The sequence below is a fragment of the Mesoplodon bidens genome (assembly GCF_964165515.1).
Source record: "Mesoplodon bidens genome assembly, chromosome: 2".
In the NCBI taxonomy this organism is placed as follows: Eukaryota; Metazoa; Chordata; class Mammalia; order Artiodactyla; family Ziphiidae; genus Mesoplodon; species Mesoplodon bidens.
The window spans coordinates 49,252,412-49,323,677 of record NC_138177.1 but is presented as its reverse complement, the minus strand read 5'-3'; the positions used below and the strand labels follow the sequence as shown (position 1 = coordinate 49,323,677).

Sequence of the window (71,266 nt, the reverse complement as noted above, 5' to 3'; positions counted from 1 at the left end):
AGATTCTGATTTAGGAGATCCAGCCTGAGGCCTGAGATTCTGCATTTTTCAGAAGTTCCCAGCTGTTGTTGATGCTACTGGTCCTGGGCCCACTAGCAAGGTTCTAACCTAGATCATTCTTAATTTTCTGTAGTAATGGAAGAAAAGCGAGGGCACAGATAAATCAAAGCAGCAGATAATCCAAAATGTCTTTGGAACTGGTACGCACTGTCTGCTTTGTATTTAGCCGACTTATTCTTAATTCTGTTTTGCTAGGACTAATGTTAAAATAAACTTGCATTCTCTGAGCCCACCCACAACAGCAGAATGGGAAGGGTCAGGAGGAAGGCAGCTTGGGATAATCAACTGTTACTCAGACAGCTGTGCCGGCAGCAGCCTCAAACGCCGTCCTTATTCCACTCTGCTCTGAGGACAAATCCCTGTATGAAAAGCAAACTCCAACCCCCAGCCCCCTGCCGGGCTCCCAAAGAGGCCAACATGGCAAGAATTGGAGTGACCTGAGGATAGGATGACCCAGAATTAGAGGCAAGAGGGCTGAATTCCTGCAACCAGTAGGATGTCGATTAGGAAGCCTCTTGTTTGGTAAATTTGGGTGCTGATGTGGGAAACTCCAGGGAGTAGGGGCATCTTCCTTCCCAAAGAACTCAAATTACCCCTGTCATCTGTTCAAGGTGGTCACTGTGGGGTGAAGGAACATAGAGGGGTTGCTGGGGCGGAGAGATGAGCAGTCCCAGCTTAAGGACTGTGGATAGCCAAGCCTTGTGATGCAATGAATGGGTTGATCGCGTGGCCTCTGTCTCCCCCTGGAGAGAGGGGATGGCTGCAGGCTGGGGCCTTCTGTTTCTCCAGGTGCTGATTCTCCTGTACATCGCAGACTGGATGGTGCACTGGATGTGGGGCCGGGGCCTGGACCCGGACAACTTCTCCATCCCGTACTTGACAGCCCTGGGGGACCTGCTTGGCACTGGGCTCCTAGCACTCAGCTTCCATGTCCTCTGGCTCATTGGGGACCGAGACACAGATGTCGGGGACTAAGCCTGGTCACTCAGCCTTCTCTCCACCTCTCTGCACTTTCTGTGTGAAATTTTTTTTTGGTTTCTCTTCCCCCACCCCACCCCACTTGACACTCCCACCTCTTTCTAGGACTTCACTTTGATACCGAATTCTCATTATTTTCAATGGGAATTTTTATACATTGAGCCAAGTTTGTAGAGCAAGAATTCAGGCAGGACAGATGGACTGAGATGAATAGTACAAGTAGATTTTTGAGACAATCACCAAGTGCAATTTCATGGTGGGTGCCTCCAGGTGCAGTGGATTGGAGCAGGGGTTTCCATCTGGGATCTGGGGACATTTGGTTTAGCTTTAGCAAACTCAGCCTCTGTGAGTGGGCTCTGGTTTTGGGGGTTTGTCTTTGTTTTCTTTTTTTCTTTTCGGTTGAACAGAGGGATAAGTGTCACTCTCCCTTCCCCTCCCACACACACATACTTTTTCTAGAAATGGACCAACTTCAGAGCACTAAGCAGGAGACAGCTGCTCCTGGCCCCAAATAATCCTAGCCCTATTCTCTACCCTGCTCTCAAAAAGAATGAGGTGGACTTAGATTGTGTACATGCTCCTTACCCAATTGCCTGATAAATACCACCAACCCCTCCCTTTGATCTTTTTTCCAATTGATTGTCTCATCCAGGAAGAAATGAGCAGTGGCCTGGTCTGCCTGTTGACCCACGTCTACCCATAGTTTGCCAAGATCTACATCCTCCCTGGGCCCAGAGAACTGATTATCTCTGTTCAACCTTTCTCTCTAATTGTTTCTAAGCACGACCTTTCCCAGAGCTTGCCAGGTTGGGTTCCAAGATGAGGGACGGAGAATGGGTATGTGGAAAATGGTTAGGAGGTTGAGGGCAACCAGGGGTGTTTCACTGCTGCTGTTTCTCCTGAAGACATGATCACGTGGTCACCTTAGACCCTGTCACTTCCTGAAATCGCTCATTCTTTCATGCCATGGAGGTCAGTTTTCCTCTCTCTTGGCTTCTGCCCACATACATCATTCACTCACTCATTCATTCATTCATTCATTCAGCAAATACACAGCCTCCCCAAGAGGAGCTCTTCTGCAGGCACGGTCTGAAACATTTGTTGAGCGCTATTTATTGAGTGCCTACTATGTGTTAGGTCCTGTTTGCACAGGCCCTGACTAGCCAGCAGTAAGGGAAACACAGTTCTAACCTCGCCTCGTTCCTAGACATAAAGGCCATGTGCCCTTTTCAACCTGGCAGAGAAAGTTTCCTCGCTGTATTTCCATCTTTGTCACCGAGCCAGGTTCCGCCTCTAGATTCCACTCCTGGATCCCACTTCCGTACAACACTGACCACAGCTAGAGCCCCTGGCCCCATTGCTCAGCCACTGCTGATTTCCCTAAACTCCCCTTCCTCACCCTCCCTTCCCTCCATCTCCTCACCAGCCACCCAAAAGAGGATTCAGAACTAGAAGGCTGGATATCAACTGACTGCTTCCACTTTTCTCTGCCCAGCACAAGACTGGGAGAACACTGGAGTCTCTGCACTTTTCCCACACGTTACCGTGAACAGATCAGGATTCTGTTGTCCACACTCACATGTACAAATCTGGGCATTTGGATGCAGGTTTTTTCTAGCCTGTTTATCCACAGCTTTCCCTTAAGCCCTCCGCTCTGTAGCCTAAAGGGCCCATCTCCAGGGCAAGACTAGGCAGTGACCCTGACTTTTACCACTACCATGCCTCATCCCAGGAACTTGCCCTTTACCTCCAGAGACTTTCCTCTCCCTCCATTTCCACCCAGGCCACCTTCCAGAGCCTAGAACTTTAGAATTGGAATCGTAGAGGTTATCTAGCTGGGGGTGTGTCCAGCAGAGTTTATTAACACCATCCTGGCCTTGTTCCTGCTCTTCCTCAGGCCTTCTTTCGTCTTGTCCTCCACCTCCAAACCCATTTGCACACAGACTCTTATACAGGCACCAAAACCAACTCTTCCGCCCCTGAGGCTGTGTCCCTGTGGTGTGCAGTCACCCCTGCCCCAGTCACTCACCACTTCCTCATCTCTGGAGTTCAGCCAGGCTGCCCTGGGGGATTCCGGAGTGTCCTTTGCCACAAAAGCAAGAAGGTAGGCGTGCCCCAAGCCCTGAGTGTGTGAGCAGAGGGAGGACTGTGGGGTGAGAGGGAAAGAAAGGGGACTTCATGACTTTCATGGAAGATCCATTTCTTTTCCCCCGATTGCACAAACTGCATCGACTTGTGGCCCGGCTGTGAGGAGCAACATTGGTTTACTCTTCTATCCTTAAAAAGTTACAGAACTGTGTCCTACGACAGTTATTTATAGTGACTATAACTGAATTGACAAATGTCAACGTAACTGATAAATTATATTTGGTAAAATAAAGAGGACGTTTATTTAGGTGGCTGGTGGTTCCTGTGTGTCTCATAAAAAAGCAGCTTCCACTGTTGCTTTGGGCCCCCTCTGTAGTCCCACCCCCTCCTCGCATGGAAGTGGAAAGGGGCCAGAGTGCAACAAGAAATGAAATATTTCTTAAATACAGAGATGCATGATAGAAAACATCAGCCACTTATTGAGAAGCAATCAGTGCTGCTCTGGGACATATTCCAGAAGCCTTACTCTGCCCTTGCTGTCCACACACTGACTCAGCCTCGGTTGGGGTATTGTGCAAAGGGTGCAAGCACCTATGGGTTAAGATTCCTTCCCGCCAGAGGTTTATAATCTGCTTGGGTCAAATAATAATAGCCATTCTTTGCTGAGTAGTTGCACGTGCTTTCACTGTGCTCAACCCTGTAAACTCTTAAAATTTACAATTGACTGCAAAGGGTTTAGAGTCAGGCGTGAATTCAAATCCCAGATCTTCTGCATTGATCTGTGTGACCTTGAGCAAACCATTTACCCTCTCTGAGCTTCAGTTTCCTCATCTGTACTAATACGTATTTCCTAGGGTTATTAAGCAACTTCAGTAAGATAATTGACGTAAAGGACTAGACACTGTGCCTGGCATACACTAAACCCCAGCATACTAGTCAACTCTGAAGTGAGGGGGAGGTGGGCCAATGACTAGACAATGTCAATACTCTGACCATAGGGGTAAACCGAGGGTGGCTGGGGAACAGGCAGACAGAAAGGACACCTAACCAAGTCTTGAAGGGCAGGGAAGTCTTAGAGGAAGCCATCAAGAATAGGAGCAGCATGCAGGAGGAGAGAACCATGCTGGAGAGGAAACAGTAAGCTAAGCAGAGAAGTGAGCCTGGTGCTTTGGGGAACTACAAATGGTTCGCATGACTGGAGTTTGGAAGGCAGGGGGTGATAACACAACCCTCTGAGACACACGTTTGTGACGAAGCAGTTTTTCTGCGATGGCAGATAGGGAAGGGCAGAGTCACAGTGCAGTCCCACCCAGATCTGCCTGACTCCAAAGCCTCTGCTGGGAACCACTGCCCGAGCAGGACACGTTCCCCCAAGGATCCTTGACAATGGTATATAGCACAGAGTGCTGAGCATTACCCAGCTTGGTGATCAGCCCTTTTTTTTTCAGCTTTGAGATATAATTGACAAAGTTGCAGTATATTTAAAGTATATAACATGATTTAATATATGAATACATTGTGAAAGGATTCCCCCCATTGAGTTAACACATCTATCATGTCACATAATTACCCTTTTTTTTCTAGTGAAAACATTTAAGAAATCAGCCTTTTATAACGGGCCTGGACTCTGGGACTAACTCTTCAAAGCAGTAATATGCTAGTAAGGCCATTAAGGGTTAGTGGAGAGAGGATAATTGCTTGTTAATTACTATTTGTATAATATTTAATATATAGCATATTATACTCTATGATATACTTTTAAATAATAGCCTCATTTACAACTTCAATATTATCTCTCGTAACTTTGCAAAAAAGATATTATCACCATTTTACAAGCGAGAAACTGAGGCCCAGAGGGGTTAAGTGTCTTGCCCAAGGTCATAGATTCACACCCAGGATTCTCTCAGCCCAGTGCCTTCCCACCATGCCTGGAGCCAGATGAAAGAGGGGGCCAAGATGTCCCTGTGTAGAGAACATTAAAACGTACTGAAATGGTCAAAAATATGGTGCCTGTTATCTCAGTTTTGCCCTTGAGACACCTTGTATTGCTGCAAAATGATAATTGTCTACAGAAATAGACAATATCTTCCAGTGGACATTTAAAAACAAGCCTCCCTAGGGCCTCCCTGGTGGCGCAGTGGTTGAGAGTCCGCCTGCCGATGCAGGGGATACGGGTTCGTGCCCCGGTCTGGGAGGATCCCATATGCCGCGGAGCGGCTGGGCCCGTGAGCCATGGCCGCTGGGCCTGCGCATCCGGAGCCTGTGCTCCGCAACGGGAGAGGCCACAACAGTGAGAGGCCCGCATACCGCAAAAAGAAAAAAAAAAAAAAAAGAAAAAAAAAACAAGCCTCCCAGGCGCCAGCCTATCCCTGATGATATTTTTGCAACATAATTACAGGCAACACCACAAACCCTGAGTTAACAGTCTCCTGAAATCCCGCTGTCTCCAGCTAAAATTCAGTAACTGAACAATGCACAGTATAGTGCTGTTTACTGCACTATATTTTATTACATTGTCTAAAGATAAAATATTTTAATATGACTCCCAAGAAAATATATGGCTTGATAAAAAATTTTTTTAAAAAGCTAGTAAGAAAACCAATTGCAGGGAGTTCCCTGGTGCCCTAGTGGTTAGCATTCCCGGCTTTCACTGCTGTGGCCCAGGTTCAATCCCTGGTTGGGGAACTGAGATCCTGCAAGCTGGGCAGCGTGACCAAAAGAATCGAAAAAACAGAAACAAAATGCAGGAATGTGACAACCGATTGGCCAGAGAGAAAAAAAATCCTAAACATATTTTGAAAGACTTTATGGCTATATTAACGTTTAGTTAGGTTGGGTTGACTAATACTGTTTAGTTATTGGTGTTTTCTTTTAAAAATTAAATGAAAATAATCCCAAATAAGTAAATACTATGTCATATTCAGAGCATAGTATAAGTTCCTTATTTTGAACATACTAGAACAAATTTCTTATTTTGAACATTACAGAAATTATTTTCTCTTAGCTCCTATCAAAGAAATGTCGAGCAAGTAGATAGAAAAGCTTGCTTTAAGGGAGCTCCAAATTGTGACCTGCCTGGGACACCCACATGTTTATCCGTCCTTGACTCTACACAGACTGTCACATGTGTGACTTCCAAGTACCTTACCTAAGTTGTCGACTACCTCACAGATTACTCAGAAATCAAGTATGTATCTGGTTTTTAGGAGTTAGAAATCTGTGGGAAAAGTAACTAAGTCAAATATGAAATATTAACTAAGATTACCAGACCAAATATCAAACCAGCCTTCGATACAGGTTCAGGAAGGTGCAGGGGAGAGATGTCACCATTGCCTGAGGTATTCTCAGGGGACCCAATCCCAAGCCTGGAACACAGCCACTGATCTTCTCCCTTGGGACTCCCATGCTATGGAGGACAGAACAGCACGTCACGTGCCCACCTAGGCTTCTACATTCTCTATCTTTTGCTTTGCTTAGCATCCAGGTTATCAGGGTCAAAGATGGTGGCCAGAATCCTCTGGGATACCCCAGGGCATCACTAGAATTCTCCTACTCCTCCAGTGAGGCACAACTGCCAGCTGCCTTCTCCAATCAAGGCAGATTCTTATTTTTTGAGCTCAATAAGTAAGAGTCATCATGTCCACTTTGGGAATGAGGCAACTCTTGGAAAACATGCTGAGGATGCTATACTCTTCTTCTGAGAAGTCACCTTACTTTCCTCACACAGCTCAATTTTAAATATAATAAACAAGCACAAGCTTTAGAGGTAGACGTAGGTTTGAATCCCAGCCATCTCAGCTCTTTTGATCCCCAGTTGTCCCTTCTGTAGAATGGGACAGCAATGCCTTCTCTGTGGGGGCTGTTGAGCACACAGTAGTTTCAATTAACAGAAGCTTTTATTATTATTATACAATGTTGATTAAAAAGAGAAGAGAAATACTCAGAATATAGAGTTTGGGATGATATGAAGGAACTAGTGAATTGAGAAGTTAATAGACCCGGACCCACCCTGGATTCTGCTCATTTGTGCCGTGGGTGCAGTTGAAGTTGGACAAAGTTGTGCAGTGTGGTGGACCAGCCAGGTTCCTAGGTCTCCGCTGGGTAAGTGCACTGTGACCCTGACCCGGCTTCATCTTCAGTGGCCCGAAAACTCAATCCCATCCAGAAGGCATCTCAGGGAGGCTGACTTAGGCCCACAGACTCACAGAGGCCTGTGCATAAGACCAGATGGTCAGTGGGCCTGACACACATGTAAGCCTGACCAGCACATTCCCTCCCTGGAAGGAAGCTACCCAGGAAAAAGGTGATCAGAAGGTACTCAGAGAGTTGGGAATCTTAACAGAGAAGTTTGTTTTATAACTTGAAAATATAATGGTGTCAGGCCTTGTTAGTCAGCTGCAGAGTCTCCACAATAGGGACACCTGACAGCCAGCCAGATATTCCCTTAAGACCAAGGTGTCTGCCAGACAGAAGCCAAAGATGTGTAGCCACTCTTCTCCTCTCAGTGTCTCCTTTCTTTACTTCTAAGACTGACCAACTTCCCTTCAGATCAACACATTTCTTCTTTAGATACGTTCATACTCCAATCAATCTAGTCTTCTGCCTAGGAACCTCTCATTACATGTTGATTTTAGAGTTTAACACAGTATTTCCAAGTTCTTGGTGGAGGGGTGGGGGGTGGTCAGTGGGTAACTAAGGGTGGCCTATGGGTACAATAGTCTCTGCCTTGCTCCCCTCTTACAGAGTTGAAAGGTCATAGAAAATTAGAATCATCTGCGTTAGAAGGGAATGCCTTCATTATATACATGCGACTTTCTCAGTAACACGCTGACAGTTGGGGCCACACACTCAGCTCTTTAAACCAAAAATTCTCCTCTACCCCTTTTCCTATCTTCTTTCCCTGGTTTTATTTGGGGTGGATGGGAGGGTGTCCATGGAGGAAGGCAAATGTGGCAACAAAAGCAGTAAAAACTAGGGTATAATGTTTTCCCTGGATACTCCCAGGCTCAAAGCTAGCTGCAGACTCTTGGGTACAAGCCCGCAGAGGAGTGATTGACACATTGCCCTTTGAGCCCACCAGCCTCTCTCTAGAGGGTTTCCTACGGCACCTTGCTGCGGAAACTTCTGGTTGAATGCTTAGCTGGGTCACAGGCATTCCTGTGCTTCTGCTTCCTGTGCCCAAAGCAATCACCAAAAAGTTATGCTTACTTAAGTGCATCTGGAGTTTGGGACTTAGGGACAGCTGCAGCCTCATGGCCTGACCCTTCTCTGGGTCCATCCCTCTCATCCGTGCTCCTGGGCCACTTGCTGTATCACTTCAGTCTCCATTTCATGTTACAAAGCATTTTTCCACTTTCTTCCTAGCACAGGGGTGGAGGCTATGGAGATTATATAAACTTTCTCTTCTTTTTTTTTTTTTTTGCCACGCAATGCAGCTTGCAGGATCTCTTAGTTCCCCAACCAGGGACTGAACACAGGCCACAGCAGTGAGAGTGCCAAGTCCTAACCACTGGATCACCAGGGAATTCCCTAAACTCTTTCGTTTCTATTTGAAGTCAAGCTCCCAAATTCTTAGGCGATTTCCTAGTGCTGGGTCACTTCTTTAATAAATATTTATTGAAATCATACTGTAGTCATCACCAACCTGAAATTAGTGATGTAATAAGCTATACACCACATCTTTTAGGTAGGGCTCTTGCCAAAAACGTCTTTCCAGAATCTAATCTTGAGAAAACAATCAGACAACCCAGACTCTCTACAATACAACTCTTTAAAAAGAAAGTCAGTGTTATGAAAAGCAAAAAAAAAAAAATGGCAAGGGATTACTGTAGATTAAAGCTGTCCAATAGAACTGTCAGTGATAAGGAAAACAGTCCATGTCTGAGTTGTTCAATGTAGTAGCCACTATTACATGTGGCAACTGAGCACATGAAATGTGGCCAGTGTGACTGATGAGCCGATTTTAAATTTATTTAATTTCGATTAATTTGAATATAAATAACCACACAAGGCTACTGGCTCCTGTATTGGCCCAGCATTGTTCTACATTAAAAAAAGACTAAACAAACAAAACAACCAAATGCAATGCATGAACTTTTATTGTATCCTGGATCAGAGGGGGCGGGGAATGAGAAAAAAAATATTTCAAGGGATATAGATAAATGTAAATTTTTTATGATATTATTGAGCTAAAGTTAATTTTTTTAGGTGTGATAATGGTAATGGTATTGTTACCGAGTCCAAACTCCTACTGCTCGCAGCACAACAGGCCAATAAATGGAGAGCTGAATTCTTGGGGCAAGGAATAGCGACTATATTTGGAAAGCCAGATGACCAAGAAGATGATGGACTAGTGTTCCAAAGAACCATCTTACCCTAGTTAGAATTCAGGCTTCTTTTTTTTTTTTTTTTTTTTTTTTTTTAAATTTATTTATTTTTATTTTTGGCTGTGTTGGGTCTTCGTTTCTGTGCAAGGACTTTCTCTAGTTGTGGCAAGTGGGGGCCACTCTTCATCATGGTGCGCGGGCCTCTCACTGTCGTGGCCTCTCTTGTTGCGGAGCACAGGCTCCAGACGCGCAGGCTCAGTAGTTGTGGCTCACGGGCCCAGTTGCTCCGTGGCATGTGGGATCTTCCCAGACCAGGGCTCGAACCCGTGCCCCCTGCATCGGCAGGCAGATTCTCAACCACTGCGCCACCAGGGAAGCCCCAGGCTTCTTTTATACTAAAAGGGAAAGTGGTGTGGTTGATTGTTGTAAATGTCTTGGTGTTGGTGATGTAATCCTTTGTGCTTGCAGCTGTCCACATAGGTCAGATCACCATGTTTCTATAAACCTCCAACAGGACAAATGTTATTCTCTGTTCTGCAACTTTTTATCTCTAGATGAATGGAAAAGTGTTATACTTGCTTTTAAAGGCCAGAGCTTGGACTTCCCTGGTGGCAGAAGTGGTTAAGAATCTGCCTGCCAATGCAGGGGACACGGGTTCAAGCCCTGGTCCGGGAAGATCCCACATGCCGTCGAGCAACTAAGCCCATGCACCACAACTACAGAGCCTGTGCTCTAGAGCCCGCGAGCCACAACTATTGAGCCCGCATGCCACAACTACTGAAGCCCATGCACCTAGAGCCCGTGCTGTGCAACAAGAGAAGCCACTGCAATGAGAAGTCTATGCACCACAACGAAGAGTAGCCCCCACTCACCACAACTGGAGAAAGCCCGCACGCAGCAACAAAGACCCAATGCAGCCAAAAATAAATAAATAAATTTATTTTAAAAATAAATAAATAAAGGTCTGAGCCTTGAGAATGCACTATCTTGTATATTTCGGTGATAGGCAACATTCTTAACTTACAGCAAAAGTAACAGAATACAAAGGTTAAAGTAAAAGAAACAGATCTAATATGGAGTCAGATTTGTTCTTCCCTATTACAGTATTTTGGTTTTATAGGAGAATTTAATTACTAGGGCCTGTGTACTAAAGTATTTAGGGATGAAGTGTGTGCTACTTACTTTCAAAAGGTTTGATATGTGTACACAAAGAGAGAAAGCAGATGAGGCAAAATGTCAGTAATTGAAAATCCAGCTTTAGGACATACTGATATACATTATACTCTTCTTTTAACATTTCTATGGGTTTGAATTTTTTTTTAAAAAACTGGGGAGTAAAAAGGAGAGAAGCAGGCACCAATTGGAAGTGTGAGAGTAACAGAGCAAGGCTGACCACTTCCCCAGCTTCCAAAAAGCTGTGTTCCAAACATGTACATGTAAATCTGTTGTTGGCACTCTGAATGTGCTTTCCCTCTCTCTTATTTATGACTGTCTATCTGGGAGACTGCAGCTTACTATCGAAGAAATACAATACCCCTACCCCCACCAAAGGAATTGTCACTCCTTTTATAGAAACTCTGTGACTTGGGGGGATACCAGGAACTTGCTAATCTTCCCTCTTAAATCCTCACTCTTCACACTTCTGATCTGGCAAACTTAAAGTAGTTCCTCTTACAGACAACCAGGGCCAAAGCCAAAATGTTGTATTTGAAATGCTTGTTTACTTGCAATGTACTCTTTGCATATAAGCTAAATAATTTTAAATCGGTCACACAGTTAAAGGAACACAGATCAAACCGATTGTAAATGCTCCAGGTGATGAAAAAGGGCTGCAATAATAAGGGAAATATTCCTAAATCGGTTGATGCATAAGTCAGGCTTTAAAGCAGCATTTCTCAAAGTGGAATCTGGTCTGGGTATCACCTTAGTACTTGACAAAAAGGCAGATTCCCCTGGGTCCTACCACAGCCCTGCAGAGTCAGAATGTTCATATTTAACAAGCATCCCCAAGTAATTCTTATGCACACTAAAGTTTGAGAACCCAAAGTATGGTAAGATTTAGGTGTGTGAAAAGAAGCCTGAAGGGTATTCTGATAGGTGAAGCACCCTGAGCAAAGATACAAAGTCAAAAATGAAATCGGGCTTTTAAAGAGCAGAAGGAACATCACCTTTTGGATGGGGAAGATTCCCGTGTGAGATCAGGTGAGACAGAGTTGTTAGGTAGGGTGGGGCTTTGGACACCAATTCAGGAAGGTTGGACAATTTTTGGATAATTGGTAGACAATGAAGGAACAATGATGTTTTAGGAAAATCATCCTGGCTGGTTGTGCAGGATGCACTGAAGATTTTAAAAAACTAAAGTCAGGGAGATCAATAAACAGGTTTCTGAAGATGATCCAGGTGTGAAGAACGAAAGCCTGAACAGGAAAGTGGCACTGGATACAAAGCATAAAAGATGGGTGGGAGAAATGTCTCTGAAGGAAGGATCAGTAGGATGTAGTGACTGACTTTTTAAAAGGGAGGGGCTGTAGAGGAATGTGTGTAAGAGGAAATATTAATAATGCTCACTACTACACACTACTATATATAAAATAGGTAACTAATAAGGACCTACTGTATAGCACAGGGAACTCTACTCAGTACTCTGTAATGACCTATATGGGAAAAGAATCTTAAGAAGAGTAGATATGTGTATATGTATAACTGATTCACTTTGCTGTGCACCTGAAACTAACACAACACTGTAAATCAACTATACTCCAATAAAAATTTTTTTAAATGCTCAAGGTCTACAAACAAAAACAAAAACCTAATAACATAGTTTTAAAATTGGCTAAGGAGTTGAATAGATTTTTCTCCAAAGAAGACATACAAATGGCCAAAAAATACATGAAAAAACGTTCAATGTCACTAATCATCAGGGAAATACAAATCAAAACCACAATGAGATATCACTTCACACCTATCAGGATGGCTATTATTAAAAAAAAAAAAAGACAACAAGTGTTGGCGAGGATGTGGAGAAATTGGAACCCTTGTACACTGTTGGCTGGAATGCAAAATGTTGCAGCCACTATGGAAAACAGTATGAAGTTTCCTCAAAAAACTAAAAATAGAACTATCATATGATCCAACAATCCTATTTCTGGGAATTTATCCAAGAGAATTGAAATCAGGATCTCAAAGAGATGTTGGCACTCCCATGTTCATTGCAGCACTACTTACAATAGCCAGGATAAGGAAGCAACCTAAATGTCCATCAAATGATGAGTTTAAAAAGTAGTATATGCATACAATAGAATATTATTCAGCCATTACAAAGAAGGAAATTCTGCAATAAGCGACAACATAGATGAACCTTAAAGACATTATGCTAAGTGTAATACCCAAGTCACAGAAAGACAACTACTGCATGATTCCACTCATACGAGGTATCTAAAATAGTCAAATTTAGAGAGTCAAAGAGTGGAATAAATAGTGGTTGCTAAGAGCTGGGGGGAGGGGGAATGGGGAGTTACTAATCAGTGGGCTTAAGGTTCAGTTAAGCAAGATGAATAAGTTCTAGAGATCTGCTGTACAACACTGTACCTCTATTGCACACTTAAAATTTTGTATTTTTTGTATTGTATTGAATACTTTAAAACTTAAGAGGTAGATCTCATGTTAAGTGTTCCTACCACAATAAAATAAAAGTGTTCAGGTCTGAAGCCTGAGTGAAAGGAAGAAATGATGAGGCCAGTGACAGAAATAGCTGTTTCTGTGGTGATGCAGTGAGAGGGAGGCTCTGGCAGGACAGCCAAATGGAGGCACCTTTATAGCAGTTGAACAGAACTGGTTGGAGATAAAGATATAAATAAAATGTAGACAAAGAGAAATTTGAAGCCAAGGCAATTCACTAAAGTAAAAAGTTTAAAGAATGATCAGCTCAGGGACCAAGACTCAAGCCTTAGGAAATTCTTAGGGAGTGATGGGATGGAAGGAAACCATGAAAAAAAAGGCGATCATCACAGAAGTAGGAGGATAAACAAGAAAAACAGTGTCACAGAAGCCGTGTGAGAAACAAATTTCAAGGAGATGTCAACTATGTTAAAGCCAATGGGAATTGAGAAGAGACCATTGGAAAGGGAACTGAGACATTCGGAAAAGATGAGTAGCCTAGCCTGAACTTCCTTACCTGGGTAACAAATATTTTGGGCTAAATACATTCATTGTGAACCGTGCTGATGTTCTCTCCTCACACAACGTAAGAGGTAGCCTATCAAGAGATCTAACCAGGGCTGTTTTCCCATTGCCCTGTTGCTTTTTCTTCTATTCCTGGGAAAAGTATAGAAAATGGAACTTATTGTGTTTGCCGTGAAGCTCATGTCCCCTTAACTGCTACCTAAAGGGCAGAAAGGTCAGAAAAGTTACAGGCTAAAAAATTAAAAGTATTTGCAAAACTGTAGTTTAATCGTTATTCAGGAGCAACAGCAACAGCAACTGGAGGAGGACTGCCAGTGTACTCCAATTAGCTTCCAGCCCAAATGATGTGATGACTAGAGATTGTGGAAGTGAAGATGAGGAACCGTCTGTTGTTTTCTGTCTATCTTTACTGCAGTAGCTAGTTATTAAATATTAATAACTAACATTTAACGACATGGGTTTTCCTAAGTCAGCCTTTTAATCTGTCCTTGAATTTGACTGATATTGGGTCTTTTGGGAAAAATATAAGAGCTAGCCTTCATCATGTTCACAAGATCCTGGATATGTCCATCCAACTGAAAGAATAGGAAATAGATTTGGAGCATGAGGGATGAGGCTTGAGCTTTTATTAGTGGAATAATGTATGGCATCTATGGAATAATTTTTAATCTTAGCTCCATAAAAAATTTAAAGATAGTGAGAAATCTATCTGGGGACGGATTTAGGCAGGTGAAATCATGTCGAACAAATCGCTTCTGAAGGATCTTTTCTATTCCAGAATTATTTAAAAATAAGATTCCAAACGGTTGAAAGGATTTGAAACTTTGCGTAGTTTTTTTAAAAAGAAAAATAGTGCATTAACTACACTTCCCAGGAGGCCAGGCGGGAGAGTCTCCTCACTCGCCTACTTCTCTTCACCGCGAGGTAAGCTGGGAAATGTAGTGCTCCAAGCAACGCTGCACGTGACGCACGCGGAGGAAGGCGAGAGGGACTGCGCCGCCTGGTGCGGTACAGGGTCCGGAGAGTCTAGGTGTGAACCTCTTTTTCCCCAGAATTTGGTTTGCGCAGTGCGGGGAGGGCCCCCATCTTCTCCCTGACCGTGAAACGAGCTGGCCCGGGTTCATTTGCCCGCCGGAGCAGCTCCGGGGAAGTCCCGGTCCTCGTCCCGTTTCTCGGTAGCCGGGCGGGGAGGGGGAGATGGTGAGAACAGCCGGGGGCTCGCAGCTTGCGCCCTGCGCCCCACCCAGACTGTGGCCGCCCGGGGAGGAAGCGCGTATAGGTTGAGTGCGAAGTTTCCTTTTTTGCTTTCTCGTCAGAGAAGGCCCAACGGGCGGTTCGGCGGGAATGCCAAACTTCAGTTTGAGCGGGGTCCCGAGCCAAAGGGTTTAAAATAAGTTACTCCCCCCACTTCCCGCCGCCGTATAACGTCCATCCCGCTAGCCATGGGCAGCCGCGATCACCTGTTCAAAGTGCTGGTGGTGGGGGACGCCGCAGTGGGCAAGACGTCCTTGGTGCAGCGATATTCCCAGGACAGCTTCAGCAAACACTACAAGTCCACGGTGGGAGGTGAGACGTCGCTGCGGGGGCGGGGTAGACGAGAGACCGGGATCACGGGACTTGAGCCGTGGACTCAAGTGGGGTGGGGAACGGGGGATTTGGTGTCTTTGGGTCCTTCCCCGGGCCTGGAAATAGGTGTCTGGGATCCTGAAGGGAGGCATGCTGGTGTTTGATTTGCATGCCTCTCTTGGGTTCCCCCCAGTTAAGTTTTCCCAGCCTGAGCTGATTGTCTGGAAAGAGAGCAAAGCTGTGACGATGGGAAATGGGGGCGGGTGGATGAGAAAATGAGCAATTGCTGCGTTTCGCTAGGGAACTCAGGTCTCCTCCTGCAGCCTTCCTAGCGGTCACAGGCACATCTCTGCGATCAGCAGAAGCAGCTGAGACCCTCTGGAGCGCCTGGTTAGGTACCAGCTGGGGATGTTGTCCTACCTCTCACGGGAGTTACAGACAGCTGTTGAAGGAACAGAAAGGTGTTTAACCTGGCCTCATGGAGCCTAGCTTTGTTATGGAAATACCTGCATGGGAGGGCTCCTTGGTCACACAATCAGATGCTTATCAGGGCTGACGAGCTGTGTGTTTCTTGTCCATCGATTGCTTCAATAAAGACTAGGAATTCTTCCTAGTGTAAAATATACCACTTTTCTGACCTATCTTCCCCACCCACACACACACCTTTTTCTCTCAGACTGGGGAGATGAAGGAGGCAGGGAAGACCAAGAGTTAATTCATTTCTTTCCAGGTTTGACCTTTGGACTCAACTGTCTTTTCAGAAGTAGAAAAATGCCTTATAATTAGAAGTTTTGATGGGAAGAGCTGGTGAAGAGGGAAAGTAACAAGCATGTATTTATCTCCATTAAAAGAACTTTTTTAAGGAAAAAAAATTGCAGTAATGTAAATTTTGAAAATGTGTGCTAGTGTTCATTCTGGAATTTTTTAAAATTAACATGCATTTACATTGCAGTTAAAACACCTTCCTTAGGAACATTCATCAAAATTAAGGGTTTAAAGTTTCAAACAAACAAACAAACAAAAGTTTCAAAGATTGTTTCCTGACCATTCTGCCCCACACTGCTCAATAATATGAGGGTCCCTATTTCATGGAAGTATCCCACTAATTTTTAGCAATTGTTGTAGTTTTCCTTTAGTAGAGAATATAATTGACTGGCTAATTTTTGTTCAGTGTTTACTCTTAATTTCCCCTAGCTTTTATTTCTGTCATAGACGTGGAGAAATGTATTTCCAAATCTCAGAAATTATCCTGTTGCTGTCCTTACCTAAAGCTCTCCCCCACAGCCTTAACTCATGGACTCTCAGCATCTACAGATGCGGCAGTAGATTCCAGCACTGCTCTTAAGCATCATCCATGGAGTATCTTCTTCCTGGTGAATCCTCTGGGACCTTTTCACTTTATCCCATTCCTGCCCAAGATAATTCCTACAGCCTTATGGAGAATGTAGAATTCCCTGAGGGTGTGTTTTTCTCATAATACAGTTGGACTAGAAACCAACACTGAAATGTGGAAGATGCAAAAGCCAACCCACTTACCTCATTTCCCTCTTCTACCCCATCATCCCTTCCCTGAGAAAACCCCCTAAATCTCCCAGAAACCGTTTAACCTGAGATTAGGAGTTGTTTTAATAATTACTCCCATCCTCCTATCCCCAGCCTTAGAGACAAGTAGGATCAAATACATTGGTTTGACGAGAGAGTAAAAGCTGGAGATGCCTTTGGGGATGCATGTGGATTACTTGTCCCACACTTAATACATGAGTGTGGGCTCATCTCAGTCCATTGAGGGCTTAAAAATAACCAAACAAATAAATAATGAATGAATGAATGAATGGGATTGGAGTTGTGTGTCTCTAGGGTTGTAATTGCATATTTGATATGACTGTGGATTTTTTAAGGTAAATTTAATTCAAGTATATTATACATATATTTTCAGTGGATTTTGCTCTGAAGGTTCTCCAGTGGTCTGACTCAGAGATGGTGCGCCTCCAGCTGTGGGATATTGCAGGTAGGATGGACAAGACTGGACAAGAACAAGGAAGACATTTTGGTTTAACCAACAATCTCTCAGAGAAAAAGTGGGACAGGGAAACCAGAAGTTCTTTCCTGAAGCTGGAATGATTGAACTGCTCTGAGGACATATAAGCTGAATAGATGTAGAGCTTTTGTAGATGTTTTCTGTAGGTGTTTTGCCCTGAATAAATGTAGAGCAGTCTCTTTGTGGGTGGAGGGGCTGGCAAAGTAGTGAACTGTCCAGACCTTAGGTAGATGCTCCCACAGCAGGGGGAGGGCGTGCTCTTTGTGGGTTTTCAGCTGACCTTGGTGAGAAACAAGAGAAGACAATAATAATAATAGCTAGTCCTTATTTACTATGTGCCAAGCACTTTTCTGAGCATTTTAGATTCACTGACTCATTAATCCTTACAACTATCCTATGATAAAAAGCTACTGCTTGTTTCCCCACTTTACAGATGCGCAATCTGAAGCACCGAAAGCTTGACTTGTCTAAAGTCACACAGATAGTAAATGACAGAGCAGGGATTTGGAACTGGGTGATCTGGGCGCAGAATCTGGACTCACCCACTACGCATACTGCCCTCTTTCCCACAATGAAGATGGAGAGGGCGGGGTGTCAGGGAGGGTTCCAAGGCTGGCTCTCAGGATCACCTTCTCAAGAACCGTCTCCTTTCTTCCCAGGGCAGGAGCGCTTCACCTCTATGACCCGACTTTACTATCGGGATGCCTCTGCCTGTGTTATTATGTTTGATGTTACCAACGCCACTACCTTCAGCAACAGCCAAAGATGGAAACAGGACCTGGACAGCAAGCTCACACTGCCTAATGGAGAGCCGGTGCCCTGCCTGCTCTTAGCCAACAAGGTATGTGGTCGATCTTGGAAAATGGCCCCTGGCCTCAATCCGTGGTCAGAGAGTAAGCGTGTCTAAAATGCACTCTGATTGTGGGTATCCACTTGCCCTTCTCTACCTCCTTTCAAGAGATGTTGAGCCCTTCTTTGGGAAGAATGTTGGCTGTAGATTTCAGATGCTGCTGTTTTAGCCATGGGTGGAACTGTTTTAAATCCACACGTATCTGAGCAATGTTTCTACTCCCAGGAAGTTTATGGTGTTGCCTTTTATTGATTTTCTTTGCCAGTGTGATCTGTCTCCTTGGGCAGTGAGCCGAGACCAGGTCGACCGGTTCAGTAAAGAGAATGGTTTCACAGGTTGGACAGAAACATCAGTCAAGGAGAACAAAAATATTAATGAGGCCATGAGGTGAGTACCTCATGCTGTTCTAGGGATAGGCACGCAGATTTACCCATCTTCCACTGCAGCCCCTTGGACCTTCTTTCCTTGTTTCTGAGCAAACAAGAACAGACTGAGCCACTGGAATGCCAGCTCCTGAAGGTCAGGGATGCTCTCTTCTCTCCGGAGATAACTGGGGACAAAGGGGCATTTAAACCTTGTGGCTTTACTGAATGCCATCTGGTAACAAGACAGACAATATCTGCCGTTTCTCCATCCAGCTTCTCAGGCTTGTTTTTTATTTGTTTTTTAGAGTCCTCATTGAAAAGATGATGAGCAATTCCAGAGAAGATATGTCTTTGTCCACCCAAGGGAACTACATCAACCTGCAGACCAAGCCCTCTTCCAGCTGGGCCTGCTGCTAGTAGCCTTTGGCTTGTTTTCCCTCCCAGTTCTAGGAGATCCTTCTCTCCCCTTTGGTTGCCCACCGAGCAGTTTTACTAAGTACATTCGAACTGTCTGCTGCTGACTGTCCAGTAAGGAGGGCCATCATCACTAAGAAAAGACACGTGGGACCCATGGGCGTTTCTGGTGCCTCTCCTGCAAGTTGCCTGTCACTTGCTGCTGGCTCACGGGGCCCAGTCAGTGCCTTCTGTCCAGAAAAGATCATCTCATCTCTCAATTTGTGATCTGGGATTTTGTGGGGAGGATTAGAAATCAGCATCTGTGTTTTCCAGATCATAATTCTCACCTACTTTTGAGCATATTTTTCCATTTGATGTATATTGATATCTCTATCTGATAGGACTTCAGATTGCAAGGAAAATGGGATCAAAGGTCATTTCCCAAATTCCTTGTTGATCATTGCTTTCAGATTCTTTCTGTCTTGGACTCTGAATTTAAACACCTGATTCTGAGATACAGGAGAAGTGAGGCTGGATATCTATGGGTTTAGGGCTACTGGAGGTAAACCAAAAATCACTATTTTTTTAAGCTTCTCAAGTCATATTAGCTTTCTTTTGTCTTGGTTTTTAAAATAGTTAAGCTTTTAAATGATCTGTCTTTGGTTAGAGCGATTCTTTCCCCCCAAAATTCATTCTCACTTTAAGGTTTTCTAGTGTCTCTCTCCCAGCGGGATGGGGACAGGGTTTGCAGGTTGATGTCTTGCCACGTAATGCTGCAAGTGACATCAGTTGGCCGTGGTACCCTGAACTAGGTCTATTCCTCACAGCTCTGGGAGTCTGAATGGAAGAAGAGGGTCAGGTTAACAGAACAAAATCCTATGGGGCAACTTGCTTAGGAGCACTCTGGGTGGCTAGCAGTTAACAGCCATAGAAAATAAATATTATGTATAGACCTTTGCCTGGGGGTGGAGAGTAGATGGACAGAAAATCATTAGGTAATTTAAGTGCTAAATTGGGTAGAGTTTTTAGTATCAAATCACTTCTAGACAGTTTAATTTGTTGAATTCTCACAGGATGGTGATTTATAACCTGCCCAAAGTTATGAATATTCTTAGCTCAGGCTTAGAGCTCTTTGAGAGACACTTACCTAAATAAGTGTTCTAAGTCGGTGGTTCCCAAATCTGACTAATGAGAACCACCTGGGAAGTTTGTTTAACGATTTTAAAATAAAATGTTTTAAGATTTCTGTTTCCCAACCTCAAACCTACTGAACCAAAATGTCCAGGGATGAAACTTGGGGATTTGTTGTTGTTTTTCAGAGTTTCCCAGGCAATTCTGATCAGCCCGGTTTGGAAAACCCTTGCTGGAGAACGTGGTAAAGATGCAGAGACCCTGGGCTTCTGTAGGCTCCGTTAATTCTCCAGGTGATTTTGACACACACCAGACTTTGAAAAACACTGTCCTAAGAGAGATCAGAGGCCAAATATCAGAGCCTTCGGTGGTTTGTTTGTTTTAAATGCCAGTTGTTATAAATTTTGCACAGTCTTCTGAGACCTTCAGGTTCTCCTTTGTATTACTCTTTCCAGGTAGGGTTTTTATTACAATGATTCTGAAAATAATAGTGGAATAACAAGTTCTCTGTGAAAATAAAATTGATTTTTATTCACTGGTTTGAACCCCTGAAAAATCACAAATAAATGGGGAATAAGTATTGTATTGATGGTAGTTATTGGCCTTCAGTGTGACTTTGTTATTTTATGCTGATAGAGTATTGTGGAAATGGAGACTTTATTTTTTAAATACCTTCTTTAAAAATGAAGGTTATTTTTTAAATACCTTCTTTAAAAATGAAGGTAAATGTTATTCTGTTTATCTGTTAATTTACCAGTACTGATTGCCTCATTCCAATTCAGTACTTGATGTAACTTCTCAAATACTGCATTGGTGACCATTTAAAAAACTTGAATATGCTTTCTTTTCCCACTTGCTGACTCAGGATATTCCTGCCTTTTCAAGCATTGCTAGAGGCTGGCCCGCCAGCCCTTCTGGATTTTCTGTCCCAGTTGGTCAACGTTATGGCCCTGAAACTAATTAAAGAAGAAAGTGAAATATTTCTCTTTATGTCCCTATCTATAAATAAAAGGGAAAGCAATTAAGATAAGGAAGAAGAAAATATTTACATGGTTAGAAATGTGATTCTACTAAAAATAATTAGATCCTATCATTTGGATGCTACCGCTTGGGTAAAAATTGTTTGGAACATCGATATCATTGTAGCCCTTTCCTAGAGAAATTTACATATTTGAGACAATATACCCCTTCAACCATCCAGCTGGTCTGTGGCCAAAGAGAAAACATAAGCATTCCCTGCAGACTGTTCTAAGAGACCCAAGGAAGGGCTGAGAACAGAGCTGTGGGATTGTGACTGCCCTGGCTTTCAACTTTGAACAGAATAGCTGAGTGATCAAACAAGCCAGGAAAGGAACCCTAAGTCAAGGAGGGCCCCTCAGCATAAGTGATGGTTTGCTGTTTTGTACTTCTAATGAGCCGGAATTGCTCCAAGATGCTGTTACTTTCCTTTCCTATTGCTAGGGAATATTTGGTTCCTTATTTTTCCCTCTTATCTCCAGATTTAACTGTTTTCTTTAGGTGGTCTGTCTTCTGTCCTCAGGACACTGTCCCATCTAACAGGAGGCTCTTCCTGCCTGTCGTCCTTTTGTAGGCAGTGGCCTGCTTTTGACATGATCTAAGGCCATGGCTAGAAGATGTAAAAATCTCCATAGTAGGTATTCTGTAAAATCTAGTGACTAGATTGCTCAGGGAAATAAAACTCAGTGCCCTTTTCTCCTTCACCCCGCTTGGTTCACTATGTATAAGAAGAGGCCTCAGCTGTGTACATGACTCATTTATTAAAACCAGATAACCCCCAAGTTGGAATGGATAGGAAGCCACTAGAAAATGTGCATTGGGGACTTCCCTGGTGGTACAGTGGTTAAGAATCCGCCTGCCAGTGCAGGGGACACGGGTTCGTGCCCTGGTCTGGGAAGATCCCACATGCCGCGGAGCAGCTAAGCCCGTACGCCACAACTACTGAGCCTGCGCTCTAGAGCCCACAAGCCACAACTACTGAAGCCCGCACGCCCTAGGGCCTGCATGTCGCAACTACTGAGCCTGTGTGCTGCAACTACTGAAGCTCGCGTGCCTAGAGCCTGTGCTCTGCAACAAGAGAAGCCACTGCAATGAGAATTCCATGCACCACAACGAAGATTAGCCCCCACTCGCCGCAACTAGAGAAAGCCCGCGCACAGCAATGAAGACCCAACGCAGCCAAAAACAATGATCAAAAAAAATGTGCATTGGAAAGAACTCTACATGTATTTTTGATTCAGCCATAAATACCAGAGACTTGAGAGTATATCTACATATGACCTTTGTTGTTGTTAGAAAACCCTGCCTTCTCTTTGGCTTTCAAGCATAATCTGAATTCTGTTCAGTTTTATCTGCAGAGTTTCAGTATAATACTGGTATTGCTCTGTTTAGGGCTCTCCAGGGAAACAGAACTAATAAGATATATGTATATGTGTGTGTGTGTGTGTGTGTGTGTGTATGTAAAGGGATTTATTACAAGAATTTGACTCGTGATTATGGAGGCTGGCAAATCTAAAACTTATGGAGCTGATGTCCCAGTTAAAGTCCCGAGGCTGGCAGACTGGAAGAGCTGATATTCCAGTCCAAAGACCACCAGGCAGGAGAATTCTCTCTTACTCAGGACAGGGTCAACCTTTTGTTCTGTTTGGTCCTTCAATGACTGGATGAGGCCCACGTTAGGGAGAGGAAACTACTTTACTACATCTACCAATTTAAGTGTTAATCTCATCCAGAAACACCCAGAATAATGTTTGACCAAGCATCTGGGCACCCCATGGCCCAGTTCAATTGATACACAAAATTAACCATTACTTGCACTTAACAGTACTTTACTATGTGATGGTGCTGTTTTGATAACTTTTCTTCACACTCAACTTTAATTTGATTCACACTCATCTGATTAGGAACTAACTACATATTAATGGGAGTAAAGAAGAGAAAGCAGATAGGAAAGGAAGACGATAAGATAGACATTTTATGATTTATCATGATATGAGAAGGGCAGCCCAGTAGCACTGGATACCAATATCTGACTTGGTATAAACTCTTCCCTCAGCTCTGTGAGTTGTGTATGCTTCTTACACTATCTTGGAAATAAGAAAGCAGATAGTTCTCATTTTATGTTTGAGGGAACAAATAGCTCAAAATTTGACTAACTGAAAGGCAGCCGGTTGAATTCGTAATAAAGCCAAGACATAACTGCAAATCTTCAAATTCCCCCATCTCCATTCTGTCATTTAGGTTTCTGTGAAGAATTTGACCTGAAAAACCTATTTTAAAAAATAAGCCCAGACATTTAGAGAAACAGAACTGGCCCCTTTTGGGTTTGAAACTCTTAGTTTGTGTTATATAGACTTTGAGACCATGTTCATGTGTGGAATAGAGACGTGTGTAATTAAATTTGGAGCCAAATTAAGCGCAGGTTGAATAGCATGCAGCACAGATATGTCCTGAGATGTTTGACAAGTTCCACTTACTAAGATATGTCACCCAAGTGCAGTGACTGTCATTTAATTTTGAACATAAGCTTTCTTGTTTGGAAATACAGGGATTAAAATTTTTTTATTCTTTTCCATTGTAGTTTATTACAAGATATTGAGTATAGTTCCCTGTGCTACACAGTAGAACCTTGTTTTTTATTTTTTATATACAAGTACAAGGATTTTAACAGCCATTCCATTTTCGACTATTGTTGCCAGTAGCTGACATCTGAGTGTTTCTGTAAGCCAAATACATATTCTTCTAAGCACTTCACATGGATTATTTTTATTTTCACAATGACCCTATGATTCTACATATATAGACATTTAAGGCACAAAAATTAAAACTGCTCAAGGTTAGACAGGGAGTGGCAAACTGATAGTTTTTTAATATTGCTTCTGTTTTTTTTAAATATAAGTGTGTTTATTTTTGGCTGCGTGGGTCTTTGTTGCTGCGTGTGGGCTTTCTCTAGTTGTGGCGAGCAGGGGCTACTCTTCGTTGTGTGCGGGCTTCTCATTGCGGTGGCTTCTCTTGTTGCAGAGCACGGGCTCAGTTGTTGTGGCACACAGGCCCTAAGGTGCGCGGGCTTCAGTAGTTGTGGCTCGCGGGCCCTAGAGCTCAGGCTCAGTAGTTGTGGCGCACGGGCTTAGTTGCTCCGCGGCACGTGGGATCTTCCCGGACCAGGGCACGAATCCGTGTCCCCTGCATTGGCAGGCGGATTCTTAACCACTGCGCCACCAGGGAAGTCCCTGGCAAACTGATTTTTAACCTTAAGCAGTGTGACTCCAGAAACTCCCTTTACTATAATACACTGCCTACCATTTTGTATGTGTATGTTTTGATGGTGGCATCCTTGAAGTTTTCCCACATAAATATTCAGTAAGGTGGGAACAAAGAGTAATTTATTAAATGGATATACAGGTTTTCAAATACTTTTATGATGAAAAATTTAAATCTACTCATTAAGGAAAATGGAGAAAAGAAGGAAAATCCAAACCACTACAGACCCACAACCCAAACAAAACCTCTATTTACATTTTGATAAATTTGTGTTCAGTCCATTGTTTTTAATGCAGAGATTTTTTTTGTCATGTATTTGTATTTACACTTAAATCATTTCTGATTACATACCTTTTATGTATCCAGTATTGCAGTAGGAGTTGTGGGGGATATACAGATCTATGCCATAGAACTTCAAAGAAAGAGGGCAAGAAAGGTTTCTTAAAGGGAAGTAGGACAGGAGATGGACACCAATCGAGAAGGAGGTGGGATAGGATTTCAGGTTGGGAAGAAAGGGGGTTTCGAATTTTTACACAGGTTTGAGAAGTAGCCAGTAGACCAAAGGGCTCATGTTGTAGAGCAGTGGGAAATAAGGTTAGAAAAACTGTGGACAGATTATATAGGTCATTAATTAAGCAATAGTGGCACACCTACCATGTGCCAGGTACTTTATTAGAAGCACGGGATGAGGCCTGGGGAAGAGCATTCAGACTTTATCATGGGAGCTGTAAGGACATATTGAAAATTTGAGTATAGGAATGCCATGAGTGCTGTGCTTCAGGAAGGTAGCATTGTCTGTTGTATCTACCACATATTCCAAAAAGAGAAGAGAAGCTGTTGCAGTAGTTTAAGCGTGAACTGGTGACAAGGGACATGGTGAGTGAAAAGTGAATTTGAGAAATGCAATGAAGAAAGAATCAAGAGGTCTCTACACTGAAGACAATGAGGGCTTGGGGTGGAGTCAGTGGCACCAAGGGGTTGAGCTCAGGTGATTAAGAAGAAGGTGCTGCTGGCAGAGGTGCAAGAGTCAGGAAAAGAATGTGGGTAGGGGAGATAATTTGTTTGGCATAGATAAATTGAGCTTGTGGGTATTCAAGTGGAAATATCTGTTAGGCAGTCAGGATACTCGCTGGAACTCAGAAGCAGAGGGGCTGGCAGTAGTTGGTAGAATGATGCCTATACTGGGCATGGTTGGAATACATCAGTTCTCCTAGGAATGGTTAAGAGAGAGTGGAGAAAGAGCGACAACGCCTTGGACATTCACCGTGGTCAAAGATGACTGTCATCACTTCTCACTGTCACCTTTTCTCCATCTGTATGCTGCGGGCAGTGTTCGTTAACTCTGTTCCCAGGGCTCAGGGATTGTTATGTTCTAGTGGAGGAACAAACCAGCTGTTGGATTTGGGGTTTTTCCTTCAGTGAAGACAGTGTGATCCATGCTGCCTCCCAGAGTGCTTCACAGTGTCCAAACTATTATACCTTCACAAGGGAGCCCTTTTGGTTGTTACTGTTATGCCAATCTTGTGAAGGCTGTGAGGACCAATATAATTATCCCCATTTTACAGGTGAAGGAGCAGAGGCACAGGAGTTTAAACTTTGCTGAAGGTCACCTAGGTAGTAAATCACAGTGCTCAAGGCCAGTAGTTTTCATTACAAGTTCAGTGCTCTTTTTTGTTATACCTTGGGGTCTCCCCTTTCAGTGCTGTTCACTTAAAAGTATTTGTTGGTGGTTTAGATGGATAAGGCTCTGTCTTCTTCGATGTTACAAGGGCAAGTTTTCTATGGATTTTATTGGTGTTGAGCAAAGCAAAAAGTGTTAGTCTTCTGGGGTTTCTTCTTCAATTTATACTGGATGTCAAGTTGTACATCCTTTTTATTTCAGTGGTAGAAACCCATCTAAACTTAGCTCTTAACATTCTAAAAGTAGAGAGGAAGATGGAAGTCTGGAGCAGAAGAAATATACGCTTGAGAAAATGAATGTAAAAGTTAAAACTGGGGACTTCCCTGGTGGCGCAGTGGTTAAGACTCCGCGCTTCCAACGCAGGGGGCCCGGGTTTGATCCCTGTTCAGGGAACTAGATCCCACATGCATGCCGCAACTAAGAGTTCACATGCCACAACTAAGGAGCCCATGTGACGCAACTGAGGAGCCCACCTGCCACAACTAACAAGCCCACCTGCCACAACTAAGACCCAGCACAACCAAATAAATAAATAATTGTTTTTTGTTTTTTTTTTGCGTTACATGGGCCTCTCACTGTTGTGGCCTCTCCCGTTGCGGAGCACAGGCTCCGGACGCACAGGCTCAACAGCCATGGCTCACGGGCCCAGCTGCTCCGCGGCATGTGGGATCTTCCCAGACCGGGGCACGAACCCGTGTCCCCTGCATCGGCAGGCGGACTCTCAACCACTGCGCCACCAGGGAAGCCCAAATAATTGTTTTAATAAAATGAAAATAAATAACTAAAAGTTAAAATTGACTTTGGCCCAGTTTTTTTCTGGCTGTGACCTGAGGCAAGGGAGCATCCTCTTTAACCACGCACCTATCTCCAAGCAGGTTTTTGGCCTCTGGGGTTACAGAAAGACTAACCAGACACACAGCTCTTCTATCCCACCCTTTCTTGTGAGTGTTGTGATGGGGCAGAGAGTCAGCAGGTTGGAGATAGAAGAGTAAAAAAGAAAAAAAGCCTGGAGAATCTTTAACTTCCTGGCAGAGTCTTCAAAGACAGGTCCCTTTCTGAGCTCCTGTGGTCAGTAGAAGCAGTGTCTATCTTTAGACCTGGTTGGCTGTTTTTCATGAGGCCACAGAACTGGAAATGCCCAGCACAGAGTAAGTGCTCGAAAAGTTTTACGAAGCTCCTGGCAACTATAGTATAGCCTTGAAGGAAGTGGGTCCTTTTTTTTTTATTTTTGTGCGGTACGCGGGCCTCTCACTGTTGTGGCCTCTCCTGTTGCAGAGCACAGGCTCTGGATGCGCAGGCTCAGCGGCCATGGCTCACGGGCCCAGGCGCTCCGTGGCATGTGAGATCCTCCCAGACCAGGGCACAAACCCGCGTCGCCTGCATTGGCAGGCGGACTCTCAACCACTGCGCCACCAGAGAAGCCCAGAAGTGAGTCTTTGATAGGGATAGGGAAGAGCCATCAGGCCCATCACCCATACGCTGCCAGGTATTTTTTGTTTTTATTTATTTATTTGGTTGTGCCAGGTCTTATTTGCAGCAGGCGGGCTCCTTAGTTGCGGCATGCATGTAGGATCTAGCTCCCTGACCAGGGATTGAACCCGGCTCCCTGCGCTGGGAGCTCAGAGTCTTAACCACTGCGCCACCAGGGAAGTCCCTGCCACTTCTTACTGTCTTTAACATATGCAGGGGAGAAGGAAAAGGCTACTTCTCAAAATATAACTAAAATCATAGGAGAAATTAAGCATTGGGTTTCAAAGCCCATTAAATCTCATTTCCAGGGAGAAAGGATAACTGTCTTTTCTGTCTCCTGAGCCTGTTTCGTTTTCACAGTTTCTCATAGTTTTATTACATGTATTGTCTCTTCAAGGTTAACCGACACGCATCTAAGATATAACCTGTCATATGATCAGTGTCTTTCTTCAGTTTCCTACACACTGGCTGTGCTTGAGACGTGTCCATTGAAGATTCTCTGGGGATGCACTGGAAGGATCTGATCTTGGAGGTTGCACTCCAGGTTCTCCTGACAGGCAGGGAAACAGTGCCAGGGCTCTTGTAGGCATAACTCTGTACTTGCCCACTAAAAAGTAAACTAGAAGTTCAAGTCTTACGTTACTTCCTTCCTAAGAGACAGTGTTTGTTGAAATACTGAGCGAATAAACAAGCAAATAGAGGGAAGACGTTAGCCAGAGCTGAGATGAGGAGAGAGATAGGATACAACCCTCACCTTGGAAGACAAAGAGCCTTCCTTCAGTGGCCATCTATATATAGGCCTTGAAGTAAACTACAATGCCAAGGCCTGAAAGACCTGTTCTGAACTTTCCACCTGCCTGGACATGTAGACTATGGCCAGTTCCTTTCATTACCTAATAAGTAAGTAACAAGAATTACTCTGCCTCATCTCACGATAACAAATATTGGTATTTGCTAAATAATGGCAATCTGACCTAATAAAAGAGCCTCCAACAAAGTCACTCATGATCACTGCACCACTCCAGCCTCTGCACTGGCATTTTGACAATAATATGGATGACAATACACTTAGTCAAAACAGATTCCAGCACCCATTATGCTCCATCAAAAAAAGCAAAATAAATGTTGACAAGATATGGAGAAACTGGAACATTTGTGCACTGCTGGTGGGAATGTTAAATGGTGCACCTGCTATGGAAAATAGTATGGAGATTCCTCAAAAAATTAAAAATACAATTACTGTATGATCTAGCAAATCCACTTCTGGGTATATGCTCCAAAGAATTGAAATCAGGGGCTGGAAGAGAGATTTATACACCACATTCATAGCAGAAATTATTCACAATAGCCAAAATCTGGAAATGACCCAAGTATCCACTGACAGTTGAATGGATAAACCAAATGTGGTATATACATACAATGATATATTATTCAGCCTTTAAAAGGTAGAAAATTTTGATACATACTACAACATGAATGAACTTGGAGGACATTATGCTGAGTGAAATAAGCCAATCACAAAAGGACAAATACTGTATGATTCCACTTATATGTGGTTCCTTGAGTAGTCAAATTCATGTAGACAGGAAGTAGAATGGTGGGTACCAGGGGCTGGGGAGAGAGGGAATGGGGAATTAGTGTTTAATGAGTATAGAGTTCAGCTGGGGAAGACGAAAAAGTTCTGGAGATGTGAATGTACTTAATGCCACTGAACTACACATGTAAAAATGGTGAATTCTGTGTTATGCATTTCTTTTTTGCTATTCTTTTTTGCTGTTCAGGGGCGAAAGGGTGGAGTGACATGGAAGAGGAGATATATAACTTGTTTAATGCTTTACTGGTGGACTGTGCTATTCTCTTCCCTTAGGGAAGCCAGATTTTACAAGGGGAGACTTTCAGGAGGCAATAGTGATGGGTTGGTTTGTTTGTTTATGGAGTGTAGCTTCAGTTGGTTATTAACAGGCTGCCTGTGATAGGGATTGAAGTCTATTTTACAATGGTCAGGTAAACCTTGGCCTTCCCATAGGGATCCTGAGCTCTGCCTCTGAGAGTTTTATGCATCCAACAAATGTTCATGGATTTAAATGGAATGATCTGAGTTACCCTCAGTTATTTGACTTGAGTCTTGAGGCAGCCCCTCCCCCATCCCCACCCAGGGATAAGGGATTGAATTTAACAAATACTTACATTGCACTTACTGTCTGCCAGAGACTGTCCAAAAGCCTTTTCATATATCAACTCATTTAATACTAATAATCCTATGAATTAAGTACTATTGTTCCCCATTTTACACATGAGAAAACTGAGGCAGGCACAAAGAGGTAAAGCTATACAACTGTTAAGTGGTGGACCTAAGGTTCAAACTGAAAAACCTTCTGGCCCAGCGCTCATGCTCCTAATCATTAGGCCCCGAAGGTCCATGTCTGGGGCTTTAATGACCCTGAAGTGATCTCAAGGTCCAGAATGGAGAATGGAAATTGGTGGTTAAGTTATTCCTTGACTGTGATCCTGCCTCCCTGCTCCAGCAGCGGTTGGGCTCCTGAGGTCTAATGCTTAAGCAAGGAGAAGGGGCTTGTGGGTTTAAGGTCAAAATTTTTGAACCTATGGAATTTCCCTCCAATTCAGAAGCAGTCCCTTGCTGACGAATCAGCTGCCTATCCCACGGGTTTTGCTATCAGTGGAGTTTCTAGATGATCAAGGCAGGCGAAATGATACATCATTAAGCTAACATTAAATGACATTAAACTCTTAATAAATCTTTTTTCCTAGTCATCCTAAGACGCAACCCAAGACGAATCTGCAACTCTGGAGTGGAAACCAGGGGGCGGGCCGAGCAGCGACCATTTTTGTTTTGCGGCCGTGCGCTCTCAGAGCACCTTGACTAACAGGACCTCACGGAGGAGGCGGAGCCTATCAGTGAGAGGGGCGGAACCTGGGAGACGTGATGATTCAAACGGACGAATGAGCTCTGCGCATCTGGCAGAAGCCGCCAATGACCGGTCGTGTTGGGGCGGGGCCCACAGGCCCTAGTGGCTTTGGTTGTACGGCGGCTTTGGCGCATTTTCGGCTGGTTTGATTCATCCATTTTGAAGAGACAGGGGAGCGGGGGGCTCGTCTGATTAAGGGGCCCTGAACCTAGGAGCGGCGGAGTTTGAGAAGCCAGCAGCTCGGGGCTCGGCGGCAGCGGCCCCCTCGGCCGAAGTTGGGGGGGGTGGGGCGCCGAGCGCGCGGGGTGGGGGGGGTCCTGGTCTTTGGCTTCTCGACTCGGTCCTGTTTGGACAGCGAACATGTCTCGGCCTGTCAGGTCAGTGCGGAGTCCGAGGCCTGGAACGGGTTGGAGGGGGTTGGGGTGAGTGGTGAAGGAGTGGGGGACAGAAGCCTAGAGTCGGCCCTCCTGTGCCACGCGCGGCCTTCTCCCTTTCGGGGCCCGCGCGCGCCCTTGAGCGTGGGGGGCCTTGCTGGCCCGCGGGGCTGCGCGGGGGTAGCGGCCGCGCGCCCATGCGCGCGCTCTTCCCCGCCCCGCGCCGTTGCAGGGCTCTGGGCTGCTTTGCTGCCTCCCCCACTCGCCGCACTGGAGCGGGCGGGGTGTTCCCCGAACCGCCAGCGGTCGGAGGGGGAGGGGTGTGAAGTCAGCGCCCCCACCCAGGCCCCACCTCCTCCGGCCCGGCCCCTTGGAGCCGGCCGCGGGGACCAGCGGACTGGGTCTCGGACCCCACCTTAATTGGGGGGGGGAGGGCGGAGACGCCGTATTGCCCCTTCCCCCCTCGGCTTGCGTGGGGGTGGGGGGGGGGACTCAGCCCTTTTTCTCTAGCGGACGGGGGTGTTCCATGCAAAGCAGGAGGGGCAGCTCTGCCGCCGGGCCCCGCCTCCGTCCTCCGGGTGGCTGCAGAGCCCCGCCTCTCGGATCGGGCCGGGCGTGGGCGGGACGCGTTCTTTTTCCCTCCGCAGCAGAGAGAGTTCGGGACTAGGCCCTGGAAAATGACTGCTGTGTCTCCCCCAACTCGGAGTTTTGAGCTGGTTAACCCCCGCTCTCCCCGCCTCGAGTTCGTTCTTTGCCTCCGACTAGAAATGTCCTTCCTCGGAAATGTCCCTACTCAGGGAGGTGTGGGTTAACTGCACGACCTAAATCCCGTGTGGTTCTCGTTCCCGCTACCTCTCTCTCCTCTTCCTCGGCGTACACGTCTCGGATGTTTTTGTAATCTTATCTTTACCTCGAATAAGTTTAATAATAAACGGGCTAGATTCGGTTAATCGTTAGACTTTATTCTGAGAATTTCAACAAGTTTGCTGTTCCCCAGCGGACAGTGGAATCGCCCTTGGCCGTCCTCCCGGCTATCGTATGGAATGTGCCATTTATGGAGGGGTGTGGCTTAATCCAATCTGTTGAGGCCTTACGAAGGAGAGCTGTTGCAAATAAATATTACTTTTAATGTCCTTGGCGCTTTCAATGTAAGGAATTGGCTACTTTGCATAGTGGTTTATGGATAAATAGGTTTCGTTTCTAAATGTTTTTAATAGTTGTTGCTTCCCCTTCATTCCAAGTTTTGTGAGGAACGGAAGTATTTTGAGCTAGAGCTCTAAAGGGAGGTTTGGAACTCCGGAAAGGGTTTTGTGCTACACCGTTCTGTCTGCAGACTAGAACAGCAGTCTCCAGCTGGTGGGGGTATGGGGCTGCATGCTCCTACGCTCGGGGTGGGCGTGAGGAGAGTGCTAACTAACTACCTGACAGCTTTTCTGCCTAATTTAAACCCGCATCTCCGATAACTCACCATCGCCACCGGGAAGAGTTTTGCCTACATTTTGGCACGGAGTCTGAATAGATACTTCAAATTATAGTTTGCATACTTTTTTTGGCATAATAAATGACCAGTGTATCCCATCAGTTTATGTAGAGTATTTTCTTTAGGATCAGGAGAAATAGACAATATCATAATAAAGATTTGTTTCATCTGGATTGGATCTTCTGTCTCCTGGGAGTAAATTACTGTGTGGTGAAATTGGACTATTACTTTTCTTTACCTTTTAACTGCAGTTCACTAGGTTTTGATGACTTTTAATTTTATTATTGTAATTTTACTCATGTGCCTGAGTTTGTACTCCCAAATTTAGATGCTGGAACACGAACAGAACTTTTTTTTTCTTGAAAACTTGCATTTTTAATGTCACCGGGTAGGGGTAAATATATTAAGCACGTTCTAATCAGTTTTTTGAAGGCATTGGGATTTGTGCACAACTTTTTTCTTGCTCAGTCTGTTAAAAGTAATTTTGACTGTATATTTGCCCCTAATTGAAGAATGAAGTTAATATATTATGGGCTTTTTTTGGGTCACTTTCAAGTTATTAATTTTAAAGCAACTTGGTTTTTGATTATATATTTTAGTGAAGAAATCTCTTTGTAACTTTTTTGAAAGCCTTTAACATACTCTTGACCAATAATAAAGCAGAAATAATTAAACTTGACTTTGGTGGTTTGTTAAATTTTGCAATAAAAAAGTTCTGCCTTAGGGAAGTGCTTTTGTAATTGAAGAGTCTGTGTACTTGAGGGAATGTAACAAAAAAAAGATAGATGTTGACCCAATATCAGAATGATCAACCTTGTTTAAAAACAAACCAAAAACAAGAAAAACATGTGTTGGAAAATGTGTCCCTGCAGCTTCTTTTGGGATATGTTTCTACCCTTAGGCCTGTATATAATTTTGAGGATTTTCTGCTTTTCATTTTTTACTGTGACTGTTATTTTCATTTTAATATTAACCTAAGCATTTAAGGAAGATTTAAAAATGTACTAATGGCTGCTTGACACCAGTTTCCAAATGGATGGAATGATGAACTGACCGGCTACAGCAGGGTTTTCCATAGACATGTGTGCAACACATATTTAAGTAGTTTTGTTCACACTGTATTGCTGTCACCTTTTACAGTATCTGACTCATATATAAATGAGAGCTGAAATATTTTAGGCCTTGGATTCAAATTTATAGCGTAAAATTGCAGTCTTAGAGCCAGAAAGAAATTTAGGCAAATTCATTTTACGAGTGACTTAATGTGGGGACCTGGACAAGTGAAGTGCCTTGCATCACACACTAGTAGATGCCAAGATTGGGCCTAGAACCTAGATTCTTAATTTACAGCCCTGCTTATCCTCATCCTACCCGCTTTCTACATAACCGCTTGTCTCTTCTACCAGATAAGTGTTGATGTTATTTTAGTGTATGGCACTTTTAACTTTTCAAAATGCTTTCATGACTCTTACCCTTATGAGGTAGGGAAGAAAATGCTGTTACTTTTGAAAGAAAGCTCAGAGATTTACTAACTTGCCCAGCCTAGAAACCAGGTTTTTTGAAATTTACCTTTGTATATTCATTAGAGGTCTTCCTCCCTTATTGAAAATGGTCCAAATCACTCAGATCAGTCTGTTTGCTCCTTTCTTTATAATGTAAGTGTACCTGATGTCTTGTCTTCTTTTGTTTAGTACTTGAGACTGCAAGGAACCTTTAACATCGAGAGTTTAGATGTGAAAGCATAGGCTTTTACAGATTGATATAAAAATTTTTTGGTCATTTTTTTATTTATGTTGAGAATCAGCTTCCCCAAGATTCCAGATTGCTTTCTTTTCAAAGAGAATTCGGTTGGAATGTGTCTGGATTTCTAAAAAAAAAAAATTGATATTCTCTCTTACCAGAAAATTAGTTTCAACAAGCCCTCGGTTAAAGGGAAATACTTGGAAACCTGAAAATTCAAGGTAGCTTGGAATTAATGATACCAAGTATACACAGGAAGACACTTAAGAGTTTAGTATACTAGTAAATGTAGTTTTAGATGAGCCTGGTTCCTTGTATCTGATCTTATTCTCTATGTCCAGGTCGTGTGTGTGTTTGTGTGTGTGTGAAAGAAGTGTGATTTTATTAACCTTTGATCTGTACATTTATTGTTACTTACATGTCACTTTCTTCTAAAAAGACAAATTCTTCTGTAGACTTTACCTTCAAGATATCTCACATAATAACTTGGAAAGCCTGAATAATGGAGGAGTTAATTTTATAACAACACTTAAGTATTCAACATTTCCCAACATATATGTATTTAATCTGAAAATTACAAGAAGACAATGTTGGGAATTCCCTGGCGGGCCAGTGGTTAGGACTCAGCACTTTCACTGCCGGGGCCCGGGGTTCAATCCCTGGTTGGGAAACTAAGATCCAGTGTGCGGCGAGGCCAAAAAATAAAGTGCCAAAAGAAAAAAAAAAAAAAAAAGACTTTAAAGTTTGATTTTTTTTTTAGAGTAATTACCAAATAAACATTTACTAAGAGTAAGTGCAGAGTCAGGTACTGAGGATTTCACTTTATCTTGTTTTACCCTTATTACAACCCTGTAATAGAGGATTTTTTAAAAAATTCCCATATAGTAGATGACGAAATAAGCTTAAATAATATGTTACTCAAGGTCACAGAACTGTGAAACAGCCAAGATTTGAACCTAGATTTTCTGAATACAGTGCTGGCATTCTTTCTGTGGTAACACTCTTCCCTTCCTAGTGTTTGGCATGAAGATGGTCAAATGCTATTTTATTTTGTAATCTGTAAATAATGGTGAGTGCATTCTGTATGCACTGGTTTTTAAGCTCTATGTAGAAAATATTTGAGGGGAAATATATGGCCAAAATATTTTAAATAGCAGTTTTTTCAACTTACTCTTCAAAACAATTCTCAGAATAAGTTTTAATTAAAAGCATTTTTTTTTTTTAACTAGAAAGAACTTCTGAGATTAAGTCCAGTTCCTTCAATTTACTACTGATGACTTAAGTCTAGGAGCTAAGGCGTAGAAATAATAGTAAAGCTGGATTTAGACTGCATGAGTCTTACCTATTTAACTCTCCATTAGATTTACATTTATTGTATACATTTTTTTTTAAACATTTTATTTATTTATTTTTGTCTGAGTTGGGCCTTTGCTGCTGCTCGCAGGCTTTCTCTAGTTGCGGCGAGCAGGGGCCACTCTTCGTTGTGAGCTTCTTATTGCGGTGGCTTCTCCTGCTGCAGGGCATGGGCTCCAGGTGTGTGGGCTCAGTAGTTGTGGATCGCAGGCTCAGTAGTTGTGGCACATGGGTTCAGCTGCACCAAAGCATGTGGGTTCTTCCTGGACCAGGGCTCGAACCCGTGTCCCCTGCATTAGCAGGCAGACTCCCAACCACTGTACCACCAGGGAAGTCCCTATTGTATACATTTGATTCCACGTAGAATGTTTTACAGGTCTACAATCCTTAGTTTGAAACCATTGGGGACTATATGTGTTCAGAAGTTCAAATTTTTTCAAAAATTTAAGATATATAACAGGGCGCCTATACTGTATATATAATGTACCATCACCAGTCTGGGGTAGTGCTCCTATAACCAAACACATTAATCTCTGTGGTAAAACCTAGGAATTTTCACACTAAAAGAAAATCCTAAAAAGCCCCTCTTGTTTGCCCCACATACGTTTACCACCATATAAATTATGAAAAGACTTGGTTGTCAGAACTTTTTGAATTTCTAAATTGCAGATAAGAAGACTAGACCTTTAACAGCACAGTTCCTTTCTCAATCTTCAATTTTAGAAAAAATAAAATTACTCGAAACTCAATAGAGCCATCACTTAACGAGCAACACTTTTTGTGCCAATTCTGCCGGATACTTCTCATGTTTTTCAAAATCTTGAACAACTCTGAGCAAGGTATATATTATCCCTTATTTCATATGTGAGAGGGCTGAGGCTTAAGTAAATTAAGTAACTGATCCAGTTCACCTAACCATTAAAAAGGAAACAGGAATTCAAATAGAGGTTGTGGCCGGTGTGATCTTTCCAGTCAGACAGTGCCACGGGGTGTTAACTCTTTCTCATGGTAGTAGCACATTTGGGGGTTATGGTTCATAGCAGGACTTTGGTGGGGAAGACCAACTTTAAAGTGAGCTGGGGGGGTGGGGGGTGGAGGAAAGGAAAATTTTTTCGAAGGAATAAGAATATGTGAAGGGGTTAATTAAAGGAAAAGACACCTGAATGTAGAGGAAAAAGCACTGAAGTAGTGTGAGGCTTTTGTGGGAGGAAACATGAATGTTAGATAAGTGGCATTTAAGTGTATACATACTTCAGGGACATTTCCCCCTGACCAAAATAAGTGAATAGATTCCAAAGCCACCTAAAGGACACCACTGAAAACTGATGGGCTCATTTTACTTATATGTATAGATGCAAGAATGCCAAACAGTATTAGCTAACTGAATCCAGTATGTATTAAAAATACATATGATCAAGTAACATTTGTGCCGGGAATAAAACTTAAAATCTGTCACTGATTTATATTAAAAGACCAAAGGAGAAAAACCATAGCATTTGAAAAGGTTCAGCACCTATTATAAAGCTCATCAGTATATTACAATTAGAAGGAAATTAAGATTAATAAATTGGGATTGATTTAACTTGACAAAAGTTACCAAGGTAAGTGGTTGAGTTTTAGTGTTTGAAATCATTGCAATACAACTAGTTAATAAGGAGAAAGTAGTTTTGAATAAAGAAAGGGAGATTGATTTTATTTATGTTTTTGGTCTGTTTTCCCCAGAAATATAAAAACAAGGCCACCATTCTGTGTAACTCTGGGACACCATCCACATTATAGTCCATGTGAATAGTGCCCCTCTGGCATTTAGAGACTGCGGTGTTGTGGACAATAAGAGAAAACATTTCATTTAGTATATGACCACTTTGGTCAAAATGGGGCATCCCTTTGTTTTGTTTCAAAAAATATTACTATCTAGGTTCTAGGAAGTGGAACTGATTGTTAGAGAATTGCATTGCCATATTTTAAAATAACTAGTATCTAAATAGCCATAATTATAGGTCTTTGAAATATTTTTGGTGAAGAGACCACAGGTTGCCAAAGAGTGTTTCAACTGGCTATAGCATATTTTCAGGTGCTTCTTAGGGCCTATGTACTTATTGAACTGTGCACCTGTTCAGTTACCTGCAAAGCAAGGTGATCTTCAGGGAGATTTCATGTGTCAAGATAAAATGGCCCAGAAGATGAATTACTTGAGAAACTAAAACCTAGCTCCACTGAGAAGTAAAAATCCAGCCGGCTATTTATTGGGCTGGGATAACAGACTATCTTCCACAGATATGCTACAACTGGCAAGATTTATAACAATGCTTCTTTGACTACTGCTTTCCTGCTACGAAAAGATTCTCTAAAATCAGACTGTCAGAAACTTTGCTATTTGCAATTATATCAGAGTGAAACATGACACTTTTATCAGGAAAAGCTAACTCCTTTTGACACGGAGAGCTATCCTCGATTTACATTTTTAGAGCTTCAAATGAGGGGTTGCTGGGCACAAAATTCACATCTACCTTAACTTCTTTGCCAAGAAATAGGACCCAAGGTCCACTTTACTGTCTAGACCTGATGTAGACCCCTTGTCACACAGTCTGCTGTGCTTTGAGCCTATCAAGACACTGCTTCATTTAAATTTCACCTGAATTGTACCCTTCCCCGAATCCTTTTTAAGTTTTCCTCTGTTTGGTGAGATGCTCCACACTTCTAATGTTCCATCACCTTTATTGTAATGAGTCAGTAAATCTTTGTCAGGCTACAGATTTGTCCCTGGTAGTTGAGTTAAGACAATTGGAAAAGTCCACTGAGGGTTCCAAGACTCTTGCTGCAGACAGGACTCTACTTGGTAATGTGCTCATCTGAGACCCCTTTAATCTCACCTGCTTGAGGTTTACTCTGTTCCTAATTGCATAGTTTTTGCACTCAACTTCTGTTGGGAAAAATCTAGCCCATTTTATTTACCCAGTGCTTTGTTATACTCATTGAAATTTGTGTGTGACTTTTAAATAAAATAGTATACTATATGGAGAGAATATGGTGGAACTGAATGTATTTTGGGAATAAGGAGTGCCATATAAGAGTTCATGTTTATTCATCTGGACTGAAATATTAGCAAGTTGATAAAAAACATTTGGGAGGGCATTGTGACAACTATTTCCAACATACCTGGCTCATCATTCAGAACTCCTTTATTCCCCTTTAGTGCAGAAATTTACTTTTTCCATTTGAAAAACTTTGAAGAGCTATTTCCTGTAATGTTCTTGATTTTAAATATTTACTTTAAAATTTTTGCTTTCTTGTATCTTGTGACTGTTTTTGAATCCTGTTTAACTGTAAAAAGCAGAATGGTATAAGATACAGTCAAAGCAATATATCTTAGCCAGAAGGAACGTGAAGCTCAAAATAAGCAACTGTGAGAAATTACCCTGAATTGAGTTTAGGTATCCTGGCTTCTATGAACTAATTTTCTTATATCCTGAGAAAACTTGGCGTATGAAGAATCTTGAGGGATAGAAGAATGGAGTGAGGTAAATGTCCTAAGTTTTAAGGACATTTGATATGTAGAAACTTCAGTATTTAGCCTTGAAGAAAAAAGTGGAAACTGTCACACAAATTTTAAGGGCTGCTCTATGCAAGAGGGTTTAGATACAGACCATGGTGATCCCAGGAGCTGGACAAGACAGAATTGGTCAGTGGACTTTAGAGGCAGATTTCACCTCGCTGAGAAGAACTGTTTCATTATCCGGTTTTCTTGGAATTAGTTGCCTTGGGAGATCATGAAAGGTTCTCAGTCTTGCCCTTCCAGGGACATTTGTTGATAGGATAACACGTTTTGGGTAAGATTGGGTTAGATTGTCTAAGGTCCAGTAGCTGTAATATACTTGGTGGTGTATCACCCTTCCCTCTGTCCCCCATGGGCCACCAAACTTTGATAGGTGTTATGAGTGCTTAAGTTTAAAAAAAGTGGTTTTCTTAAAACAATGAATTAAAATAGGAAGAGATGTTATACTTCTGTGGCCGTGGATTAATAACAAATCGTTTTTTGTAAAGGTGAAACTAAAAACTACTTTGGAAATCATTTTATTCTATAGCAGTGGCTCAGACTTTTTTGATGAAGTTCCTATAAGAAATACATTTTACATTACAATTTGCTACACACAAGAATACAAATACCTGAAACAAGTTTCAGGAACTTGGCAGTTATTTAGGTGTAATTTTCTCTGATATTTTCTATTTGCTTCTTTTTCTTTTAAAATGCTGGTTATAGGGAATTCCCTGGCAGTCCAGTGGTTAGGGTTCAGTGCCCTCATTGCCAGGGGCCTGGGTTCGATCCATGGTCAGGAAGTAAGATCCCACGCAAGCCGCAGCCAAGAAAATAAAGTGCTGGTTATACATCAGTAAATTGATTTCAGGACCCAATAGTGGGTTGTGACCAATAGACTGAGAAACATTGTTCTAGATGTTTATCACTTAGGTGATTAGTGAAAAGAGCTTTGTTAGCTATTTTGGGTTTCTCAAAACTCAGATTTCAAGTGCACTTTAAGTGCCTAATGAGAAAATTGCTGAATTCTAGAAAATTAGCTAGGTGTTTCTTCTCCTTCCCTGCATTGGTCAGAACAATAGGACTTCTTTAGGGCAAAAATGGAAGATAGCTTGATTGAGCTAAATAATGTAGTAAATTGTCTAAAAGTCTCTCTGATTTGCCTTGAGAAAATGATTTTGTGTTCTTTAAGTAATACAAAGCTTAGGGTGTCAATAATTAAATGTGGGTTTCTATTTTAAGGTTCTGCTTCCTCACCTGGAACTTAATTGTTTCTCCATGTTTTGATGTATTCTTTGTTAAAGAGTAGCACTGAATTTTGTGGTTTTAAGTTGTTTTCTCATCTTTAAGGTTCAAAGGGTTAGATGAGATCATCTCAAAAGATGTGGTAGTTTCCATCTCTGAAATACTGTTGATCCTTGATTCTTGAGAATGTTAGTTTTACATACCTCACATTTCAGGAATTGGTCATTTCAGTGATTTGGTCTTGGATGGTTGCTGCTGTAAGAAAGAAAAGGCATTTTGGGGGCAGACTTACCAGTATTTAGTAGAAAGAAGTTGAGGATTAAGAGAATGGAAGAAAAAAAAATCCTATTGCTTGAGTTATCCACATTTGGTGCCAAAAATGGATTTTTAGTGTTCTTTGTCTAGCTTCCAACTTTACCTTTCATTTTTGCACTTTGATGCAAAAGTAAGGGCTTATCTCAAAGCCCTCTGGTGATCATCCAGGAATTGGTTCATTTGTGACCAAGGTACCTTTAGAATCTAAATATAGCGATTATGTCAACTTAAAGTAAGAGCAGGCACATAATTGAAGTTTTTTTAAAACTTATTTATTTTTGGCTGCATTGGGTCTTCATTGCTGCGTGCGGGCTTTCTGTGAGTGGGGGCTACTCTCCGTTGTGGTGCGTGTGTGGGCTTCTCATTGCGGTGGCTTCTCTTGTTGCAGAGCACGGGCTCTAGGTGCACGGGCTTCAGCAGTTGTGGCGCACAGGCTTAGTTGCTCCGCGGCATGTGGGATCTTCCCGGACCAGGGATCGAACCTGTGTCCCCTGCATTGGCAGGCAGATTCTTATCCACTGCGCCACCAGGGAAGCCCCTTAGTTGAAGTATTTGTGTTCTTATAGTTTCTATTTTAAACATTTGTTTTCCTTACTGGGTTACACTTCTGTTTTCTAGTGCAAACTTTTAGACTTAGATGGAACTCCAGTTGATCTGAGTGATAGAAATCGATCTAACTTAAATGGTGGACTTAAAATAGCTACTGTTGCTACTTTATCTGGCCTAAATGGCAACTGAAAACTTTATCATAAAGTTGGAATTAATATAAAAATAGGGGGGTATTTTGATATTGCATTTTAATGAAATGAGCAACAAACTCTTAAAGACAATCTTTCTAAATAGCACTAGAACCAATACTCTAAGACATAACGTTTTTATTTTATTTTAATTTTTGAGACAATGGTTTTAAAAGGAGCAGCTTAATCGTGCTGTTCTAATAAATAAGAGTGTTACTTGTGTATTCACATGGGTTCAAGATTGCAGTAATATTCTGGGTGGAACAAGTAAGTGCTTACAAGAAATAATGGCTGCTATTTATTGGATAATTGTGTACCTGGCCCTCGAAACAATCTTGAGAGATAGGTATTGTTATTCCTATTTTACAGGTGAGGGAACTGAAGTTCAGTGAGGGCAAGTAACTGGCAGAGCCAGGATTTCAACCCAATTTAAAAAATCTGTGTTTTTAACTTTTATGCTATATTGAAATTTTGTGTTGTCCTCCCAGTTCCAGTTTTTGATGCTCATTTTACACTGAAGAGTTGGTTTAGCTTTGGCATTTAATTTAAGTAATAAAAATGAGAATGTTGCTTTGTTTTCAGCTAGAGGTAGGACTTCCTATGCCTTTAGACTTAAATATTGCCTTCTTAATTTCAAGTTTGCATAGGAATAAGTTCATCAAAAATATATATCAACCCTGAATAAGGTAAATCTCTAAGTAGTGGAAAACAGTATGTTTTGAATAAGCATCTTTAGAAAGCAGAAAATGAACCAAACTATTATTATAAATCATTATAGTGAGTTTTTGTGAATGACCCTTGTTATCATAGATCTTTTAATTAATTAATTAATTTGTTTATTTATTTTTGGCTGTGTTGGGTCTTCGTTTCTGTGCGAGGGCTTTCTCTAGTTGTGGCAAGCGAGGGCCACTCTTCATCACGGTGCGCAGGCCTCTCACTGTTGCGGCCTCTTGTTGCGGAGCACAAGCTCCAGATGCACAGGCTCAGTAGTTGTGGCTCACGGGCCTAGTTGCTCCGCGGCATGTGGGATTTTCCCAGACTAGGGCTCGAACCCGTATCCCCTGCATTGGCAGGCAGATTCGCAACCACTGTGCCACCAGGGAAGCCCCTTTTATTTAAATTATGTTTTCTTTTCCCCTCTTTAGCATTTATAGATGGATTTTTTTTTGACTAGTTACCCTTAAGGCAAGAGTGCTTCTATATTCATATTTTGCTTTACTCAGGTTTTACAGTTTTTGCGAGAAATAACATTTATTATGTAAGATAATTCTGGCCATTTTCACGTAATTGAAAGTTAAAATATTTTGTGTTTCAAGGGAAGCAGTAGTCTTTCAATTTAGTTTTGAAATTTTTTAATTTAATTGCTTATATAATGTCAGTATAGTCTATGTGACATTTTTGTAGTTTTCCTGTGTTGAAAACTAGGATAGAAAAAACGTACTAAATAATTGCCTTTTAAATCTTTCCTTTTTTTTTTTCTTTTTTTGGCCGCACTGTGCAGCTTGCAGGATCTTAGTTCCCTAACCAAGGATTGAACCAGGCCACCGCAGTGGAAGCGCCGAGTCCTAACAACTGGACCACCAGGGAATTCCCCTTTTAAATCTCTTAGATTTTAAATAACAAGTTATTCAGTTTGGAGAGAACTAAATTTTCTTTTGTCGTTGGCAGTGGGATTAAATGTCTGATAAGTTGAAAACTCCAGTGGTACATGCATCCTCTCTACTGATTCCCTTTCCCACACTAATCCTTTGCAGATGCCAAGTCCAAGTCCATTCACTCATCAAGCCTTCCTTGAATTTGGTGTTCCAGATGAAGGAGAGACAACCCCTGTCCTTAAGATGTTCAGATATAATAGGGAAGACAGACATTTAGTAGTTTATGTAGTATCAATAAGGGATTAAAGTTGTTGAGAGGTGAGGTTATATCTGATACGAGTGAGGGTGATATGAATAGCATTCTGAGCAAGGGAGCTGCATGACCAAGTGGTAAAAAACAACCTGATTGGTAGAATTAAGCCTCCTGGGGTTGCTTGCTTGTTAAGTGGCAAGAGATGAGATCTTAAAAGTCTTTAAGGAGATTGGATATTATCCTCTAGAGTATTTTCTAAAATTAGGTTTCTAACAGAGCTCTTAAAATTTGATCCTAAGAGCAAAAAGTTCAGAAAACATTTGAGTGCCTACTTTTTACCTTGTTCTGTACCAGAAATGTGGATATAAGACATGATTGTTACTTTCAAGAAGCTTAGATTAGTGAAGAAAACAAATGGTACAGCGCGGTACATGTTAAGATGTATGGTGTGCAAAAGGATAGTTGACCATTTACAATTGAAAAAGTCATCTTTTTCATTAAACTTTGATAATTTAATTTTATAGAGCAGCTTTTTAGATCTGTCAAGCAACTTAGGTCATCAGTTCCAACAGATGAGGAACTGAGGCCCAGAGAAGTAAGTGATTTGCTTGAAGTCTAGAACCCAGGATTCCTACTAACAGATTCTGTATTTTGTACTATATAATTCCTTCTTGGAGTGTTTCTAGTGATAGACTAAGGAAGTAACTATCATTAGTAAACTGTTAGGAAGTTCTTTATATTGAACCCACACTTGATCTGATCACCAAAGCTAACATGTTTTCCCTTTCGCAGGTTAAAAATCCCAGTTTATTCAATAGTTCTTCATATGATCCTTTGCCATATGGTTACCCTCCTTTATATAGTCTCGTAGGATGTATCTATTGATACCAGAAATTGATACCGGAAATTGTACCAGTATTTTAGCTGCAATTCCACCAGCTAACCTAAAATTATTATGCCCACGATTTCAGAACCTGTACATAATTGTTAGAGATAAAGATTTAAAACTCCCTCTTCTGGATCCTTTTTCCCTGGTTCCATGTCCCATTTGCCTTGATCCTAAGTAATGCAGAAAATGGTCATCTTTGCACTGTGTTCATAATACTGTTTTTCATGGTATCTGTCATTAAAAATCACTATTTCCTGCAACATGATAAGCATTTGATTACTAGCGCCCCCCAAATAGGGTTTTTTTTTTAAGAAAAAATATTTTTATTTTATTCTTTTTTTTTAATTGTGGTAAAATAACATATTTACCATTTTAACCATTTTTAAATGTACAGTTCCGTAGCGTTAAATACATTCACATTTTTGGGCACTCAATTTCCAGAACTCTTCCTCTTGCAAAACTGAAACTGTACATACCGTTGACTCCCCATCCTCCACTACCCCACCCCTGGCAACCACCATTTTACTTTCTATCTCTATGAATTTGATTAGGTAACTCATGTAAGTGGAACTAATAGCAATATTTTTGAAATTAACTTTTCTAATAGAATGGTATCTTTAATATATAAACTCAGTTTCTTATAACAAAATGTTGTTACAGCATATTTTATAGTTTTGCATCTTGCCTCATTGAGGCAGTAAAGTCAGAAGATAATTCATTGTCGGTAGACTAAAGAAAAACAGAATACAAAATTCCTTAAGAGCCTTTCTTTTTTTCTCTCTGTCTCTCTCAAATCAAGGATGTGGCTATACCTTCCTCCACATCTAAGCCCCAAACATGTGTTCAGAATTCACCCCACCCTATCACTTTCTGCATATTATATAGAAGTTCTGCCTGCACTTGAATTCCGACTCTCCTGTTCTTGCATTTAAGTGGTGTCTTAATCTATAAAACCAGGAATAGTCCTCGACTTAGGTTTAAGTGTAGTTAGTGGCATGTTTCCCTTATAGTTCTTTCGGTTCACTTGTTCAGTTTCCATTTAGTTACAGTACATCTAAGGCTCTTTTAAGTTCCAGGCTGTTTGGATACTAACATGGAAGCTCTTATATCTCTCTAAGAGAGGAATTTTAAACTTTTAAGTTCAGAATATGAAGTAGGAAAATGGAAATTAAATTTGTTTGAGATATTAAAGATGCCTTACCTAGTAAGAAGTACTTAAAAATCACTGAGTCAAAAAAAAATCACTGAGTCAAGTAAATACATAAATTTGTATCTTTAATAAATGCTCTTTAGGGAGTTCCATGTAGCCTAGTGGTTAGGATTCCAGGTTTTTCACTGCTGTGGCCCGGGTTCAATCCCTGGTCAGGGAACTAAGATCCTGCAAGCTGCGTGGCATGGCCAAAAAAAAAAAAAGCTCTTTAATAAAGAGCATCTTTTGAATGAATCCATTTTTTTCCATCCCTTCCTATGTAAGGCTTAACTTACCGTCACCATAGTGACCATAATTAACTATTATATTTAAAAGTCACTTTGCCGTGAAAAAAAACTCAGTAATAACCTTATTTATCAGGTGTACACATGTGTATAGCAGTAAGAATAAGGTAACATTTACAGTTTTGGTTTGTGTGCATATGATATCATCTCTGTATAATGAATATTTATGGTAGTTTGGCTTATTTTGCTGTTTTATGTACTTGTGGGAGGTGGGAGGTTGTTTTGTAGGAAAGGATAGTATTTGGGCTATGCCTCAGATAAGCAATATGAAAATTGTCATTTGAAATACTTTTGGTTTAAGCTATACTTTCCTATAACAAAATGTGACATTTTTTGGCTGAGGTAGGGGCTTGTTGAAAAATAAATTTCAGAGAGCTAGTTCTAATTCTGTTTGTGAAGTAGAAATGTGGGTTCTGATATCTTAGAAAAGTCCTACACTTTTATGATCTTAATTAGAGTCTCTTCTTTCTACAGAAATAGGAAGGTCGTTGATTATTCACAATTTCAGGAATCTGATGATGCTGGTAAGTTTTGTGATTTCAATAAGTTGTGAATTCGACTGACTAGTGGAAGAATACCCAGCTTGTGTACATTCTTATTATTCTTTTGAAATAGGTTTCATTTTTTATTTTTAGACTGTTGATAAATTATGTCAATCTGTGTCACTCAAACGTTGAACTTGCATGGATTTTAACTTTTCCTTAGTAAATCATTGAAAATAAACACTTGAATAATTTTTTTTCTTATCTGGTTTTGGAGTCCAGAGTTTAAATGTCCGATAATTCTGATGCAGTGTTTATTAGTTTAATATATCTCCTGCTATAATCACGGTAAAACTCGTACATTATAATAGGGAGTATGTAAATTTTTTGCATAATAAAGTACGATGAGAGTATTTTGTGAAATACCTTTGATTTGTGAACTAACTCAGAGTGAGTAGTGTATCTTAAATTGTAGCCATAAAAGGTCTTTTTAGAGTATGTCCTTATTCTCATTTTCCAGATGTGTTTACTATTCTTTTTCCTTTATTTTCTTAAAATCTAATTTTACTTTATAAACATAATATTATGTACCTTGGGAAAACCTAGAAAATGCAGCAATGTATAAAGAAGAATAAAAACATAATCCACCCTCCCAGAGGTAATACTAATATTTATTAAATGCTTACTAAATGTTTGCACTTACTCATTTAATCCTTAGATCATTCCTGTTAAAATGGGATTATACTATTTTTATTTCCATTTTACAGATAAGGAAACTGAGGCAGAAATATTATTCAAAGTCCTTTAGCCAGCAGGTGGCCATTTTAACCTTTTTGTCCTTTTTTTCCTTTTAAAAATATAGTTGACATCTTGCTATAGAATTGAGTTCTGTGCCCCTCCCACCCCATCCCTACTTATCTTGCTTGTGTTACTAAAAGTTTATGTTGGTTAATGGTTTTATGATATTCCATAATTTATAATTATCCAACCATTTAATAATTGCTGAAGCTTCAGACTATTCTAGATACTCATGATTATATATGATGGTGTAGTAAACAGTTTTGGAATAGTCACTTTTTAAGGTTTTATAGGACTTTTTAAATTGGAGGTATTTTCCTCAAGCGCCAGAGTGTGCTATATATAATACTTTAGTTTAAAAGTAATTTACTTGATAACAGTAATTGTGTTAGGATTGTAGAATTGTGGGTTCTTTACAGTCTAAAAATGCTTGTAATATAACCATATTACTATAACAGTTTACAAATAAATATGAAGATGTGGAAACATGTACAAGTCTTTAACAAATTAAAAGGGTAGAATATAAAGTAAGATATTTGACTGGGTATATTAAAATATACACATGAGGACTAGAGAGTAATATGCAAAAATGGAAACGATTGAGTTAAGGTGGAACTGGAGTAGAAAAGATTTTTTTTTAATAAAAGAAAATTATTTAGGAAATTCTGCCCTCTCACCTTTTAAATAGCATGAGAGAATTATCAGTAAATAGAGTGGTAATTTTGACATGTGAAAATCATAATATAGTTCATTGAATTTGAAAAATACTTTGTTTAGATGAAGATTATGGAAGAGATTCGGGCCCTCCAGCTAAGAAAATTCGATCATCTCCCCGAGAAGCTAAAAATAAGAGGCGATCTGGAAAGAATTCACAGGAAGATAGGTAAGAGGCATAAGTCTGATTCTTCTTACACTGTCACCACTCAGATGAGGATAGTGTCTGGTCTCTAAATTGGTAGAATCTTCAGTTACTTTGGGAAAGTGCTTATTGTTCACTTAATATTGTTTTACATGTTTCATGTTATCTCAGACAGTGCTTCTGAGTCTAGAGGTTAGCCTCTTTAAGGTCATGGAATCCAAGGTGAGCTCCAAGTATGCCAGAATGACTTTGGTGCTACTTCAAACCTCTGAACAAAGGCAGAAAGATTGTTTAAGTATATAATTTGTTGCCCAAGGTTAGTATTGGCATTTTCATTGTAGAAATGGCAAAGAATAAGTGACCTTTCCTATTCAGTCACAAATCATTGGCAGAATCATAACTAAAGCTTATAGAATGTTGCATTGCCTGCCGAGTTTTACTGTCTATAGTCAATTCTACTTTGTTTAAATAATTTAATCATTTTGGGCTGTTTCCTTTCCCTTAGTTTTATAAATGAATTCAGATGAGTTGTATTTTTAACTGTAATTGCCTCATGAGACCAGGGTATTGTAGCTTTCATCTCTGCTCTTACAGCTATACACATTCATTCACTCTCGTACTCAGTGTAGCATAACTTTAAGACCTCCTTGGTGGTGGTGGTGGTGGTGGTGATGATAGTTACCATTTATGACTGTTATGTGCCAGTATCTATTATATGCTAATTTATATTCATTATCATTTAATTCTCACAAAACCTTTATTAGGGTAAGTAATATTAACTTAGAGGGGTCAGTGATTTATCCAAGGACCAGCAAATAGACCAGTAGGTTTTGAAACCATGTCTGTTGGACTCCAAAGTCCATTTTTTTAACCATTAGGCTATACCACTTCCAAACAATACTATTAAGTATGAGCAGTTCAAAGAAATGAATTAATAGTTCTCACTTAGTTCTTCTAAGTTATTTACTTTTGAGCACTAAAACCACTATAATCCCTAGGCAGAAATCTTTCCATTCTGAATTCACAGAACACTAAGTTTGTAAAAATAATACTAATTGATAAATGTACCTAAGTATTTTCTGTTTGCTTGAATTGCTAACATCTAATATTTTCTTCCCTGGAGAATTTCAGAAATGTGGAAAAATTTTGAGGAAAAAGAAGACAAAATTATACTGTAGGGAGACACATTTTCCATAGTTTCAGAATATATCTCTCTAATCCAGTTTTATATAGCAGCCCAACTTAGAACTACCTTACATTATATTTATTTTATTATATTCCTCCTAGGAATGAGCATCTTCATGGCCTGTTGTAATGTCTCATCAATATAACTGATATCCAGCCTAAATTTTTCCTTGTTGCAGTCATCTGGCTTTATTACTCTCTGTGAAGTGTCCAGGAATGGTTGAAATAAATATAGCTTTTGTTGCCATTTGTATTAAGTACCTTGTACGTTTATTCCCTCAGACCAATATTATGTTGCTTTTTTTGTTGGTCTCTACTTAAAAGTTTAGCTTTTACTTGACTTCACTGTAACGGGGCTCAAGGATTAATGGTCTCTATAAACTCAATAATAGAAGAACTAGAGGAAATGATACCGTTCTTCATCATTGTAATAGACTTGTGAATTAAATGCTTACTTTGCATAAAATATTTATATAGAACAGTCACAGGTTTCAGAATTATAGTATATTTGGATCAGATCGCTTAGTAAAGAAATGTGTTCGGTTTTTCTTTTTGCTTAGGAATCTTGGGTTCAGTAGGTTGTCATTTGAGTGTGGTCTAAATTACAGGAATACCAAAAGAGATTTACAGGATCTGCTGTTTGAGAAAAGAAAGCTATCAACTTTTATGTGCCTCCTTTTTTTTTTGTCAGAATTTCTCATGGAATCATAAAATTTTAGCGCTGAAGAATACAAGTGATTTGCCTAAGATCATACAACTAAATAATTCATGCCAAAGACAGAACACTAGAACCCAGATTTCCAGTTTAAGATTTGTGAAGATATAAAATGTGCATCTTTGTGACCTAAAAAGTTATTTTATAAAACTTTCCATTGAACTTTGAAGCTCCTTAACTTCTTAGTTTACTCTGCAGTGACCTTTAGCTCGCTTTTATTTTCTCCATGATACAAGGCATGCCTATGTGTTGAGGTTTCTGATGTATAGAAATATTGGACTCCTAAATATTTAATATTAGGAGGTAATTAATTAATTGATTTGTTTTCATTTTGTTTTAGATAAATTTTTTAGGCGTATTGTAATTTATATAACTAAACTCCAGTTTCCTTTAGTAATTATAAAGGTGTTTTCTACATCTATATTTGGGACTATCCATTTACTTGCCTACTTTACCACCATTGATACATTATATAATTTATTTTCAGTATATTCATACTTTGCCTCTGACAACAAAAAAATTTTCTTAGTATATGTTCTCCTGAACCAGGTCTTATCCATAGGTGAAAAGTTTTTAGCCAGTGTTGAGATACCTTCTTTTTTTCCTTTGGGTCTTCAGAGGGAGCAGTGTTTTCTAAAAGTAGATAAAATTGTTCTTAATCACCAGCATTAAAATTGTTCTTAATCACCAGCATTCCTATGAAGTAGGGAAATAATGCAAGCAGTTCCACTCCTCGGCATCTGTTTGAATATTTTATGTATAAAAGAGGTTTTCTTCAGCGTTCTTCTCCAGTCAGATACCAGAGTTTTATGTTCACTTGGATTTTGATCTAAGATTTTTAATCTTTTCCCCCTTCCACTTACAGTGAGGACTCAGAAGAAAAAGATGTGAAGACCAAGAAGGATGATTCTCACTCAGCAGGTAGTAAAGAATTTTTAATGTAATAGGTGTAATTCTATTTATATATTTATTTATTGGACATTTTAATAAGTGGTTTATTATAATGCCAGGCTCTGTGGTAAATGCTGCATTACAAACGTGTTTCCACCTTCAAAGAGCTCACAGTGGTTCTCAATCCTGGTGGCTTATTACAGTTTCCTGTGGAGGCAGTTCGTTTTGTTTTTTGTTTTGTTTTGTTTTTTTTGTTTGTAGGTTTTAAAAAAAAAATTGATTTATTTATTTGGCTGCGCCAGGTCTTAGTTGCGTTGCCACGTGCAGGATCTTCATTGCAGCATGTGGGATCTAGTTCCCTGACTAGGGATCGAACCCGGGCCCCCTGCATTGGGGGTGTGGAGTCTTAACCGCTGGACCACACAGGGAAGTCCCTATGAAGGTTTTTTTGGGTTTTCTAATTAATTAATTAATTTGGTTTTGGCTGCATTGGGTCTTCCTTGCTGCATGCAGGCTTTCTCTAGTTGTGGCGAGCGGGGCCAACTCTTCACTACGGTGTGCGGGCTTCTCACTGCGGTGGCTTCTCTTGTTGTGGAGCACAGGCTGTAGGCGCGCAAGCCTCAGTAGTTGTGGCACACGGGCTCAGTAGTTGTGGCGCATGGGCTTAGTTGCTCCGCGGCCTGTGGGATTTTCCCGGACCAGGGCTTGAACCCGTGTCCCCTGCATTGGCAGGCGGATTCTTAACCACTGCGCCACCAGGGAAGTCTGCTATGAAGGTTTTTATAACATACTTATATCCGTCCCATCCCAGGGCTTCTCATTCAGTAAGGTCTAGGTGGGATGTTGGGGCTTTGTTTTGTATAAGTATTTACAGATTATTCTCATGCATAGTCAAAATTGAAAACCATTTACATGAACAAATAAAAGATATCAAACTAAATAGAATAATAAGAATCAGGGGGAGTGATGACTCCAGTTGAAAAGCAAACAACAATTAGTTTCAATCTGACTCTTTTTAGCTGGGAAGTAGACCTTTGAAACAGTAGCCACAGAGAAAGTTTTTTTGTAAGAATTCTAACTTAAAAGAATTAATGAGGGGCTTCCCTGGTGGCGCAGTGGTTGGGAGTCTGCCTGCCAATGCAAGGGACACGGATTCGTGCCCCGCTCCGGGAAGATCCCACATGCCGCGGAGCGGCTGGGCCCGTGAGCCATCGCCGCTGAGCCTGCGCGTCCGGAGCCTGTGCTCCACAACGGGAGAGGCCACAACAGTGAGAGGCCCGCGTACTGCAAAAAAAAAAGAATTAATGAGGAACTGACTAAATTAAATGTTAAATCCTGATTACTCGTTGGTATTTATTTTTTAAAATGTAACTCTTAAAAGAGTTGAGAGTTTATTCCATCTTGCGCCCAACCATTTTAGTTGTGGTCTATATTCCCCTGCTTTTGCCTTCCTGGATCCCCCTTTAAATGAGACTGCTGGGCTTCTCTGGTGGTGCAGTGGTTGAGAACCTGCCTGCCGATGCAGGGGACATGGGTTCGAGCCCTGGTCTGGGAAGATCCCACATGCCGCGGAGCAACTAGGCCCGTGAGCCACAACTACTGAGCCTGCGCGTCTGGAGCCTCTGCTCCGCAACAAGAGAGGCCACGATAGTGAGAGGCCCGTGCACCGCGATGAAGAGTGGCCCCCGCTTGCCGCAACTGGAGAAAGCCCTCGCACCGAAACGGGGACCCAACACAGCCAAAAATAAATAAGTAAACAAACCAATGAACCGACATGAAAAAAAAAATGAGACTGCTATTTAGCTAATATGTAGAGAGGGTAGACAGAGTTCCACTGGATTCACTCCACTGAGCTATTTTGCGTTCCGTTTTTTTTCCAAGTCTGCTAATTGTCTGAAAATAAATTATATTAACCTTTTGCACTATCTAGTGCTGTTGTGATAATGTAACGTACACTTTTATTCATCTGCCTTGTGAATTCTAATTTGAATCTCTTACATTTGTAAGCATTTGAGCACTTCAAGATGAATAACTCTGTACTAGTGTTAAGCTACTGTGAGGTGCGTTTAGTTTTGAGTCTACCAAAGTCAGTTCCGTTCCCTGTGTCTGTTTGTCTTCAGGTGAGGTTTTGGGTAGTGAAAGTGATGACTTGAACACTGACCATGGCAAAGCTTATAAGACTCGAGTGTTTCCAGAAGAGTAACAGCTAAACCTTAACAGAATAAGGGAGCCTCAAAGTCCAGGAGAAGGGCTGTAGGTAGAGACTAATAAAAATATAACTTGGTCTAGAGCCAATAGGCTGGCATCCTGTTGTTTAACCAGATTTATGCACAACCACAACTGTGTGTTGAAAAGAACTTTTAATTAATAAACTATAGTATATGAAAGTAATTTTTTTATAAAATTGTATTGAGATCTAATTGATTTTAATATGTGTTTTAAAGATTTCCCTCAATCTCCTCTAAACTGAAATGGCCACACCTCATTCACTGAAAAGGATAGTAGTTTGGCATTATTTTAGGTTCTGTATGTTTTGTATCTTAGAATAAATATCACTGGAAGACAATCTTCCCCTGTTCTAGAAAAATATTTTTCTAACTTTAGTTTCTAAAAACTGTGTAGGTAGGTTTGAATGTGATTGCAAATTTCAGGGCAAAGCAATGGTACAAGTTTAAAGTATGTTATAGGAAACATGTGCTCACACCTTAATTCAGCTTTATTATTACTTAGAACTACATGCCTAAGTTATTTCATATGTAGTAGTGGGTGCATAGTCTCATTCAAGCTCATTCTTTGAATTTTAGCTCTTTTGTATATTTTGTAGAAATTTTTAGGGATAAAATTTACCCTTTTTGAATGAAATAAAGCTGCAGGTTATATCTCATATCGGCTTTTCTAGTCAGCTGTCAAACCCATAACTCTTTGATCATTGCATTATAACTTGAATATTGCAGAGGACAGTGAAGATGAAAAAGAAGATCATAAAAATGTGCGCCAGCAACGGCAGGCAGCCTCTAAAGCAGCCTCTAAACAGAGGGAGATGCTCATGGAAGATGTGGGCAGTGAAGAAGAACAAGAAGAAGAGGATGAGGTGCCATTCCAGGAGAGTACGTAAAGCTGCCTTGTTACTTTGGTCATGGTTGTAGTTCGTGACCTCGATTACTTCCACGTTTTTGTGGATGCTCAGTGTTAAAATCAGTCGCTTAAATTAGATACTAGCTATTAAAAGAGATGACTGTTTTGATATCTATGTATATTTTAAAAGGTTCAGAGATTCTCATGATCATTATGTCCATCATTTCTACTCAAATACTGAATGAACAATTGTTAGACTAACAGTTACATGGTGGGTGTTGTGATTAAGATTTGTATTTTGGCTTGGTGGAGAAGGGTGTAGACCTCTCCTTGCAAAAAAAGGTGTTAACTACATTTAGATGTTTCACAGGTTACTCAGATTAATTAATTACATGTCTATCTGCTTTGTATGTAGTTTTCTTACCTCATTTGTTTATACTTGGGCCAAACACACCAAATCAGTTCAGTTTCATTTCCCTAGTCTCATCAGGACTATATAGGAGTGATAGAACTACCAAAAGTTACTTGATGGCTTCAGTTTTTATCCAGATTAAGTCTTATCTTTTCCTGTTTTCAACGTACTCTTCAAAACAAGTCAGTCATGTAACCCTCATGGTGCGTGCTAAACCATTTTACAGGTGGGGCCAGTGACAGCTCCAACCAGATTGGTAGTACAGCTGCAAATAGAATCCAAGAGTGTTTGACTTCCAAATCCATTCTCCATTCTTAGCACTCTCTCCCTTTGTTCACTTGGAAGGCTGTATACATTAAGTTGGACGTTGAAATTCTTCTTTCCTCTCAGAAGATTCCGGCAGTGATGAGGATTTCCTAATGGAAGACGATGATGATAGTGACTATGGCAGTTCAAAAAAGAAAAACAAAAAGATGGTTAAGAAGTCCAAACCTGAGAGAAAAGAAAAGAAAATGCCCAAACCCAGGCTAAAGGCCACAGGTGAGCTCTGCAGAAGTCAGATTAAATTACTGCTTTGAAAAATGTGAAGAACCAATAAACCTTCTCTACAGAAGTTCTTCATTAGGGCTTGGCATTGGCCACGTACTTAACAAAAATAAAAGGATCCTGTCTTCTGTACCTGGAAGTATCACTTATTTATTAATAAGGACTCCAGCGCCTCTGAAAGTCTGGTGGCTTAGCCATGTTCTTCAACTACTGCCATATAAAAGTCAAGATTTGGGAATTACCTGTTAGTGTCAGGTACAGTGGTAGAAACACCCCACCAGCATAGTTATTACTGCCCTTTTTTCCCATTGATATCACAATCCCAGCAGCTAGTAAAGACTTGAAATTGTGAAAATACACACCTACAGTAATACATTTAAGTTCTGTGTTCTGATCCCTACACCATCCTCTCTGCTAGCAGAATAAAATCACACTTGACAGCATAGATTCATTTTCTTTAGGCCCTTGTGGTTTCTACCAGGTATTCTCCTGGTTGAAGCTAGTTTGTGATTAAATCAGAAAGCTGGATTTGCTTTTTTTTATTCTAGCAAATAGAACTTTTACTCATCATGTCTTAGTGTTAGTAATGACGGAACTGTTAAAAGTTATTTGATGGCTTTAGTTCCTATTCAGGTTAAGTTGCATCCCCTCTTCTTCACCCGAGTCTTAAACATAAACAATTTTTAGTTTCACAAGCCACTAAGGATGATGTGCAGTTTCTATAGCATCCTGTTTCTCTATTGTAAGCATTACTGCTAACATAACATTACAGTGTTGGTTAAAAGAGTTTGGAAACCAGTACCCACCTTCATTTTTAGTAAATTAGGGTGTTGTCTTTATAGATTTTTTTCTTACAGATTATTTTCTTTAGTAGCTGACTTTTGTTAAAGATGTTTTCGATGTTTTCTTCCCTTCCCCAAATTGGTATTTTTCTTCTTTCAGTGACGCCAAGCCCTGTGAAAGGCAAAGGGAAAGTGGGTCGCCCCACAGCTTCAAAGGCATCAAAGGAAAAGACTCCTTCTCCCAAAGAAGAAGACGAGGAACCAGAAAGCCCTCCTGAAAAGAAAACATCTGCAAGCCCTCCACCTGAGAAATCTGGGGATGAAGGATCTGAAGATGAAGCCCAGTCTGGGGAGGATTAAAAGTGATGATGGTTTGGGAGAGATTTTATTAAAAAAAGAGAAAAAAAAAGAAAAAAGAAAAAAAGAGGGGAAAAAAAAAAAGAAAACCTACTTAAGATAGAATATGGTTTTGGCTATGGCTTGACTCATGGGCTTTCAATGCTTTTTTTTTTCCTTTTGTTGAAAATAACATTTTCTTCTTTTTCTTTCCTTTTTTTTAAGAAAACCATTGTATGTTTAATTTACCTTTTTTGTCTATGGGTCTCTTTATCACGACCCCCTCTTCTCCCTCCCCCTCTTTCCCAATGAAAGCCATGTTAAATTAATCACTGGATTGACTGCTTCATCTTTTTATTTTTAATGGAGGGTATGCCACAGTTGTAAAGCAATAAGATTTGAGGTGAACACTATGGAAATTTTGCTTTTTGCTAAATGGTAGCAAGTTAAACAGTAATCAGAAAACATAGAAGGTTTTAGTTAAAAGTGATTGTTTCTCTACCTGAACTTTTTAAAAAAACCAGTTGTCATCTAATACAAGTTTATATTCTATATACAAAAATATGGATGTCTAGAAAAATCATGACTTTAAACTTCCACTGATGGGGCAGGTAGGAGATAAAGATGAATTACGAATTGTTACTAAAAGTATTCATGTTTTTTCATCCTGGGGCAGCACAGGGAATTGAGGTTACCTGACCTTGTTTGAGGGTGTGGGTTATTTTTTTTTTTTTAATTGCATCACGTGTTATCTCTAAGAGACTCGGAGCCAGTGATCCTTTATCCTGCTACAGTCTTTAAGGAACTTTAAAAAAAAAAAAGTAAGGGCCGCCAAAACTTAAATCTTTCTTGATTTTCTATTTCATTCTCTAATGGTTCATGTTTTAAAATATATATATATGTATCTATTCTGTTTCTTGGATAAGATTTTACCAAGGATCAAAAGAAGAAACCCTAGAATTTAAATGGGGAGATCTATATATCACAATGGATTTCTTCTCAAACTGACAATGTTTAGGTTTTAAGCAAATAAAGTACCAGTTAATGTGAAACTCAATCACAAAGACTTGACATTTTTGCTTTATGAAAACAGAGAATTGAAATTCTTGTATGCCATAAATGTGCATTCAGATCCTATGAACCATGCTGTTTTTATCTGGGGATAGAGTGTTTTCCTTTTCATACCCCTGTCTTCCCATTTCTTCGTAGAAACATGGTATGAAGTCATCTCTTGGATTCCTGCTAGTACATAGGACACTACTGCACAGCCCCACCACTAATGTCTACCAGCCCTGCTCTAGGACATGAGTTCTCCTGGCTCTGTTCTTCACTTACGTTGCATCCTGTGCTTGATGGGAGTATGTTAAATGCTGCTCCAGCACTATTCAGTTAGCAGTTATCTTTTTACTGGTGCCCTTGCTCACTGCTCATGTCGCTTAAAGCAGGAGTTTAAGGGGCTCTGAGGGGCTGGAGAAACCATGCATTCAGGAGGTCTGTGTGTAGTTGATAACAGCCTTGTTACATGCCTTATGAAGGCAGTCACAAGACAGATCTGTAGGTTTGCTCCTCCATATTCTGGTACCATGAGCTAATGGGAACAAGGTTTAGGGGGTCTTAGTGTGCTAATAAGTTGAAAAATTAGTGAAATTTAACCTCTGCCGTTTTATCTAGATTTGCTTCCTCAATATTTACGTACACAGTTTTCTTTTACCTGTTGAGTTACAGCATATTTTTCTCTCATACAACCTGGTTCTTACAGATGTTCATAGAACAAAGGTTATTTAAGGAATATTTTCACTCTGGTTTTTAAGACGGTGTAAGGAATATCCTTACTCTGTGATTTTTTTTTTTTTTTTTTTTTAAAGAAAGCTCCCAGTGGCAGAGAGTCATTTCACTGTTGCACTATGCGTGTAAAGAATGAATTTGGAGATTTTAGTACTCGGCCAAAAATGTAAAACTTGAACATAAGTAGCAATTGGATTATTGTCTTTCATGAAGGTTAACTTTATAGTTGTGAACTTTGTTATGAGGTGTTAAAGATTATTCTGTTTGCTGTATGGGTTTGTTTAGGTATTTTAACAAGAAGGTTTGTGTTCACGTACTGAAAAAACCTATCAGTGTTTCCACCGTGCACTTCTATTTTTAGGGGCTTATAACTTTGAGTCTTACATTCCTAGTAACATTTGTGCTTTCCTTAGATTATATTTCGTGAAGATTGGGGGCAAGTGTCTTTTAAAACTTTAGCCTTGGTATTTTATGTAACACAGTCTCTGTAATATATTAATCTGCACTAACATCTCTGTGATATATGCACATCCTTTAGGGGTAATCACATCTTCTAGGTTATTTGTGTGCGTTTGGTTGGGCTTTTTGTTTGGGATCCCTTTTTTAAAGATTAATTCATGAGATTGAAAAATGTATTATATATTTCTAATAGACTGGACAAAGGATCTGTGTCCCCAAGAAAGACAGGCTCTGAATGACCTTTGTTTTCTCCACTTTTTGCTAATGATTTAAAACACTGGTCTTCCCTTCAAATCATGCATGCCAATAGGACAGTTGTGGTGTCTCAACTGGAAACAGGTGCTCAATAGTCAGGCTTGATAGTGATGTCAGAACAGGTTACAACCGATAAGCCGATAGTGACTGGCCATTGGCACCATCCTTGACTAAATGCCCTCTTTCTCTAGTGTGCCTATGGTGAGGTGGCAATAGCATTCACTGTCTTGTTTTGCAGCGCTCAGGAAGTGGGACATTCACTTCGAACGTGCTTGTTTGTATTATCTCAATTCTCTATGTTAGCTCTGTTAGGTTTACCTCTGGACATGGATTTCGGCAGCTATGCTAACTGACACTACGTTCTAGTTCTTCAGATTCTTTTTTTCAGACCTCCCCAACACACACACACACACACACACACACACACACACACACACACACCACACCCCCCCAGAAATGGGTAGCTTCCATCTTATTAAATCTATTTGTAGCCTGCTGCTGCTTTTAGCCTTCCCCACCTCAGATTATAATCAATGGAGTGGGCCCAAAGGATACATTTTAATTTCAGTAATGGTATATTTGTCCTGCTTTCCAACACATCTCTCCCTTTCATATCTCCATGCCCTATTGAGTCCATGTAGGAAAATTAATGGGTGTGTCCTCCTTTATGGAGGTAGTGAGTGAAAAATCTTTAAATCTGGAAGAATAGTAGTTGATTTCCCATGTTGGAGCTTTGATTTTTTTTTTTTTTTTTTCTCACAATAACTGGTTTGCTCCAGGTTCAACCCTCAGTTCAATACTTACTCTTGGTACTGGTTCAAATAGCATTTTCTTATAGGTAACTAATCAAGAGTGGAATTTGAGGTTACAATCTAGTAGTTTTTGACATTCTTGTGGATATGATCAACTAAACTGAACTTGACACTTTTTTTAACGTTTTTTTTTTTTAATCCATAAACATTCAATAACAAGTGGCTTTTAGAGTAGTGGTTGAGGAAAGGGAATAGTGCTTTTTTCCCTTTCCCTAGGAGATGCTTTGAGAGTGTTAGAAAGGCAGGAGCAACAGGGAAAGCTTTATTAAAGGTCATGTGGCCATTGTGGCTTTTATGAAGAAAGGGAGTTTTGATTTGAGCAGTTCTTTCTGTGCCTGCATCACCAGGAGCTATGCTGAGGAGAAGAAACTACCACTTCAGGAGTTTGGAAAGGAAGAAACCTGACCTGTGGTTTTTATGGCATAGAGACAGTTACTTAGAAGGAGTGACACTTTCTGTCACGGGATAGCTCTTGAGGTTGGAGAGTTGTCCTTTTCTTTGTGCATGGAGCTGGGTTTATTTGAAAAGGGAGTTTATTTGAATATTGGGACATCAAACTACCCATAGCAAAATTTCAATGTGCAACTCATTTTCCCTTTTTCTTGAGATAAGCTTGATACAAAATGAGTCTTTTTGAGTCCCAAATCCCTAAATTACACTTTTTTTCAAAGCCTAATTCACAAAATTCACAGTGGTGCTGTGTATTAACCACTATTGGGAAAAATCCTGTAAACCTGCCTGTTGCCATGCCAATGGAGTGACTGAACTGGTGACATCTGTTTGAGCATGCTTTGTGGCTGGTGGAATGCCACCATTGTGCATACACTTTGTACATCAGGGGTGAAGGGAGGGTTTTCTAGATTATGGGGGGAGGGTAAAATTGGGGTTTTTTTGTTGTTCTTTTTTGGTGGGGTGTAGGGGTATAGTACTCAGCTTATGCCCTAAATAACTTGTATAAAAACCCCTGAAGTATTGTGTGGGTGTATGTGTGAGTGTGTGTTTGTTACATATCTGGCAGTTAAACCTTTGTCTTCTGGAAATTAGTGAATTCTTTTCTTTTTTTCTTCCAGAATTATTTGTTACAAGATTTGTAAATAAGAGCTCTACTTAGTTTGTTTACCAAGAACATGTTGCAGCAAACCTTATACACCTGATTCCCTCAAGGTTGAAGACTTAAGACTTGCCAGGTTAAGCAGCAGCCAGGTTCTCAGTAATTGTTCACCTTAATTCATCTTTCAGACTTCATTTTGCCAGCTCTAAAATTCCCAGTCTTCCTTAATTGTAGTCCTTAACCTTTTACGTTCTGAGCAGGAAGGGTAAAAGAGAAGAACCTGCTTAAATGTATTTAATTGTCCTTGGGCTGAGACCAGGGCATCCCTTCATACTGCAGTGTTGCTGGGTACATGTGATCAGACACCGAGGGTTGGGCATTCTTGCAATACCTTAACAGTGCTGAAATCTGCAGCATGGTACTAAGGAAGTTAAAGTTTGAATGTAACCACTTTATTTAAGAAAAAAATTTTTTTAATTTAAATGAAAAGGGGTTGAAGTGAACATGATTTTGTTGACCATGTTCGTGAATTATAGATGCAACATGCATTGGTAGACTTGTGTGATGGTCTTTTGTGATACTTAATTTTTACATATCCCAGTCTCTGTATGTATCTACATAGACAAAGAAAAAAACAAATTCCTGCTTTCTCTTATTGAAGGGTTTCCAGGACTGCGTGTCTGTTCCTGAGCTCTGTTTTAAGTATGTGTATCCTTTGCTTGTATTTTGTATTAAAAAATAAGAAAACGAACCCTTTATTGTTGAGCATGTTGGCATTGTCCCTTTTATTTTTTTCTCTTTTTGGGACACATGAAGCAAGTTATTCTTTTTCTGTATCTTTTTTTCTTTTGTAAACTTTTTTTTGTTTTGTTTAAAAATGGCTTTATAAAAGGGCTTTTGTAACCCAGATGCGTGCTCTGTGTACTTCTTGTAATACTCTCAAGCAAATACACTGACTTACTATACAGCTGATCACCTTGGTCTGGCAGCTCCCAGTCCAGCCTGACTTTAGGGGGAACCCACTATCTGAATGAAATCTTTAGAAATTAGCAGTGACCATCACTGGTGTTGGGAACAAAAAAAGTATGCCTTGTCTTAATTAGTACTTCAGAGTAAGGAATCAAGAAAGGCAGTATATTCGTTAACTTTTGATTAATCAAGGGAGCACTGGGCTTGTTGCATGAGGATCCCTAGTTAGCGTTGTTTCTCATATTCATGTCCAGGTTATGAAGTCCTATGGAGGGAAAAATTCTTTAAATAATCATATACAATAAAGGATAGTGTTTATACTCGTAAAACAGACATTTGCGTTCATTTTGAAATACCTATAAAAACTACACTATCTTGCAGTTTATAGTTAAGTATTATCTCTTAGATGGAGAATATGGTACATGATACTGTAGCTATTAGGGATTTTATCCTTTTCAACCTTTCCCCTTGTTCACATTCTTGCCTTGTCATCTGAATATTGTAATTAACATACAAACTCACCTTGGCTTTGAAATTAAGTGCTTTTTGCATGCTGTTACCCTTTAGTGACTAGCTAACTTGGCATTTATTTCTTACATTGTTGTTTGTCCCAGGTCAAAGTTTACTTCAGAAGAACGTTAACCAGCCACTTTTCCTCATAATCTTCAGGTGTTTTATGATTAACATTATCAAATTTCTGTTTCAGTACAATGCTGAAGAAATAGAGTCTGGTTTAAAGGACTTCAAAAACCATCAGGTAGGGCTTCCCTGGTTGGCGCAGTGGTTAAGAATCCGCCTGCCAATGCAGGAGACATGGGTTCAAGCCCTGGTACGGGAAGATCCCACATGCTGTGGAGCAACTAAGCCCATGTACCACAACTACTGAGCCTGCGCTGTAGAGCCCGTGAGCCACAACTACTGAAGCTCGCACACCTAGAGCCCGTGCTCCGCAACAAGAGAAGCCACTGCAATGAGAGGCCCGTGAACTGCAACGAAGAGTAGCCCCCGCTCGCCGCAACTAGGGAAAGCCCGCACTCAGCAAAAAAGACCGAACTCGGCCAAAAATAAAGTAAAAAATAAATTTTAAAAAGGAAACCATCAGGTAGACAGACTCATAGAGGTTGGGTTTGGTAAAAAACATTTGGAACTCCCTCACTCGACTCCTATCCATGAGCATTACTCTACAGTAACTTAACACTGTAGCTGTACAGCACTTTGCAGTTTATGAAGCTTTTTTATTTACATAGTACCTTATTCAGTTTTCCCAGCAGCTGTGACTGCTCAGGAGTTGTTCCTCCAATTCTGTAGAAAATAAACTGGCTCAGGATGTGATTTGACGTGGCTAGTATGTGGTACAAGGCTTGAATCAGGTCGTTCTTTAAATTGTCACAGCTGTTCTAAAACCAGCTCCCATTATCTTATGTAAATGCATCCCTTGGGGCTTCCTACTAATAATAAACTTTGGAACATATTGCTGTTGTTCAGTATCACTAAGTAACAGTGATACTTGAACCAGTCCAATGAGTTACATCAAAGATTTAATGTGAAAAATGTCTTTTCAATGAGATATGAAAATTTCTCATTAAATACTTAAATTTACTTGAAAATCCCTGTGGTCCCTGCATACGAAGCTCCAATTTATGTAAAAGCTTTCATTTCTTTTTGTGATTATGTTTTAAGGTAATGGCTATAGAGGAAAATAGGTCATTTTGACTGCACCGCCCCTATCCTTTGCCAGTAGAGGGCGGTGTTTGCCCTCCATATACTTAGCTACTGGGGACCATTGCTTACCCCATCTCATCTTTAGATACCGACTCCTGGGCTCAGCGACCACAGGTTATCAGGACACTCTACCGCCTGCTTGGGTTAGAGATGTTCTGTGATCAGTGTGCCCACTTAACACCCTAGTGTATGCAGCAGCAATATTTTCTGATTTCAAGTGCAAAAATAGGATCTCAATTCATGCACATCTGTCTGCTTATGTTGTTCCCTTTTAACAGTTGTAAAAGATGAAAGTATATGTTGAGATTTCAAAAATGCATCTGTGGACGAAGTGAGAGAGTGGCACTGACAATATATACACTACAAAACGTAAAATAGATAGCTAGTGGGAAGCAGCTGCATAGCAGAGGGAGATCAGCTCTGTTTTGTGACCACCTACAGGGGTGGGATAGGGAGGGTGGGAGGGAGATGCAAGAGGGTGGGGATATGGGGATGTATGTATACGTATAGCTGATTCACTTTGTTATACAGCAGAAACTAACACAAAATTGTAAATCAATTATACTGCAATAAAGATGTTTAAAAAAAAAATGTGTCTGTGAACTCTTGGCCCCGTTTGGAAACAGGTGTTGCCTTTTGAAATTGCCCTCCAGCTCAAAAGCCTCATTTCTTGCACAAGCAGCACTGGTAACATGTTCGTGTACAGCAATACTGAGACTTCTTTTCAAGGTAACATGGTACCTTGTGTTCCTTTATCTTGCTGGCATGCTTCTCTTTCCCTCCATTATTTTAGTAGAACGGACAGGTACCCATTCGAGATGCTTTGGCTGGGCCACCACGTGGAGAAATCAGCATTGCTCATGGGTGTAACCCCTGTTTCAATATTAAAGTCCTGGACAAATATAGTGAAATAAATGCTGTGTTGATTCTGAGGTCAGAGAATGAGAGTGCAGTCAGAGTTTACATCCTAGTAAAGAAAGTAATTACTTAAAAATATGATAATATAAAATGTTAAAAGTAATAGTTTGCCTTGATTTAGCTCTAAGTTGGCACCCAGAAGTGATTTGTTTAAAAATCTAACTTTGGGGGCTTCCCTGGTGGCACAGTGCTTAAGAATCCACCTGCCAATGCAGGAGACATGGGTTCGAGCCCTGGCCCGGGAAGATCCCACATGCCTTGGAGCAACTAAGCCCGTGCATCACAACTACTGAGCCTGCGCTCTAGAGCCATCGTTACACAACTACTGAGCCCGCGTGCCACAACTACTGAAGCCTGCGTGCCTAGAGCCCATGCTCCGCAGCAAGAGAAGCCACTGCAGTGAGAAGCCCGCGTACCGCAACGAAGAGTAGCCCCTGCTCGCCTCAACTAGAGAAAGCCCGCCTGCAGCAACAAAGACCCAACACAGCCAAAAATAAATAAGTTAATTAACTTAAAAATAAATTTAAAAAATCTATAAGGAATAAGTAGTAGAGCAAGGAAGATCACATATATATTATTATTATTGGTAATGTTTTAGCTATTAAGTTGAATACATATATATAGAGGGATAGGCGTACACACACACACAAACCCTTTTAATAGAATGTGTAAGACCACTTCTTTGGCCAATGTGGAATGTAATGTGCCTAATGGATGACACTTTTTCCACCTTGACTAGGAACAAGAATACATAAGGCTCTCCTGACTACATGTGATTAGGGCGGATGAGTTAGGTAAGGCTCTGAAGGAGGTAGAAAGTCACTGGAACAGGAAAAATGATGGCCTAAATTTTAGGATAACTACCAATTTGGTAACTCTAGATGATTGGTTATGTGATAAAAATTGATTCTCATCAATGAACTCAATGTGTATAGTGATATAATTAATAAAAAGTAGATCGTGAAACAGTTGTCTTTACCCAAAAAGTGTATAGAGGCAGTTACATACACTGGGTCCTCACTTTGTGACTATAAATTTGTTCTCTAATACGACCTAATGGAATAAGGTACTGATCATTTAAAAAATATGGTTTTACATCTAAAGTAGTTAAGAAGAATGAAATAGCAAAGCTCTTTTCGAAGACACTAAATGTCTTTAAGAGTCACAGAGGACTCAGCTAACATTCTGTTTAGATCTTGGAACATAATCTGGGGCTTCAGTAACCTAACTTCATATCTAATGCATGCCACATCTCAGTTACAAACTCCAAGCTCCTCCTGTTTGGTCTTTTCCTCCTGCCTCTGACCTAATACACCACTATCTCTCTTTTCCTTTTTTTATTTTTGTGAATGAACAGTTTCTATGGTGTTAGTGTTTCTGAGGTAAATATATTGTTTATACATGAACCAGATAGCCCTAGAAGTGATTGGGGAACCAGCTGTCCTGTAGAGAGTCACAGAGTTGGCCCAAGTACAAGATAAATAGCATTTCCTGGTAAACCTGGACCAATGCAGAACTTAGATTCCAAAGCTCCACTGTAGGGCACTGCTGCTGCAACTTCAGGTATGCAGGATATACACGGTGCCTAGTCAAAGAGAGTGCTTGTTGCCCTAGACCTTGCACAATGGGCCACTCTTGGGTTATCACAAAGCAGGTCACTCCTTTTCTCATCTTGCTTTCCCTCATTCTCTTCCCATGCCCTCAAGTGAAGCAATAAGACCTAATATTTGGCTCACAGGCCACTCACTCCGAAGAAGTCACCAACACTGAGCAGTCACTGAGAAGCAGATGCCCCGCTCTGGGAGATCCAAGTCTAAGCGCGGACACACTCCTAATGCCAGACAGTAGAAAACGGAGTTCCTAGTACATCTGTTGCTTCTAGAGTTAACCTCTGAATTAGCCAGCAATTTTCAATAATGAAAATTCTGGTGACTATATTCCGAACCCAAAATTGGGACCTGTGGTATGATGAAGAGTTTTGTCCTACTCCTCATTAGGAAAAAAGTCTAAGATACAGTCTGGATCTCAGAGTATTAGCATTTCTGTGATATTTTTATAGTTTAAGGAACTAAAGCGTGAAATATTTAAAATGGGATTACTCCAGGAAATGCACGTGACCTGTATAAAAAGTGTAACAGGGCTTCCCTGGTGGCGCAGTGGTTGAGAGTCCGCCTGCTGATGCAGGGGACACGGGTTCGTGCCCCGGTCCGGGAAGATCCCACATGCCGCGGAGTGGCTGGGCCCGTGAGCCATGGCCGCTGAGCCTGCGCGCCCGGAGCCTGTGCTCCGCAACGGGAGAGGCCACAACAGTGAGAGGCCCGCGTACCGCAAAAAAAAAAAAAAAAAAAAAGTGTAACAGGTGTTAACAGCAGAGTTGAGAATAGCATGTAACACCTACTAAAGCATGAGTTTGTTTTACTGAAGCCCCCCATCGCCTTTCCTCATCTTGAGACCTCCTTTAAGAGAAGCTTTGTGGCTGGTTGTGGATGAAGCAGATCTGTTTAGAGAGTGATCTTGGACTAGTCACTTACCCACCCAGCCCCCCATCTCTCCACACCCTATGCCTGTTTCTCCTTTTTATAAAATGGGGATAATAAGAGACTGACTTTCCTCTTCTTCAAAGGAACGCTGTGAGCATGAATGAGGCTGTGTGCACGTAACACCTGGAACCTAAGTTGCTGCTGGCTTTGTAGACTAACCGGCCTCAAAAGCAGCAAAGTACCTCTAGGCAAGGTACAGGGCCGGTGAAACCCTTATTCCTGCAGAACTCAAATCTCTTTAGCTTTGTCTCTGAAGTACAAATGAGTTATTTATTAGTGAGAACAATCTTGCAAAAGGGTAAACTTTAACCAGTCCCTCATGTAGGGTGGCTTTAGAGGGGAAGGAAGAGTGACAGTAATTCCCAAGTCACCTACTCTAGTGGAAGGGTTTTTTACTAGTGGAGGTACACAGAACTGACTGGCGTTCAAGTGTTTCTTCAGCTTCTCATAGGAAAAAAAATCCCACCCAGTGGTTACAAACTATATTCCTAGTTATGGGACATACATTTCAAATGAGGGAACTGGAAAACTGATTAGAAATACTTATCAAGAACATATTTCTGGTGTATGAAGTCACTATATTTTTGTATCTTTGGTTTTTCAAGTTTAATACCAGAAAGGAAACCACAACACTATCTATAGGAGCCATTAGCAAGGACAGAACCCTGGGGCTCAACTGAACTGTTTTACTGCTGCAGTGTGATAGCCTGTGTTCTCATGATCCTGGAGCCTCACTAGGATGCTTTCTGTGGAGGGCCCGTATCAGGAGACCCTGATGTTTGTTTCTTTTTCTGTTTCATCTTTATAGATGAAGAGCATCTTGCAACTGAACCCCAGGGATGAGCTGCAAGATGGATGCCTCCCTCTTCCCCCATAAATTCTCTTCAGTCTGTGGGGGAAAAAGACCCAATTTCAACAGATAGGGAAGAGGCCTTTTTTATTTTTATATTTTATTTTTTTAATGTATTTATTTATTTATTCGGCTGCATTGGGTCTTTGTTGCTGTGCGTGGGCTTTCTCTAGTTGAGGTGAGCAGGGACGGTGCGCGGGCTTCTCACTGAGGTGGCTTCTCTTGTTGCGGAGCACGGGCTCTAGGCGCAAGGACTTCAATAGATGTGGCATGTGGGCTCAGTAGTTGTGGCTCGGGGGCTCTAGAACGCAGGCTCAGTAGTTGTGGTGCACGGGCTTAGTTGTTCCACGGCATGTAGGATCTTCCCGGACCAGGGATCAAACCCGTGTCTCCTGCATTGGCAGGGGGATTCTTAACCACTGCGCCACCAGGGAAGTCCAGAGACCTTTATAAAAAGTTTGATTTATATAACTTGAGTAACAGTCGGACTGTACAAATACTGAAATTCTGGTCAGCAGCCTGTTATCTTGTAATACTCTCTTCCATCAGATTTTTAAGAACACCATTTGTGCTTCTTGTGTAGATAAGATAACTCCCAGAAGTTGAAAGTCCCCACTTGTCGTGTTATCTTGCCTAAGGAGATAGAACTGGTTATCTGGGCTTTAGTAAAATTTTCACTTTTCTCAACCCAGTTAGCATCTCTGAGCTCTGTTAACGTGCATGACACATGCTTCCTCCTCATTAGGCGTTTTGGATAAGTGTCAGCATTTAAGGTCATGAGAACTAGAATTTTGTTCCCTCTTAAGAATATGGTATTAAGAAAACTTAGCTGTACACTGGGATAGCTCTCTCTCACACACACACACACACACACACACACACACACGCACCAGGCTTAGCTTTCACAACATTCTTGTAGAGTCAGAATGCGGGCTGGGGGCAGACAGACAAACCAGGCAGGTTCTCAATAGGAAAGCATCCAATGGTGAAGGGCCAGCATGAAGAATAAGGAGCCCGCCTTCTTGAGCCCCATTTCTCTAATCACCTGACAGACCAAGTCAGTTCTTGCGTGTGTCAATCAGACTTTCAAAAGAGATTTCTTTGTTATGGGATGTTTGTTTCTTTTCCTGTTTTCCACATGAAATTCTTAATTGAGAATACACATATTCATTTTCTTATCAGTGTAATAGACTTAAATGACTAGTAACTAGGACTTCCCTGGTGGTGCAGCGGTTAAGAATCTGCCTGCCAATGCAGGGGACACGGGTTCGAGCCCTGGTCTGGGAAGATGCCATGTGCCGCGTTTGAGCCTGAGCTCTAGAGCCCACAAGCCACAACTACTGAGCCCATGTTCCACTACTGAAGCCCACGCGCTTGGAGCCCATGCTCCGCAACAAGAGAAGCCACTGCAATGAGAAGGCCGCGCACCACCACGAAGAGTAACCCCTACTCTCTGCAACTAGAGAAAGCCCATGCGCATCAACGAAGACCCAATGCAGCCAAAAATAAATTAATTAATTTTAAAAAATGTCTTTGACAAATCACAGATATTCATGTTCAAGAACAGAGCAAAAAGAAGACCATACATAGTAACATCCTTTAATAGTCTACATCTCACCCTGGAAAACTCATTTGGGCTGTACATCTTCCAGTCTTAAGTCTTTTTTTTTTTTTTTTTTGTGGCCGAGCCACTGCGCTGCATACAGGATCTTAGTTCCTGGACCAGGTATCGAACCCACACCCCCTGCAGTCAAAGTGCGGAGTCCTAACCAATCACTGGACCGCCAGGGAAGTCCCAGTAGCTCTTGTTTTTAAGTGCTTATGTGTAAGGAATCATCTTGAATGTTTATCATCCCTTCTATCATTGAATCCTCACAACAGTCCCATGAGGTCCAGGTAGTATCACTATCCTCAATTTACAGAGGAAGAAACTGAGGTCTAGAGATGGTTAAACAATGTGCTCCAGATCACATCTCCTGACAAACACAACATTCTGCTACTTTTTTTTTTCTGCTACTTTTTTATTGACTAAGGCCAACGTTAATCAATTGCATTAGGCTATTCCCCAGAATACCCAGCCTCTAGCTCAAATATCAGGGAGCAGTGAATTGACCAAAAATAGATGAAAAAGAGTGATATAATGAAGAAAAATAACAACTTTAGACAGAAAGTCAGGGATCCGGGTTTGAGTTCTCATTCTCCACCAACCAGACACTTACTTTCCCGGAGTCTCAGTTTTCTCAGACTGTTAACTATGTCAGTAACACCTACTTCTCAGGATTGTTATGAGGACCATAAGTGAAACTGCCCAGCAAGAGGCCTCATGGTGGTATTTCCCCCCGGGGGCGGGGCTGTGGAGGAGTGTGGGATGAGAAGCTAATAATGCATCAGGAGCAGGAACAAGAAGCAGCCTCAGTTGCCGAGAACGGGAGAGCCCTTCATTCGTGCTGCAGAGGGGCGTTACATTTTCTCTGTGTTTTCTCTTGAAGGTGGGATGATGGTGCAGTCCAGGTGAATGAGGGGATGGGAGGAAGGGCTGGGAACCACCCAGCCAAGTTGTCTCAAGGCTCCTGGCTGCCTATCCTCTGTGCCTCCCAAGTGCCTTGCTTCAGGCACTGTCTGTTTATTTATACTTGTCCTGTGAAATAGCTGGCAAACAACAGGCTTCTTATGTACATTTCGGTACTTGTGGATGGAGCCAGACAGGGGTCTCTGTTGGAATGCCCTAACATCCAGGAAGGGCACAGGCCAGGCCTGCCTCAGAACAACATTCTCTTGGCTGGTCAGATCTCCTTGGTTAGGCAGTGGGGGTGGTGCATGGTGGAAACATAGAGAAACATCTAATATCCCGGCTCCGACTAGGAAAGAGGACAATAACAATGTGGGCTGGGGAGGAGGGGGGATGGTTGGGAGAGGTGTGAGCTCCCACTCAGCCCTCCCCCTCCGATGCTGCAGTTCCTATAGAGGAGGAGAGCTGGGGTGGGGAGGCCTGGAGTTTCAGCCATACCTCAGTGGACAGGCTACAACTGCCAGCCTAGCGCAGGCCTGTGGGGTCTCAGTCTTGGGGGAAGAGCTGGTGGTGAATGGAAAGCGACACAAAACAGGAAGAGGGGAGGTAAAGACCCCAAGGGAGCACCATCCTCTAGGAAGTTGTTTATGGCTGGCAGGCCCTACGTCTGCCTGCCTCCTGAATCCATCACGGCGTGCTCCTAATTCAACTAGATTTCAAAGGTATTCCATATATTCTAGGACACCTAGTATTTCTTTTTTCGAGTGTGTGTATGTATAAGAGAGAAACAGGCAGAGCCTGAAGTGTTTGTGTGTTCTGGAGGCTGGGAGGCTGGAAGGGGGGGCTTCTCATCCCTCTGGAGCCCCTCCTCTCTTGTCAATGTAGCCAAAGGACGCGTTGACTGCGGGGTCCTCCCATTTCCCCGGGGCTAATTACATGCCTCTTTATGAAAGGAAGTAGTTTCTCCAATGAGCTGGGAAACCCAGGTCTCTGGTGCCCCCTCTTCATGGGTATCATGGGAAGGACAAGAAAGGAAGCAGCTGCTTTGCAGTCCTCCCTGCCTTCCCTGGCCTCTCCAGGAGCACCCAGCCCAGCCCGGAGACACGGACTGTCTCCTTCTCCAGGCAGAAGCCCCTGCAACTGCCACTGGGCCTGGCTGTGATGTGACATGGATGCTTTGAGGAAACCCAAGCAAAGGATGTGATTAGGTGGTGGATACAGGCTGTGTGTAGAAAGGACCCTAAGGAAGTTGAGTTGTTTATTCACAGCCCCTCAGCTGCTGCCTGGGAGTGAGAGGGAGTGTGGCTGTCCCCACCCCGGCTGTGTACAGCTGCTGGGGAGGCTGCTTCAAGCTTGGCTGGGGGAGGGGGTGTGGGGGAGGGTGGGGAGGGAGGACAACCCAGTGGGGGGGGGCGGGGGAGGTTGGCTGAGGTCCCAGGACAGGGCTGCAAGATCTTCCTCTCCCCCAGGCCCTCCTGTCAGCACAGTCCCTGGGAGGTGGTTTTAGAAAATAGCCCCTCGTGGGACTCTCTGTGAGAGGGATGCAGAGACGCAGTTATGGGAGCAGGAAACAGCTGGGCTGCTGCTCCCCTGGAAAGGTTACTCATGAGGCAGATTCCAGGATGTGAGGGTTACGGGCACCTTTCCTCTTTCCACCACTGGAGAGACAGACAGACAGACGGACAGGCGCAGAGAGACACAGAGAGGAAAGATCCCAAGAGCCACGGTCTCTGCAAGACCTGCAGTGAGATGGAGGAAGCTGCTCAGCTGGGAAAGAGCCGGGCCGTGCTGAGCCTCAGGAGAGGCCATCTCTCCACCTCTTCTCTGTTGCCTTTCTCTCACCGTTTAATCTCAGGGCTACCCCCAAGGTTCCAAGAACCTCTCCCTCCAATTCTCCTTTTATTTTTATTATTTTATTATTTCATTTATTTATTGTTGGCTGTGTTGGGTCTTCATTGTGGTACATGGG

The 71,266-nt window shown here is 41.4% G+C and overlaps 3 protein-coding genes across 7 annotated transcripts in view; all 3 read left to right on the top strand.

The window, feature by feature from the left end:
* Positions 1 to 3,433, top strand: part of SLC41A1 (solute carrier family 41 member 1) — a 19,678-nt gene extending 16,245 nt beyond the window's left edge. Inside the window, exon 10 of the mRNA XM_081225701.1 lies at positions 850 to 3,433. Coding sequence (XP_081081827.1) covers positions 850 to 1,035 — 186 coding nt within the window. The 3' untranslated portion in view covers positions 1,036 to 3,433. The remainder of the gene's footprint in view (positions 1 to 849) is intronic.
* A 10,485-nt stretch (positions 3,434 to 13,918) lies between these two features.
* Positions 13,919 to 20,574, top strand: RAB29 (RAB29, member RAS oncogene family). Of its 4 annotated transcripts, none has more exons than XM_081223553.1 (6): positions 13,919 to 14,664; positions 15,075 to 15,200; positions 17,137 to 17,208; positions 17,898 to 18,079; positions 18,354 to 18,475; positions 18,759 to 20,574. In XM_081223553.1, exons 2-6 carry the CDS (start codon positions 15,077 to 15,079, stop codon positions 18,868 to 18,870), a joined length of 612 nt encoding a protein of 203 aa, XP_081079679.1. In that variant the 5' UTR covers positions 13,919 to 14,664; positions 15,075 to 15,076; the 3' UTR covers positions 18,871 to 20,574. The 4 variants fall into 4 exon arrangements, with proteins under 4 accessions (XP_081079679.1, XP_081079678.1, XP_081079677.1 ...); XM_081223552.1 differs by having other exon boundaries at positions 14,951 to 15,200; XM_081223551.1 differs by having other exon boundaries at positions 13,919 to 15,200.
* Positions 20,575 to 30,482: 9,908 nt separating this feature from the next.
* NUCKS1 (nuclear casein kinase and cyclin dependent kinase substrate 1) lies at positions 30,483 to 61,087 on the top strand. 2 transcript variants are annotated; one of them, XM_081226482.1, is made up of 7 exons: positions 30,483 to 30,713; positions 45,821 to 45,870; positions 47,404 to 47,509; positions 50,251 to 50,306; positions 53,231 to 53,383; positions 54,157 to 54,303; positions 55,252 to 61,087. In XM_081226482.1, the coding sequence occupies exons 1-7, from the start codon at positions 30,697 to 30,699 to the stop codon at positions 55,449 to 55,451; spliced, it is 729 nt and encodes a 242-aa protein (XP_081082608.1). In that variant the 5' UTR covers positions 30,483 to 30,696; the 3' UTR covers positions 55,452 to 61,087. The 2 variants fall into 2 exon arrangements, with proteins under 2 accessions (XP_081082608.1, XP_081082607.1); XM_081226481.1 differs by having other exon boundaries at positions 30,485 to 30,713; positions 54,154 to 54,303.
* Positions 61,088 to 71,266: the final 10,179 nt, after the last annotated feature.

Coding starts and splice junctions, on each gene's coding strand:
- NUCKS1 (XM_081226481.1), top strand. Junction 47,510..50,250: donor AAGAATTCACAGGAAGATAG/GTAAGAGGCATA, acceptor TTCCACTTACAG/TGAGGACTCAGAAGAAAAAG. Junction 53,384..54,153: donor TGAGGTGCCATTCCAGGAGA/GTACGTAAAGCT, acceptor CTTTCCTCTCAG/AAGATTCCGGCAGTGATGAG.
- RAB29 (XM_081223553.1), top strand. CDS start 15,077: ATGGGCAGCCGCGATCACCTGTTCAAAGTGCTGGTGGTGGGGGACGCC. Junction 18,080..18,353: donor GCCTGCTCTTAGCCAACAAG/GTATGTGGTCGA, acceptor TTTCTTTGCCAG/TGTGATCTGTCTCCTTGGGC. Junction 18,476..18,758: donor AATATTAATGAGGCCATGAG/GTGAGTACCTCA, acceptor TTTGTTTTTTAG/AGTCCTCATTGAAAAGATGA.